Here is a 72,089-nt window from a genome sequence, read left to right as displayed (position 1 = left end):
GAGAAAGAGACCGAGAGCTATAGTAAGTAACAGTTTGACGTGATTAGTTTAATGAGTAATAACGAGTAAAGAGTAGTTTGGTAATATCAGAACTGTGTGAGCTATGTGTGCAATATCCACATGCACACAAACACACACTTGCACACACTTTCAGAAGCAAAGGACAAGAAACAGTGGCAGGACAGGGATGTTTGCCCTTGTTTGAACTAGAATACAGAGCAAAGGTCTCCATCTGTTGCCAGCTTAATGCACCATAATAAACTCACCACTCTATCTGTCGATAATACCCTCATAGCATCACCTTTATTGCTCTCTATCCCGATAAACAAGACACTCCTCAGTCGCCCTTGTCTCATGTCTCAGACAAAATCCACTAGCTAGATAGATGACACAGTCTGCACCCAAGCAGAAAACTGGTGAAAATACAATGCCAAAATAAAACCTGAGACGATGTAGTCATTAGTAAGTGAAAACTGCATTATTCTGTGAGAGATGTGAATGTCAAAACAGTTTCCAGCACTGTTTTTAATATGAATTTTTACTTACTAATGTTGTTAACATTTGTAGGAAATTGGATAATTTGGGTTAACATTAAACTTGGCAACCTCTTACACATTACTCGCCATCAAATGCTTGCTGGGAATTAACTAATATGCTCACACCCTCCTCTGTGCACATGTACATGCACACACACTCATGCGCACACACACAAGCATAGCTCTGAAATCACATACGATCTGATATAGCAGAAAGGCAAATTCTCTGCTTGGAAATGTCACATGAATGCCAATCAAAGTCCAAAGATGAGGTCAGAAAGTTTTAGAGAAATTTTGCCACCATAACTTTATCTTCTATAGTGTTATAACTTCATCATGCAATCATGACCTTTTGCCTTCTCAATGTGATGGAAACAAATCAAGTCAAGAGCATAAAGCTGACAGATTTTTTTTTTTTTTAAGTGAATATCTTCTGAAATTTTATTAGCTATTATCAGCGTGTATGACTGAGTCATATTCCTAACCTAACCTGTTATTCAAGGTTTGTTTCACAGATTCAAACCAATATCACTGCAATATAACATCATTTTATTCACAGCTCTCTGGCTGCTGTGTGAAACACCCTTCAGATAGGTTGCATCCTCTCTGCCTTTCAGATAAAAAAAACCTCTTCCTAGATCTTGTTCTATTGCTCTATTACAAGCTGTGGAGGTGGAAGCTGATTGATATTTAACAGCTTTCGCCTGGAATCTGGACAAGCACTTACTATTTTACTTTATGTCTCTCGTCCTCCCTCTGCTTATGTCTGGTTTCTTTGGGGGTGAGGAGGCAGTCTTTCACCTGCTTAAATTTTTATAGCCGAGTATATATTCTTATTCCAATGTTGAGGCCATGAGGATAAATTAAATATTCTGTCATAGAATTATTCAGTTATAAAGCGAACATGAACAATAAAAAGTGTCAGAGAGCTCTGTTTGGTTTTCAAGGGAGACAAAAGATAATAATACATTATTACTGACATTACTGACATTATTGCCATCTATACATGTAGTGTATATACACTCAGTGGCCACTTTATTAGGTCTACCCATACAATCTAATACAGTGCAATCCAACTGTTCTGACATAAAGTTTACTCTTATGATGCCTATAATGCTCAGGTTTTCTTTTTGCCACAGTAATAGAGGTGTTCATTCAGTTCTATGTTTGGCATTGAGCTCATAATTAGTGCTGCTGCTGTACTGGACTGCATTTTATTGAGAGGTGTTTCTACTATTCTGTCCCCTCTGATACATATAAATAGGGAGGACAAAAAACCAGAAACACATCTCAATATAATATAGTCCAGTGCAAAACCTCTGCAAACTACATCCTCAGTAATAAACATGGAATTAAATCTACACATTCTCCACAATGTCAATAAAAACTGAACATTATAAACTTTCTAAAAGGTAGAATTTATGGCAAAGCTGTTGTATTGGATTGTATTAGATTGTGCAGGTGGACCTAATAATGTGCCCACTAAGTGTATATTGATTATATTTTAGCATTTAGGATTTTGGCATACTGTCAGAATGAATTAATTTTAAGACCAGAAGTTAGACTGTCACAGAATAGTTAAGAGAATGACAGTGTTATCATTCAAAACTACCATTTCATTTGTCAGCAAGCTTACCGGGAGGTTTGATGTGTCAGGCAATTTGAAAAGTAACAACACGCCCGCTTACATCACACCAGTAAAAACCTTTTATGAATGTCCAGCAGACATTCAGCAGTAAGACAACAACAATTACTATGATGGGCTGTGAACTGTTTTGCAAAAAAAAAAAAAAAAAGAGTTTATGAATGAGAGAGCACCTTTGGAAACAGCTTGACCATAAACACCATTTCAGATAGGCTATTATTTGTTGAATAAAAACTACCAGATTGTACATTTTTGTCAGTATACCAGAGAAGTGGAAATTCTTTTTCTTTTCCTGTTGGGAGAACATTAGATTGAGGGAACATTGGGTTCCCTCCAGTTCGGAAAAAATATATTGAAGGAGCGCAGGGTCTGGGAACAGTGTGAATCCACTGGCATTAAAACCAAGTGTAGAGTGGCACTTACTCAAATCTTACTTGCTCAATCTGGTAAATGTGTAGGCTACTTACAGTTCTTTGTATTCCCCCCTTACTGCCTGAATTTATTTACAATTATCTACACAAATAAATTGTTTGTGTTTTTGCCTTCAAGCAAATGCTAAATTATTGGTGGTAGAGTGCCTCCAATACAATTCTTGGTGTGTGTGAAATATGCATCAACAGCATCAGTGGGATACATACACCACCTCGGCTGCATTACGACGGAGTGGTTTGAGGTGAATTAATGACAATAGTCTACAAGGGGTTAAATGCATGCTTTATCTACTTATCTATCTATCTACACATTTATGCATGGTGGTGGTTATACCTAACTCATCACCAACATTGCTTCACCTTTGGCCCCCTTGCTAGACCCATATGACGGAGGAAGGGGGTGCTTTTATATTGTTGTGCAGCCAAGTTGCCAGGAAAAAATGGCATTTTATTGAAAAGCAAGTGAAAAACAATACATTAGGAAGCAGGTGGGATGGTGGATGGTTTAATCAACAGGGCTGCATTTCGACAGACAGCTCTGTTTGTTTATAGCTCATGATAGTCAGCTATTATTAGTGAACAACAGCTGATGCTTCCTAACCTTAACCATGTCCTTTACCTAACCCTAACCAAGTAGTTTTGGCGGCTAATGAAGCTCACGAAGCAAACAAGTGCTAGTGTTCATATACATGCACAGCAGTCACGTTCAGAAACATTGACATTTCAACATTTTTGGTTTGTTGAAATGTAAAATGGCAACATTTTATTCTGGCGACTGGGATGTGGTGAAATCTGTTTCATAATAAAAGGACCATTAAATATCAGTTTAATTCATGTAATGAAATTTTCACAAGAGACAATTCAGCCCGATTCAGTATTGAGGGGGACATGTGTCCCGTGTGTAACAGGACTAACACACATACATATTTTATTACGTGTTAGTTAATCAGACTTTTTAAAAGGAGCCAAAGCCACATTAGCTTTTCGGGCATCCATGCTTGTTTATCATTTTTCTTTCATGACAAAACCGCACGTGAATCCTTCCTACCAACACGTGAACGCACAACAAGGAGCATGCTCAATCTTTACGTGCACTGGACCTCCCTGTGGGTGCAGTAAGTGTTGGAGACTGACACAGGAAGAGAGGGGGGCATTCAGGGACAGACTCACCTTGATGTGGGACAGCCAATCAGAGGCCAGGATGTCCATCTCATGTGTGACAGCTCTATAAAAAGAATGCCAAACGTCCAATCTGTGGAGGAGCTGACCAGGAAAAACAACTGCCAGGAGAGCAGGATAGAAGAGATATAATCTCTCTGCTACATCAAGGCACTTCAAACATGCGCACACACGCACAGACACACACTCACACATACACACACACATCTGCGTGCGTGCACATACAAACACACACACACACACACACACACACATCAAACGCAGTGACAACCACCATGACCGCCACTGAAATCCATCTATTATTGATTGAAGTAAACAATTAACTTACATGTGAAGGTGTATCTACATGTTTTATATATATAAAACGTATATATATATATAAAAAAAAAAAACACTCTGCAAAACACTCTCCCGGTTGACTGCCAATGAATGCATGTGTTTGTGTGTGGTTGTGTGTGTTTGTGATTGCCTGTTTGTGAATAGCCTATGTGTGTGTGTGTGTGTGTGTGTGTGTGTGTGTGTGTGTGAGCGCATTCACGTGTGTCTGCTCACACAATATTGATTCTGTAACAAGGAGATCAAAGACTCCTGGGAGGAAGGATTTCAAGTGTACAATTAAGGGCTAGTTGATGTCACTCAGTACACGGAGCATCGCCCCTTTGCCGAGCGCTGCCTCTTTTTCTTTAATATTCATTTGCTCTTTTCATCTGTCGCAGAGATAAGAAGAGAAACATGAAAGACAGCTTGGTTGAATGAAAGAGAGGGAGAGAGAGAAAGTGACACAGAGGAAGAGAGAAAGAGACAGAGACAGAGGAAGACACGGCTAGAAAAACAGAGAGGGGGAGAGAGAGAGAGAGAGAGAAGGGGGAGCGAGAGAGCGAGCAGCCATCAGTCACTCACACTTTTCAGACTTAAATCGGACAAGCATGAGAGAAAGAGAAAACAAGGCAAGCTCTTGTACCGTTACAGAACTTCAGTGTTGAAATGGAAAATTGTGAGGACTGTCTTTACTAATTTTTTTTTTCCATTTCCTCCCTCTGTCTCCTTATTAGTTTCATCATGAAAGGGAAAGTGTGAGGCAGCAGTATAATGGGCTAAGAATTGGGAAATGACAAGAGTGTAGTTAAGATGAAACTAGAGTGAATGAGGTTGTTGAAATTTTGGAAGATATATAACAAGGCAGTGTAAATAGGTGCATGCGCATTCCTGTGTGTGTACATGGATGTATGTGGGTGGGTGTGTGGGTGTGTGGAGGGGGGTCCGCATGTTTGTCGGGTTGGTGTGTGTGTGCATGTTTGTGTGTAAGTCTTTGTCTTTAATGTGATTCAGGACCACATCAGTGAAAGGAGAGCGGGATCAAGGGCATACTTTATATGGAGAGGTGCTCCCCATTAACATGACAGCGAACCGCAGACTAACAAAATAAGACAACCTCCAGAGTTAGGGAGGTTGTCTCTCTTTCACTCTCTCATTGCTGTTACTGTCGTGCCCTTGTGAGGAAAGATTTTTTAAAAAATATTTACATTATTTTATTTTAACCTTTATTTATACAGGGAAAATCCATTGTTATTTTTTCCCCCATGATGCCCTGGTTTCCATTTATGCAGCTCTATACATTCACGCTGGGAGTTGCCCAGTATAACCACTGCCATCTATTTTTGGACACTGTGCAGCTTCACTGGAGCAGCTGGGGGTTATTTGCCTTGCTCAAGGGCACCTCGACAATAGTTCTAGAAAGAGGGAAGAGTCATTCACTCTCTCCACCAACACCTTGCTGAAACAGCAGAGGAAACAGCAGAGGAGTGAAGAAATTCGGGTCATAAAACACGATCTTGTCGAGCCAAAGCACTGATTCTCTCCGAAGTTGAAATGGCATTCTCTCCCAAGCCCCTGAAAATCTGGTTGTTGTTATTTTGTTTGTTTGTTTTTCTTTTCTATGCAGGTTCAACAAGAGGAGCCTGTCTATGTTGCCGGTGGAATATATTCCCAAGGTCCTATATGTTCCCCAGTGTCACTTTTTTCCAACATGAAAAATCTTCCCTATAGCTTACGTTTCCATAACAGAACAAGTAGAATAATGGCTGTACATGGTGGTGTATCAGTAAAGATGTATAATCTGATAGTACATGTTCAGTAAATAATGTTTGTAATGGTGTTTATGGACAAGCTGTTTCCAAAGATTCTTATTCAAACACAACTTGTGTTGCACATTGTCAGTGAACACCATTTCAGATATTATTTACTGAAGATTACAATGGATGAAATTTTAGTAAATGGAATAATAGCCACTATATATCATTAAAACAGTCATTGTCAACCTTTTTGGTGTCAAGGATCCCTAAATTGGAGGCCGCAGACCCAGATATGATAACATGTCTCAGGGATCCCAGTCTGCTAAGATTTAGTTTTTCCATAACTGTCTATATTATAGACTGGCAGATTAATAGTGAAAAGTGTGATACCTATGAACAGTGTAATCATTCTTATATATTCTCTCAATGGGACAATTTCTAGACAATGACATAATAGTGAAATTAAAATATTCCACATTTTTTGGGGGACCCCCTGGAACCTCCTCGGGGACGCCTGGTTGACAGCCGCTGCTTTAAAGGACCACTGACTGTAATGAAGTTATGCATTTTCCCAGCATCGCCATCTGAGTTTCAATACTGCTGTCACTTGTGGCGTAGCACCAGTTGTGCTCATTTGCTGGTGAAATTCTTATCATTATCATCATCTTTGATGCTCAGGAGATAAGAGAGTCAGAGGTAAGTTGCTTGTAAGAATAGAAACTTGCTGCTCTGTTATAGAAAATCATTGCCAGTATGAAGCTCATCTACCATGGTCTGTGATCTGAGCTGTTCACACCAACATGGCTGTGAACGTGGTGGCAAAAAGCCCGTGCTATGTACATTAAAATAGCTCATTGCAAACCTACAACACACTTATGTGAGATGCACATTATCTGAAACATTTTTAAAGAAATATATGCTATTTCTTTATATGTGAGCTATTTTTGGGTAACTGTGGTTTATGGTTATGGTTAACTAACTTTACATCTGACTGGTCTGACTTATGATGAAAGCCCCGAACATTGATCCAATTTTTTAAATCAACTATTAGACATAAACGTCTCAGACCTGTGTTGTTTGAGCAAGAAACGTTGCTACATGAGATCAGAAATTTTGAACCAGACTTTCCTGTTTATAGGCAAATCAGGCAAGGGATAAAAGAGCATTGAGGGCAGTGGCCTTCACACTGTGCTTATGCACTTAGCTTTTATACGATCAACAACTCACCAGAAGCCTAGAAGTTGTGTTTTCAAGCCCAGCTGGGAGGGATTGTTGTGTTTCCACTTGGCTGGTTTGAGGCTGAGAGAGATCATCCTGTAACTCATAAGTCTGACCCCTGCAGCAGCCAGTGTGTGTCCCTCAGCAGCTACATGTGTCCTGCCAGAGCTCATGTTTGCAAGACACTGGACTCTGGCTCGGGCCCCATCTGTATCTACATCACAGGCAATTTGGAGCCTCCATGGCGCGGTGTGGCTCAGGAGGTAGAGTGATCGTCTGGTAATTGGAGGATTTCTGGTTCGATCTCTGGCTCCTCTCGAGAGCATGTTGAAATGTCTCCTGATGGGCAGCTTGGCACCTGCTTGTGTGAATTTGAGGCAGACACTGTAAAGGCTCATTTATGCTCAACGTTAAATACAGATACAGATATGGACAGAACCCTCTGTCCATACTTTGCATTAATTTCATCCGTGTTGTCCAGAAAGCTTACAGATATAGACAAAACTGAGCAGTACCACTGGAAATCATGGGGGGCAGTGTAGCCAATAGTTCAAGTGAGACCCATTTATGAGCAAGACACGAAGAAGGAAACTTTGGAAACGGATAATATTAGAGAAAAGAAAAGAAAACCACCACTGTCCATAATGCTGCCTCCACTTTTGCCTCTTTCACAGCAGGAACATTATTACGAAGTCCTCCACCATCACCATGCTTGTTGTAATTAGAAACTTTTGACTCTCACCTGCCCTCTTGTGGATTTTTGCTGAACATCCATTGCAACATGGAGGACACAGTGCACTGAACTGTGAAGCAGAAACAACAGGGAATATATTTTCCTTCCTCGCTCACTGTCACCATCACAGTCGCTGCTGGGTGTTGCTGTGTGCTGTCATGATCCAATCACCTGCTATGCACTTTTATCAGTACCTGTTGCTGCCACCCCTTTTCCAATAGTTTGAACACAACAGGGCCCAGACTCTGTTTTGTGAACAACAGAAATTCAGTCAGACTACAGGGCTGTGCCAGGTTGGGGGGAACAACGCATTTTCACAGAGATAATCAGTATTCACAAAATGAAACTGGTTGGCCTACCACAGCGCCACCAGCAGGCCAGAAAGTCACGCAGCTTCAAGCAGCGACGTCTTCGACACAACACATCACACATAAAGCAGACAAAGCAGAGTGCTTTGTTGACTTGTTTGCAGATTTGGAGTATTTAACGCTTTCAGATAAGCTGTAGATTCAGATTGAAAGCATTGAACAGCTTGCCACAAAGTGTTCACTGTCGCTCTGTCTCGCACGTGCTAACACACACACACACACACACACACACACCAACAAACGAGCAGGCTCACACCCATACATACAGTACACACTCACACACACACACACACACACAAACAGACAGAGACACAGGCACCAGAAGCAGTGTTCGCTAATTACTGACAGAAGGACTCTCAAGGGGCTGGAGAAAACAGAGAGGTGCCCCTCGGCATTCTGGGACCTGTAGTGCCCCCCAGCATCGTGGGACCGGTGGCTCTCCCATTTAATCACAGTCGCTGCCAACTGGTCACATGATCAAGGAGGAAGTAGGCCATATCAGGGGACCAGGGAATACTGCATTGAGAGAGGCTTGTGTGTGTGTGTGTGTGTGTGTGTGTGTGTGTGTGTGAGGGGGTGGGGGTGGGGGTGAGGAAAGAAAGGATGATATTAGCATAGTTAGACTTTCAGGATGGAGAGAACCTCTTACACACACGCACGCACATAAACACACGCACACACACACACACACACACACACATAGTGTACATATACACACAAACACATACACAAACAGAAGGAAGCTGCCAAATCTCAGAAGATAAGATGAACAGCCTGAGGATTTAGACAGTTGAGCCAAAACACACACATGCACCACACACACACAGAGATACACACAAACATACACGCATGCACGTACACACGCACACGCACACACACACACACACACACACACACACACACACACATATTCTTTCTCTCTCTCTCTCCCTCTCTCTCTCTCCCTCTCTCTCTCTCTCTCTCTCTCTCTCTTCTGCCAGTTGCAACCACTTAAATCACTTAAAGATAAGCTGCCATCTGGCATTTATTTTCCCATCTACATTTTAGCTTTATTTGCATATGTTTTTGAAAGGTGTGACACAGAGATAAGCTTTTTAGAAGTTTCATAATTTATTCTCATGACATGAATGCAAATCTATTTTGGGCTGCCTCTTTCAACGGCACAAATGTAAACAAACATTTCATGGTCTAAAAATATGAGGAAAAGCCTGTCACACATGTCAGACCTTGACAAGAGCAGGAGACAGGGCAGGGCCGCAGCCCGCCGCTCTGCCCCGTCTCCATCCACCAAACTGCGCCCTGCATATTCCTCTGCTGAATCATCTCCTTCAGACTGCCTTCACTGCTGAATAACATTTTCAAGATAAACTGAGCCGAAATTTTGACAGTGCAGAAGGCAGAAGGGCGAGGAGAAGAGAGAGGTCTTTATTTCTTAAACTGTTAACATCTAACAGCATTCTGAAGACAGAAAATACATCAAAACACTATTTATGTAGTTAGAGACCACAAATATCCCTCTCAGCACTTGAATCAAAACAAATTACAAAACATTTGGGGAATGCACACAAACAAAATATTCCTGCCATTAGAAAAAAAAAAAAAGAAAATCTGGTGTTGAAAAAAATGATTCTTGTTTGAAATTCCTGTGATCTGAGTCATTTAAAAAATATGGATTGACATCAACAGCTCATTTGCTCAGGGCTAAATTACCAAGTCTCATTTAATTTTAGTTCATTTATTCTGCACAGTGATAATAAGGCACAATAATAATAATAAAAAAGAAACTAGGAAATAGAGGGAAAAAAAGACAAATTGGTGCAATTGCTATATGAATAAACCCCAAGGGATTAATTAAAACTTTAAACTGTGATCAAGTGAAAATTTAAGAGCTCCCCTTGATGAGAACTTGAAGGCTGACACTGACTCAAAGAGGGTTTGATTGAACTTTTACATCCAAACAGGCATCATCTTTTGGCAGCGATACAGATCCTCTGTGAACTCTCAATGTGTGCCGTGGAGCCAAAAATCCATAAAAAAAAAAAAAAAAAAATCTGTAGCTTAAAGATGGAATCACTAAAAACATGATGCTCTGACTATCAGAGACGCCCCACAACCTCCAGTTTAACAGCATCCTGTCTTATCGATCCTCCGTCAAATCAACAATCACCTCATGTTATCAGGACTCAACCTTCACATTCTCTGCCTGTCCATGCAGATGAGAATCGATCAACCAATATTTGCTAAATACATGACACACACAGGTCTGCACTGACACACACACACACACACACACACAAGCACAGAAGAAGCCATCAAATCTGCAACGAGCCGCTGGCTAATTACAGTCACGACCTGTCCTGAGGTGCGTGCTGTCTAAGAATGACCTCCTCTTTAATGGTATTGTGGAGCCCTCAGCTGCAAAGGGAGGTCAGAGAGGCAAACATGAACACAAGCACACACACACACACACACACACATGCACAGAATGCACGCACAAGATCAATATGCAATTTGACACAGCCACCACCTTCATCAGGTCTGCTTAGCAAAGCAAAATGGTGTGTGTGTGACCTCCAGCTCCTGTCGCTGCGTGCAGTGGTGATGCCATGGCTCTCACTCACCTCCCCATCGCAGTCCTGTGTGCGGTGTTTTGACATTAACGTGACGCTATAAAGGGACCAATAAGGGGAACTAAGGATGTATTTCATCAAGAAGCAGCTCACAGAGGTTATTAAAGGCAGAAGTTTTATGAAAATGTGTCCCAAAAGCAGACATTCACCATTTGAGAAAGTTACACCGGCTGTTAACACATTTAAAAATAAATTAGAAGAGAGATCTTCGTGTCTGCCCTCAGATTTAGGTGAAAAACTGCCTGAGCAGCTGCGGTATAAAAAGGTTTTGAAGCACTGCAACCATGAGAGGTCCTTGATCATACAGATGCACAGATACTGTATTTTTGCGCAGTGCCTAAGTTGAACAGGCACTGAAGCTAAAAAAAAAAATCTACCTTGTGAAACATTTTTCCTGTCAGTCTGTGGATGCGCAGCCTCCTGGGTGGATCCTCACACAGAGCAAACCAAGTCGCAAAAAGGTTTGCTATGCAACCATTTTGGTCGCTGTCTAGTAGCTCCTTCTTGGCTGAAAAACCACAGTCAGCTCTGAGGGAGAGAGAGAGAGAGAGGGAGAGAGAGGTCACTTTTGATTGCTTGGCTGTGTGTGTTGTTTGATATTTCATGTACCCTGTTGCATATTGAGAGAGCAGCTGGGGTCGAGTGAGCTCAAAAGTGAATGAAGAGAGGGAGTGGTGATAGCGAGAGCAAACATTTTTCAAAGGTTTTGAATCCCCGCTACCACAAGAGGTTCTTCACCATACAGTCATTAACTGTGCACAAAAAATATTATGGTTGATAGGCCCTGTAGTATTTGAGATTAGCTGTGGACAGACAAACACACACTCAAACACACACACACACAAGGCAGACAGACACAATGAAACGCCGGCTACCGCCTAGCAGAGATAATTGCCTGTCTTTTTAAAAGCTACAGTATAAGTAATCTTGAATCCACAAAATATTAGGGACGTCATCCTGATATTGTGTTACAGTCACTTTTAAGCAATCTGCATCTCAGGTGTCTTATGGATCACAAAGCCTTCTCTCAGTCTTCTGCTTCTCTTTATCTACCTCTCCTGCATTGTGATTGGTATAAATTTAATAAGGGAAATCGTTCAGGGATAATGGCTTCTACCGGGATTCACCTCATTTGCTTTATGACGAGAGCGTGAGTGTCCCTAATATTTTGTAAACTCAGTGCATATTTCTGGCTGACAGAATGATTACACTTTACGAACCAAATCCCATTGTTTCTATAATACTGAATGACTGAAAATTCAGACTTTGGGTTATGACACTTTCCTCTGAGATGGATATATCACGTTTTGGACCGGAGCCCTTCAGTTATTGGATGAAGTCCCACATGGAATCTGTTTTGCAGAATGATTGAATTTAGCGCGTGTGATTGGCTTGATTCAATTTGTGCAAGGGATTGTAGAAATTCTTCCATGCGCTGCAGCCGACACAGCCTGTGTGTGAGTCACCGGCTGGTAAAGAAGAAAGACATTTTTTACTACACACTGTCTAAATATACATGCATGTTTGAAGTGTTTGAAGATGAAAGGTAGGTTTTAGTGTTTATGTGTTTGTGAGCTCGTGTGCTGCGCGAGTGTGTGTCTGTGTGTTTATGTATTGTCTGTCAGTGCAAGTGTGTGTATGTGTATGTGTGTGTGTGTGTGTGTGTGTGTGTCTGCGGGTGTGCAGTTGCAAAGCTCTGTTGCCTTTTTCCCTCCTCAGTGCTGCATGGATTTGCATCTCATTGACAAAGTTTATCAGCCAAAGAAGCTGCTCTCTGTGAGTTGCACCAAAAAGCTCTGTAACCGCTCGTTTGAACTGAAATAAAAGGGTCTATCTCCCCTGCTATTCTCACTTATTGAAGTAAAATGGAGAGGATAAACAGCAAAATTGTCATTTTGCTGTCTGTTCAGTCCCATCTGAGGTGGCGAAGTGGTTAAAACACCAGGGACCACATTGTTGGCTGAACAGGTTTGTCTTGACGTAAACGTATCTGAGCCTATTTACACACACAGACACAGACACAGACACACACACATGCATAAGTCTTGCTCTCATAACCCCAGTAGATAGATAAAACAGTGTGTCTACATCTGTCATTCGTTCAGTGCAGTCGTCTCATGCAAGATTTTGACAGATTAAAGGAATCCCATTGGACAGTCTGACTGAAGCATTGACCTTGCCGGTCCGGACCAATGGCACAGTCTCTGTCTCTCTCTCTCTCTCTCACACACACACACACACCCACACCCACACACACATACTGCACACACACCCCACACAACATGCATGCGAGTATATGAGCACACACAACCACAAATCCCCACAAACATATCTTCGTGTGTGTGTGTGTGTGTGTATGTGTGTGTTTCCTAGTGTTGTCTGTGTCTTTCTGCTGCCGACAGATAGGAATGCATGGGCACACAGGTCCGGAGGGGCGTCCATCTTCGGCTCATTGAGTGTTATCATTCAGCAGCAGAGAAAAAAACAACATTGGGAAGGATCACACAACAATGTTCACACGGGCAGAAGAAATCATACAAGCATTCTGCAACACACCAAACGGATGCATGCATATCTGTGCACACACACGCACACACACACACGCACACACGCACATGGGCACACACACACACACACACATACACATACACAGATTCATGTATTCATCTATCTATCTGTATAATAAGTAAGTAATTAACAATGAAATGAAAAAAAATTATGTCTTTTTCCATGCCTGAATATTCACCTGTTTAACAATAAATGAAAAAGAATTTTCCAATATTTTATTGAATATTGGAATATTGACTTTTTTTTTTTTTAACATAAATGTACTTATACAAATTACTTTGTCCTTTGTTTTGTTGCATTTTGTTTTTAACGCTGTACACATGGCACTGTTTTCAAAAATTATCTAAATTATTGCGTATATCACGATGCAAAGAGGAATGATAAAAGTAAGTTCAGTCGTTTATATGGACAGAGGAGGAGGTCGAGCTCCTCCTCAAAGTCTCAGATAAAAACAGGTTTTTAAAAATCATCATGATCAAAGCTGCAACTATGTAAGGTCATCCTCGCCGGGCTGGATTATCAGCAGGACTGATTACCCAGGGCCACAATGGGGGAGGGGGCCCTCGAAAGGCCTGAAATAAAAAGGTCGGCTATACAAGGGCCCAATAAGATTTCTTTTCATGGGGCCCAAAATCCCTGGCGGCGCCCCTGTGATTGATTGATTGATTGATTGATTGATTGATTGAATCAATATCCCCAAAAAAGTGTATCTTAATTGGTGACATCATGCTGAAAAATGAACCACCTCTCTCTCCCCAACCGATCACTCACTGATTTACACTTTCGAAAGAATGCCTCTCTGTGTCACACCATATCTCACCAGCCCGTTTCAACCAAATTAAAAAAAAGCAAGATGCTGTGAAAATGTTTTTTCACCGTGACCATAACCCTGAGCTCAAATCCTAACCCTAAACCAGCCAAAGCCCTCCCCCTGTGTAGCAGAACCCACTATGGTTTTTACAAGAAGGAGAAACATGCTGCAGGGGATTGTTTGTATCTCTTAAACGTCACATGTGTCAAGATCACAGCAGACAGTGGGACAAGAGCCCCTGTCTGTCAGGGGGAGGTGTTGTGTAAATGGACAGTGGCCAGTGGAAAGTGATACAGTATTTCAGTGCAGTGTTTAGGCACTGGCGTTTTACATTTATTGCACTATATTTCAGAGGGGAAAATGTACTTTTTACAGCGCTTATCTGATAGCTGTTGTTACTGATTCCTTTGCAGATTGAGCTTTTATGTGCAAAACATAAAACATGATGCCTTGTTAGAGCTGAAACCAGCCCACAGTAGGTATATGCAGCAGTTAGAGCTATATGATTATGCTTGCAATGCATGAGTAACTTCTAGTAAAGGAAAAAATTTTCCAAAGCACAACTTTTATTTTTCATTCTTAAAAAAAAAAAATAAAAATAAAATAATACAACTATATTTTTAATTGAACTTAAGTTTTGAATGCAGAACTTTTACTTTCAAATGAAAATTATTCAGTATGCTTTTGATGCTTTAACCTAAGAAAAGGATTTGAGGACTTGTTCCATGTTTGGGCAGATTAAAAAACAAAATTTAATAAAGTGATAGATGTGTTATGACCCTGGCCTAGGGGCACCAGGGTCACACACGAAGATTGGCCCCCGCTCTTCCCACTCCCAAGTACAACAGCCAACATACAAAAATTTGAAGGCAAAGTAGCAGTTTATTTGCTTCGGAGGCGAGCACAGCCAAAACAATAAACCAAAACCACTAACCAAAACTCCCTGTCTTACCTGTAAGAAAAACAATATAAACAAAAGACAATGAAACTTACCTACCTCCTAACAAGTAAAACAGGAGAAAAGAATTACAACAAAAAAAATGGCTTCTCCCTCCTACTAGGGTCTGCTACAGCTTTTACACTTATTTACAATATATACAAAAGTCAGTGACAAAGTCACAGCAAAACACACAATGCAAAGGGCAAATACTTATCACAAGTCTACAAACCAAATGTCTACGTAGCACCAGACCACAAAGTCACACTCTAACTAGCCGGCTGCTGTTGGTTGGGAGTAGGAGAAAACAGAGAGACTGACGGCTGGGATCAGCTGGTATTTGAAGTGGATGATCAGCCAATCAGCAGGCAGCAGCTCGGTCACCTGGTCAGCTGGGAGAGGTACACACACCTGCAGCTCATTCACAGAGACAGCTGATTGCTGATGCAGAGAGGGAGGGTAGAGAAAGAGCAATACATCCAACACAACACAAAAACACAATTCATAACAGATGTATATCTTCAAAGTCAATGGGCCCTCCTAGTTAACACCCGACTACAATGATTCTTCATGAGCTCACTAGACCTTTTACGACCAAGGTTTTTTATTTAATTTTTACTTTTATTTGATTTTGTTTTTTCTTGTAGTCAAGTGTGGCTCTTGCACAACATTGTTAACTGGATGTCCCAGTGGCGAGACCGAAGAGGAGAGGATCTGTATGCAAGTCAAGTCCATGTCAGTGGAGCATGCTGCTGCCAGAATTAAATGATGTGCCAATCCCAAACGCCTGTGGCCAGCTTGCTAAACTGACAGGTTGTTGTCATAAAATCAAAGTTAATCAGCAACACACAGGAAGAAGGGGAGTATTAAGCCAAAAACAATACAGTTATTATTATTACTATTATTTATTTATATGTTTGTTTATAATAATAATACAGCTACTAATAAAATTAGTAGCTGTAATTCAGAGTGCTCTTACCATAATACTAGACTTACTTCCCTTGTTTTATTCCTAAATCCAGCTGCTATCCTTAAAATAGAATAGAATAGACAAACTATTCTCAATTTTGAGGATTTTCTTCATCTTTCTATCCTTTTGTAGACTCTTGATCTTCTTTAGGACAGAATTGCAAGCGTACAAAAGCATATAAACATGCACACACAGCCACACTGACAACAAAAAGAATCTGTGAAAAAAATCTCAGGGTGATATCTGTTTTTATTTTGCATGTGGTGTTCACTTGGTTTGTTGGCCTGAGAACAGGAAGACCAAGGTGAACCTGGGATGCGTGATGTGGTTTGGATCCTCTGTGCTTTATGAACAACAGCCAACTGAGCCAACCTTCCAATAAACTGTAAATGAACAATAGTCACAGGAGGTGAGCTGGGACATGTTTGAATAATTGCTTAAATCACCTTAAATCAGCTTCAGTCAGCATCAATTTGTCTGATGCTAAATGAGGACGGGCTTGCCCAAACCTTGTGCTGTTGTTCTTTAAACCGTAGCACAGTCAATTAGAGTAACAGGAGGCTGTGGATTTTCATTCAGTTCGTCTGTCTCCGTTTCTATTTATCCTCTCCCAGGCATTCTTTCATTCTCAGCCAAGTTCATACGAGTGATACAAAGCTGGAAAGCAGCTCCCTTTCATCTGCCACGGAGCAGAACAGCCATGAGGGGATCAATATCTCTGATGAAGCAGTCCAGTGTTGGATGCCCAGGTACCTGTGCACAACCTGGCCCGGTCCCAAGACACAATTCTTGCAGCAAAACTGTCCCAATTTGGTAACTACGGTAGATAAAGCGTACCGTGGAAGAAAAGAATTTAAAAACTTCTGGTTGTGAATATATTGAGTAGCAACACCCGCCACCCCACTTCACCTCCTCCAAATACACACCCACCCACACACACTTCAGTACACACACATACAAATAATGGGATTCACATTCTTGCTTTTAGTGAATGGGGGCTTCAGCATCCAATTATTTTACTTCTTTAAATGCCTCCACTGCAAAAACCCCTCCAAAGGTCTATTATCTCTCTCCCTCTTTCTGTGCAGGACATGATTCCACTCTTTAATGTCTTCACAGCCCTTCCTTTCCAGTCAATGCAGCCTGGAACGCAATTCACAGTCTCTAAATTCACCCTGCCCCTTCGCTCCCATTGCTCTAATCTGTGTGCCAAATGCTGTGGGACAGATTTCAGCTAAAACAGACGGGGGAAACCGTCTCAGGATTTCCAGAGCTAAAGAGGTAGTGAATCCCTCTCTGGGCGAAATGAACTCATTGAGTGATACTCTCTCTCTCCCTCTGACCTGATATTCTTGTGGCTGGTGGCGATCACACCGTGATGAGCGCCTCTCCCTCCTCCACCCACCTTACCCCTCTTATCGTCTCCGCTTTCCCTTTATTCTTGGAAAATCCTTTTTTGTGTGTAATCATAATCTCATCCAAGTGGATCCATCGGGGCCGTCGAGCCAATTTATGCAGGAATCCCTTTCTTTAACATCTTTTTCAAAATGAAAGTTTCTTTTTTATTGTGGAGCATTCAGTGCACCCCATTTCAGTATTCTGCAATTTTTCACACATTCAAGTTAAAACAAATGAAAAACAAGAAACGTGGTACAGTCATGCGTGATACACAAGAAATGAGACTGTTAGCTCACGATTCTTTTGTTGAAAGCCCAAGAACAGACCGGAGTCAATCTTCAATTTTCTGATGAAATATTTATTATGGTCACATATAAAGCACCGCTGGTCTCAGAGTGACAGAGTTCTCGCAGGATCTCTGTCAGAAAGAGCCCCGATATCAGGAAATGATGCACATTTATCTTCTTGGGCTGGGACTGCCCCATACATAGGTTGGACTTAAACGCAACCAAGTATAATTGGCCAGTTACCCAGACATGGACAGGCCAACCACTGTCCATGTCCTTGTTTCTAGAATGTGTAATGCTATGTGTGTGAATGTTGACTCGGCGTGTATCTAATGCAACAGACCTAACTAACAAGATAGAGAAAGTACATCTGGCTCCTGTTTTATCTGTCCTCTGCTTAGCGGTCAAGCTGTCCTGAACTATATAATACAGTGGATAATGCAAGAGACAATCGGACTATAAGGCCAATTGTAACAAGACAGCCCCTATAACCAGCAGTGTTTTTTCATGACGCTGTCTTTATTTTGGTGGTTTGAGCTAAGCTATTGCATTGCACTAAGCAGTTTGGGGTTCAGTTCACCTTGGATCAGCCCAAGCTGAAAATGTATGCCATGCATGCCACAATTTAATCATGAGATCAGCGATTTAGGAAAAGTTTTGTTTCTTTTTTTTTGCCTGAATCTGTGATGGAGGAGAACATATGGAGAGAGCGTTAAGACAGCCAGAGCAAAAAATGTGAAATTAGCCGCAGTATGTCAAGTGATTTCATCATAGTAAACATTTTGTAATTTTTATACCTAAATGAAAGCAGAAATGTTTGGAGCTTTATTATACATTACTGTAAGGTGGTATGAGGTATAGCATGAGGTCCAGTATAACTGCGGGCCTGATTAGCTGTATGAGACATTCATGGGGCCTGGAGCCAATGCCAGCAGGCATTGGGCAGAAGGCAGAGAACACCTGGACAGGTTGCCACAATGGACAAATTCAGGTCGCCACCTGCATGTTGTTGAAATGAGGTTTTGTTCCCATATCAGTCACCATATCACAGAGTCAAGCTGATTTGTCAGTGTGATGAGTGTGAAGTAAAATGGGCCACAAACCCTGAGGCAAGTTGAGCGAACATGCTTTGCATACCTCCGTCTAATAACATTTACATTCAGCTAAATGTAAAATTATATTTCTGTGTTAAGTATTATATTCTGTATAAGTATTATTCTCTAATCTCACAGAGCAGGTACCAAAATTCCAGGAGTCAACAATTCAAAACAAACAGGGGTTCAGCCTCCCTTGAAGGATCTAAAGAGCAGCTAATGAAAGACAAAGGAACAGATGATAGACAGAATGACACTGAAGAGGAATTAAAAGAAAATCAACAAAGCCGAGATACCATGAACAGGTTATGACTGACACACACACTCGCGCACAGACATGCACACACACACAGGCTCAACCAGAACAGCACAAATACTGTGTTGACAGAGAACTTCTCAGTTATGTTGAAGTAAACATTAGTTTTGTTGCTAGAATCTGATTCTCTGCAGAGGCAGACCTGACAGATTCTCTTACCCTGCATGCTGAGAAGGCCCTAGTGAAAGGACTGAAAAGAACAGAAATAAATATTTCAAGTTGTGGAACATTTTATCCCCATATGGCTCAACTTGCCCCGTTACTTTGCTCAACCCTGGGGCAAGATGTGCCAAAGACCAATTTTAAATGTATCATACTTCTCAAACTGTACTAGCTACAGAGGATGCACACATAGCAACTGTGGCCTCAAATAAACACCTACAGTATGCATTATAAAATGTAAAATGTTGCTCAATGTACCGTACTTTAAGGCAAAAACATTGTGCAAATGGTGACTGTTATGTTGTGTCATTTATCAACTCACATCCGCACTTAGGACAATATTGCACATGTGCATCATCACGGAAAGTTACTCAGTGAATTTACAGTACAGTTTGATCAGGGTGAGTGCAGTGCAAGGACAGAATGACAGTCCAGTGTCTAGTCTAGTTTAGAGGTGCTGCCACATGCACTTCAGGTGACGTTACCACATTCAGTCATGACAGAAAGAATCCAACAACATTAGTTAATATTTCATTGTCTTTAATATCACTGGTATACAAATTTTTGGAAATTGTCTGCTTCCGAGATAAAATTGGCTAAATCTTACATACTTTGATACGATGAACTGGAAAACAAATGATAAAACTGACGATTGGCTGTTGCAAAGATATGTAATGACAAAGTTTTATTACATATATGCATGTACATAAATCTTGCGTTTGAAAGAATACTTATATCTGAAGTGTCCAAGTGCTACCCTGGCAAGGATTAAGCAAAAGAAGTCTCATGACTCTAACAGTTGCTCAGTCTTGGGAGGAGGCCCCGGGGAAGACCCAGGACACGCTGGAGGGACTATGTCTCTCGGCTGGCCTGGGAACGCCTTGGTGTCCCTCCTGAGGAGCTGGCGGAAGTGTCCGGGGAGAGGAAAGTCTGGGCGTCTCTGCTTAGACTGCTGCCCCCACCACCCGGCCCCGGATAAGCGGCAGACGACGAAGAGTCTCATGACTTATTATAACTAAATGTATTAGGAAAATACAAACTGAAACATCACTTAAAACAACAGGAATTCAGTATGTACATGGCGCTTTTTGGCTTGTCTCTTGTACACGGCATCAGGATCATCCCTTGACATATTCCAACAGTGGTCAGCCAGCATAGATGGATTCCATTTTCCCTGATACCTTTTCTCCATGGCTGCAATGTCCTGGTGAAATCGCTCCCCAAGCTCATCACTTACAGCTCCACTACTGTGATCTGTTGGCTCTCACCAAATCATTGGAACTGCAAAAGGCATAGATTTTCTTTTTTTGTTGAGCCACTGACGAAGTTTAGTTGCACATGTGTCACAACAATAATGTGGGGCCCGACTCTTGTCCTGATCCCCTGTTTTGCATCCAAAATAAAGATGATATGCCTTTTTCACAACAGTAGTTATACTGCACTTTTGTGATGCAAAGGTTACCTCACCACAAATCTAACAGAAGTTATCTGCATTGTTTACACGGTTTCAAGGCATCTTTGGTAAAAAAAAAAAAATTAGACAACTTGATAAAAGTATCACCCTGACAATTATAAAAGCTGCTACATATGACTTAGATCAATGCTCATCGTGGCTTATGAAATGTAACAAAATGTACACTGCAAAAACTCTCAAAATCTTACCAAGAATATTTGTCTTATTTCTAGTCAAAATATCTCATTACACTTAAAATAAGACATGATCACCTAAGAAATAACTTGTTTTTAGACAATTTTCACTTGTTACAAGTGAATTTTCACTTTTTCCACTGGCAAATTTTGCCAATGAAACACGCAATTTTTCAAGTGAAAATTCACTTGAAACAAGTGAAAATTGTCTAAAAACAAGTTACTTCTGAGGTGATCATGTCTTATTTTAAGTGTAATGAGATATTTTGACTAGAAATAAGACATTCTTGGTAAGATTCTAAGTTTTTGCAGTGTATAATATGTCAAAGAGGGCATGTTCTATCATAACATTAGCATAGATGAATATGTTCTACATTGCAGAAATGTTTTGAGTCAGCACTTGTAGCTCAGACACATACATATCCTTTCAAGCAATAATTGCTCTCTCATTACTTCATATAGAATTTCAATATTTGACTTATTACTGTATCTTGATAACTTGAGCCAACCATCACTATGATGTCCTCGCTACAGTGTAGGAACTGCAGCTATACAACTAGCTAAACTCTTCCCTGCAAATGATTGACTTGAGTCGTAGTGAGCTTTTGTTGCTGTTTACTGTGGCTCTTTTGTATCATCTTACAGGTCAGAGTGAAAACTGTAACAAAACAAAATACAAAAATCATCATTTTACTCTGCAACATGTGCGTTCTTCAATGTAAATACATATAAATGAAATATTTTTTAATACAAACTAATCGAATGCTTTTCCATGTAAATATATATTTTTTAACAATAACTTACATATAAAACTATGAAATTATTTACTTACGACATTGCCTCTGTGGCGTTTACAGTGTGGATTACTTTTAAGGAACACAGAAACACTGATGACTGATTTTGCTAGCTTCGTCAAGCTAAGTTAAGTGAGAACATGTAACTTCCTCAGTAAAGTAAACACATTTCAAAATAAAGGTATTTCAAAATAAAAGCATGTTCAAATCTATGCCATAAGGGCAACACACTCCCCGCCTGACCTCAGTGAGGTCACTAACCAACCACCCCATGAACTAAGTGGGTCTCTGAACATCAGTCTTTGCAAGAAGTAAGACAACTTCTGAGACTGGTCTGAAGAACGTCTTTGAGTGTCCTTGATCTGTGGTCTTTAATTCCACCTTTCTCACTCTTCCATCTCCTCCAGAGAAAGCCTTTGTGATCACAGCCATCGGCCAGTTGTTGCGGGCAGCTTGACTGTCTTTTAGAAGCACAATGTCTCCCTCTTGCAGGTTTTGGTGTGAGTTGTTCCATTTTCTCCGGTGCTGCAAAGTTGGCAAGTACTCCTGACTCCATCGGGCCCAGAATTTATTGGCAAGAGCCTGTACTTGTCTCCATTGCTTGGTGAGGAGGTCTTTGTCTGTAAAGTCTCCTGGTGGAGGTGGGACTCCAACTTTCTGGGTCAAAAGCATTGATGGTGACAGAATAAATGGATCCTCAGGGTCATTTGAAACTGGGATTAGTGGCCTTGCATTGATAATGGCTGTCACTTCTGCCATCAGTGTGCACAAAACATCATGGGTTAAGTGAGTATGCTGTTCACGAAGCATTGAGTCCAGAATTCTTCTGGCCACCCCAATTAGACGTTCCCAAGAACCACCCATATGCGAGGCATGTGGTGGGTTGAATTCCCATGAGCACCCTTGTTGGTTTAGGTACCTCTGCACAGTCGTGTCTGGTTGGTTTTTACTCATTCCAAGCTCCTTACATGCTCCCATGAAGTTTGTGCCGCAGTCAGACATGAGCTGTTTGGCAGGTCCTCTTATAGAAAAGAAACGCCTTAAAGCGTTGATGCAACTTGAAGTGTCCATTGAATCAATGACCTCGATGTGTACAGCTCTAGAGCTCATGCAGCAGAACATTATAGCCCACCTCTTGCTTGTAGCTTGTCCTCCCCTTGTACGTCTAGTTGTGATGGGCCAAGGTCCGAAGACATCCAACCCCACATACGTGAAAGGAGGGCAGGTTTGCAGACGCTGTGGTGGCAAATCTGCCATGCGTTGTTCTTGCATTTTGCCCCTAAGCTTACGGCAGGTCACACATTTGTGTAAGACCGAGTTGATGAGCCTTTTTCCTCCCAAGAGCCATAGTCCTGCCGCTCTGACAGCTCCTTCTGTCAGGTGACGGCCTTGGTGTTTGACCTGAGCATGATGGTGCCTGACAAGCAACAAGGAAACATGATCATCCTTTGGGAGGATTATTGGGTTCTTCTCTCCAATCTCAAGGTTAGCATTTTTTTTAGTCTGCCTCCAAGACAGATGAGATTGTTCTGCAAGGTTGGACTGAGGCAACGAAGACTGCTGCTTAGAGGGACTGGCTTGTTTGTCATCAAAGCTTCAAATTCTTTTAGGAATGCTCTCTTCTGAACAGCTCTGATGATGACTTCCTTTGCTTGAGACAGTTCTTCTGGAGTGCGAGGCAGATCACACTTATGCCATCCTTTACACTTGTCCATGCTGTTGGAGAGATTGTGGGACCTTGCAATGTGAATTAGGAGTGCTATAGCTCGAACAAGAGAGTTGAAGCTGGAGAACCTTTGAAAGCGTTCTGTGCTGAGGCCTTTCTCCTGAAACTTTGTAGCATAACTACTCACTGGTGGACGGACATCCCTATCCAGCTCTGGTTTGACTAGGTCAAAAGATTGGACTGGTTCTGGTTTGTTAGGAGAGCTGAGCAGGAAGTCAGGCCCTGTGAACCACGTTGTCTGTGCCAGGAGTGAGGCAGGAACAGACCTTGATGCGTGGTCAGCAGGATTATCCTCTGTGCGCACGTAGTGCCATTGATCAGGTCTTGTGGTTTGGCGGATGCGCTGCACTCTATTATGAACATAGACGTAGAAGCGTCTGGATTCATTATAGATATAACCTAAAACCACTTTGCTGTCAGTGAAAAACTTTGTGGAATCAAGCCTCAAATCCAATTCGTCACAAATCAAGTCTGCCATTTCCACGGCTAGGACTGCTGCACAAAGTTCCAGCCTTGGAATAGTTGGTTCAGACTGCGGTGCAAGTTTGGCCTTCCCCATGACGAATCCAACATGAGTTTCTCCATCTTCTTGTACAGCTTTCAGGTATGCCACAGCACCGATGGCTTTGGTAGATGCATCAGAAAACACACACAACTCAACATGCACTGCCTTAGCAAGAGAAGCCGCGGTGTATGTGCGTGGTACATGAAGGTGTCTCAGGTCCTGAAGCGAGTCTTCCCAGGCCTGCCACTTACTGAGTTTATTTTCAGGCAATGTTGTATCCCAGTCAGACAGCTCTGCTGTGAGTTCCCGGAGAAGAGCTCTTCCTTGGATTGTGACTGGGACCAGAAAACCCAAGGGATCGAAAACACTGTTCACCGTGGAGAGGACACCACGACGAGTAAATGGCTTGATGTCATTTGCCACGGAGAAGGTGAACGTGTCGTTTGTTATCTCCCACAGGAGACCCAGGCTGCGTTGAGTAGGAGCAACCTCTCCGCAGAAATTCACATCCTTCACGACTGCAGCACAGTCTTCAGTTGGGAAAGCTTTCAAGACTACATGGCTATTTGAAACAAACTTGTGAAGCCTCAGGTTTGATTCAGCAAGTGAAGTCTGCGTTCTGCGTAACAAGTCGATGGCTTCAGCCTCAGTCGGCAAAGAACGAAGGCCATCGTCCACATAGAAGTGGCGCTCCACAAAGTTGACTGTGTCAGTTCCATGTTCTTGTGCACCCTCTCTGATAGCTCTTCTGAGTCCATAGATAGCTACAGCAGGGGACGGGCTGTTGCCAAAAACATGAACCTTCATCCTGTAGTCTATGATTTCTTTTGTCATGTCATTATCCTTATACCACAGGAATCTCAGGTAGTTCCTGTGGTCCTGTCTCACCAAGAAGCAGTGAAACATCTGCTGTATATCTGCCAGGATAGCAACCCTTTCCTTCCGGAACCGCATCAGAACTCCTAGAAGTGTGTTGTTGAGATCGGGGCCAGTGAGGAGCACATCGTTGAGAGAAACCCCCAAGTGTTTGGCACTTGAGTCAAACACCACCCTGATCTGGCCTGGTTTTTGTGGGTGGAACACCCCAAAGGTTGGTAGGTACCAGCACTCTTCACTCTCTCCCAATGATGGTGCTACCTCCGCATGACCGTTCTCTAATATTTTTCCCATGAAGGTCACATATTGCTGTTGCATCTCTGGTCTCTTGTTTAGACTGCACTGGAGTGATGCAAAGCGTTTGACTGCTTGTTCTCGGTTGTTGGGCAAGCGTTGCCTTGGTTGCTTAAATGGGAGTGGGGCAACCCAACTATTAGACTCATCTCTGTAGACTTCTTTGTCCATCAGTTTCAAAAAGATATCATCTTCAATCGAAGATGCCAGCTTGTTGTCACGTTCAGTGTGATTGAAGACCGTTTGTCCCAACATTTCTTCCGCAGCTTTCCCAATCTCTGACATCCCATCACTTGCTGTTGCGCCATAATGAATCTTTTCTTTGATGTGCAAGAAGCTTGTGCAGGGTTGGAGAAGTGAGGGTCGACCATTGTCAAGTACAGTTGTTTTGAAAGTGTTGACTGTTGGCTTGTGTGCGCTTCCCAAGCACACTTCCCCAACTAGCACCCATCCTAGGTCCAGGCGTTGCGCAAAGGGGGCATTGTGAGGTCCGTTCACTTGCTCTCTAACTTTGTGCACTCTTATTACATCTCTACCGAGCAACAGGAGGATCTCAGCAGTAGGGTCGACCTCTGGAATGTGCTCTGCTACCTTGACAAGATGAGCATGATGTTGAGCTGCATTTGGAGTCGGGATTTCGGCCCGATTGTCAGGTATATCGTTGCACTCGGTAAGCGGAGGAAGAGGGATTTTGGCCCTTCCATCGAGTGACTCAACAACAAAGTCTTCAGCTTTGCGCCCAGTTGCTTCTACAATGCCAGAACACGTCTTCAGATAGTACGAGTATGGTTTGCACTCTACATTAAATAGCTCAAACAAACTGGACCGTGCCAACGACCTGTTGCTTTGGTCATCCAGGATGACGTAGGCCTTAATAGCTTTGTCTGGTTGGCCTTTGCGATATACTTTCGCAAGACAAATCTTGGAGCATGACCGGCCAATTTGTCCTATGCCACAAACCTCAGTGCAGTTTGAGTTAACAACTGCTTTGATGGTGTTGTTCTCTTCTCCCTCCCCGCCATTGTGTGGTGAAGTTGAGGAAGCCTTAACTTGAGGTGCAGGGCCAGGATGCATGGCAGAGTCATGATAGGTGCTGTCACACTCCATACACTTAACTGCATTTGGACAGTCCTTAGCAAAGTGAGTAGTTGAACCACAACACCTAAAGCATATTCCTCTTTCCTTGAGAAACATCTTCCTTTCTTCCAGGTTCTTGGCTCTAAAAACTTTGCACCGTTTGAGAGGATGTGGCTTGCTGTGTATTGGACAGCTTTTGTTTGGGTCACTCACACCTTTCACATTGTTTGCACTTGTGTCTGTAGAAGCAACATCTGTCTTGTGGACTGAAATGGGGTTCCTTGTACCTTTAAACGGGGCTCTCTCAAACTTAGTGGGTGAACCGCTAGTGCCTGGGATAGCAAAGCTGGGGTCGTTTCTTTTCCGTGCCTCACAGCATATGAACTGGCTGAAAAATCCGAATGGTGGAAATTGTCCTCCATTTTCTTCCTTGTATTTTGAACCAGCTGAAATCCATTTTTCTTGAAGCCCATAGGGCAGTTTTGCAACTATGGGTTCAATGCCACGTGCAGTGTCTAAGTAGGAGAGAGCTGGGAGGTAGCCATCCTCCTTGGCACACTGTACTTCCATCAGCAAATCTGCTAGTTCCCGTAGCTTCATGTGTTCCTTTCCTGAAACTCTTGGGAAATTGTCAAGTCGGTCGAAAAGAGACTTTTCGATCATTTCAGGTGCAGCATAACATTCCTGGAGGCGATCCCAGGCCTTCTTAAGTGCTATGACTGGGTTTGTTATGTGCACTGACCGTATACGTTTAACATGGTTGCTGGACTCTTTACCAAGCCATTTTATCATTAAGTCCAATTCCTCAGTAGGTGTGAGGCCTAGCCCTTGTGTGACATTGCTGTATGATGACTGCCATGCACGATAGTGTTCAGGATTATCATCAAACTGATATAAACTGGAATTCACCAGGTCGCGCCGAGCCAGGTACTGCGCCAGGTGCTCAGTTATGGGTGCACTGTGGGAAGCTGTAGGCACACATTGGGGATAGAAGGGCTGTGCTGACTTTTTCAGGTTGGAGTGACACATTTTTGAATCTCTCTGCTGGCCAGATTCTCCATGCGAAGCCTGATTTTCCTTTTTGATTGCTGACGGGACATACACATTGTCAAAATCGTCATTGCCTAATGCAGGGTTGCTAGTGTTATTTGCATATGATGTTCCATTTGGAAAAACAGGGGTCCGACATTCTGGATTAAAGGGATTGTGAGAGCTAAGTAATGTTTCATCTGCTGGGGGCTGACTTGTTGATGGGTGAGCTTTAATGCTTGCTTGAGCTGGGAAGTCAGTTGAAGGACGGCTTCTATGTGAGTGTGGGTCAAAATGAGCGGTAATGTAATCATTTGTACGCTCCATTTTGTCTTCCTCTGATGGGCCTACTTCATCTATTAGCAAACCATTTTCCCTGGCATCTGCTGCTTCCCACACGGCCGCTTCAGCCTCTGCTGCTGCTGCCTCTCGGCGTATAGCTAGCTCTTCTAGCTCTGTTTCCCTCTTTACTTTCTCCATGTGATATGCAGCATCTCTATCAGCCTTTACCTTTTGATATTCGGCGTCTATGTCAGCTTTCTCTTTCTGTTGCTCAGCCTCCTTAGCTGCTCTCTCTATTTTAGCTTTAGCTTCTTGTTCGGCGAACGCAAGGCGTGCTTTAGCTGCCTCTGCTTTAGCACGTGCGCGTATTAATGAGCTAGTTGACGATGCAGATGACCGTGAACTCCTTCTACTAGCCACTGAAATCTTGTCACTTTGTTTTGCTTCCATCTTGCCACGATGTACAACACCAGCTTTTCACTGTCTTTTCACTATGATGTCCTCGCTACAGTGTAGGAACTGCAGCTATACAACTAGCTAAACTCTTCCCTGCAAATGATTGACTTGAGTCGTAGTGAGCTTTTGTTGCTGTTTACTGTGGCTCTTTTGTATCATCTTACAGGTCAGAGTGAAAACTGTAACAAAACAAAATACAAAAATCATCATTTTACTCTGCAACATGTGCGTTCTTCAATGTAAATACATATAAATGAAATATTTTTTAATACAAACTAATCGAATGCTTTTCCATGTAAATATATATTTTTTAACAATAACTTACATATAAAACTATGAAATTATTTACTTACGACATTGCCTCTGTGGCGTTTACAGTGTGGATTACTTTTAAGGAACACAGAAACACTGATGACTGATTTTGCTAGCTTCGTCAAGCTAAGTTAAGTGAGAACATGTAACTTCCTCAGTAAAGTAAACACATTTCAAAATAAAGGTATTTCAAAATAAAAGCATGTTCAAATCTATGCCATAAGGGCAACACAATCACTTTTGACTTATTTTTTTCTGTTTTTAGTAACTGAATGTAGGTAAAGTTTATCTACTTTTATTCTGGAAGCTTTTTGCTTGTAGACCAGTGTATCTTTTCGTGCTGCTATTCATTCAAAAGAGAGCACAGGCATCACCTTTGAACCAGAGACCGAATCCAAATCACATTTTGTGTCACATGTATATGTTTCTTTTTCTCAGTAGCATCTGTGCAGTCAACCTATACACAACATTCATGTTTCCTTTACAGTGGGAAGAGAAGGAAACCGTTGAAAGTGCTGTGGTTATTGCCATTATCAAAGATGCCATGGCCTGAGGGGAGACGGACATGGATTTCATCTCCTGCCACGAGCTGCAAGGCCACGGCATTAGTGAAATACCTCAAACCATGTTTTTCTTTGTGCTCCACATTACACATTATCCTTTGGTTGTTCTCGAACACATATAAACTGTAAGATTCAGCATCGTTACCACACACAGTGAACAGGATGTAGTAGAGTCCTTTCACTGGAGCTGTAAAGAAACCTGACAAAGGAAGAGAGAGACAAAGAGATTACCTGACTGTGTGTGTTGTTTGATAGTTCTGGCTCATGTAGTCTGTTGCATACTCACCTGTAGATGGATTGTAAGCATTGCCAATGTTAGTGAAGACTTTGCTGTACTTCAGTGTAACGTCAGTGTGAAAGGGTCCAGTGAAGTTTGAATTGCTCAATGCAGCGTAGAATGCCACCTTCGGCCTCTCTGTGGACATGGTCAAGTCATATTTGTGTATTCAACTATATACATTTTTTTTTACCTGCACTTTCTTTCTCCAGCTGTTCAATCTTGGATTTGCTTAGTAGAAGTTCATTCTAACCGTTGCTCAGTCTTGTCTGCATATCTGGAATTATTACACGGCCGTTGAATCACTGGCATATCAAACGAACAGCTACACAAAAACATGCAGAAATATAAACAGGCAAAATAGGTAATAATGATGTCATAGAAACAGTTCAATCCATTAAAGCATTGGTTTTCAATGTGAGGTCCAAGAATGCCTAGAGGTCCTTGAGTGGTGCTCAGCAAAATGAATAGTTTAATTGAATTAATTAATTATAGTGTGCCAGATGCATAGGAAACTAATTATATTCATTTAATTGCAAAGGAATGGTTTAACTGCACCATTATTTAATTCATTAGATGTTGTTACGCCAGACAAAAAATAGATAAATATTTAATTTAACAATATGTTTTAATTTCACCATTGTGAATCTCTTTGTCAGTGTCACCTAAGCAATCAATACAACTCAACTCAAACCAAAGTATCTTTTCATATCAAGGTCATTTGGGCAACAGCACTTCAAAAGGGGGTCTGCAGCTTAAAGAAGGTCACCTTAGGGAACATGAAATCGTTTGGAAACCCGTGTATTACACCATTAAATAAGTCAGTAAATTCATTCCTTCTCTTGGTTGCTTATCTCACTCTCACTGGTGCTCAGGCTGGTTTCCAAGGAGATCAGCTCTGTGGCTCGGACCGGACCACAGAGGAACGTCGCTATTTTTCTGAACCTACTTGTGAATGAAGAACAATAACAAAACTTAGCAAAATGATTTGAGTTTGATCTCCAGTGTTAAATGGCAGTTTTGAATATTTTTGTACTCATTTACACCCAGCGTTACCCTATCAATTTTACACTTCACTGATTTATCAAGCAGTTTTATGAAGAATGTACAATGAGTGCAATGATGTTACTGAAGAAAATTTGTGTGCTTGGAAAGGGAAGCAGTTGAAGCAGCTGAAGCAGTGGTTGAAGGCTTCAAATGAACTGAAGCAGGTCAACCCTCTGCTCCACTACCACATCTCTCAGCGCCCACACCTCTGCCCACAGGTCAGGGGTGAGGATACTTTGCCCTGTGGTCTCCTCAGTCGATTCTTCCTCCTGAAACTCGCTGCCCCTGATGTCAAATCCCCAACACCTCCATCCTCCCCTGGAGATCCTAACCAACACAGGGTGAGCAGCAGCAACAGCGAATCAAGAGCATCACGCATCATGAAGTCAAACGTCCTCAGGAGGCCTCAGTCTGTGTCATTATATATAGTCTTCCCACTGCAGCTGGTAAGATACATGTGAAAAGTGTTAATGTTTGCAAGTTTGCGTGCAGTCCAAGGCCGGAGATGATTAGACAGGATCCTGGGGAAAATACTACCTGCTGCAGGCTGGGAAAATGCTTCTTTCTATGTTAACCAATCTCAAGCGGTCCAATCTGCAGTACCTACACGCATGAACACACAGACAAGGAAATGTACACATCCTAAAAACAGGCCTTTTAATGAGATGTAAGCTTATCTGATTCTGTTAACCTCAGTTAATTGATTACTGAAAACTTCCTAATTCTTTTTTAATGAAAATTTCATATTTTCTTCTTCACCCCCCTTAACTCTTATCTCCTGTCTGATGTAAGGCGAGGCAAGGCAGGCATATTTGTATGGTACCTGTCGAACACAAGGCAATTCAAAGTGCTTTACATAAGATTTAGGGGGATTAAACACAAGATTTAAAAGGCACAGTTAAATAGAGCAAAAAGAATAAAATAAATTAGATACAAGTAAGTAAGAATAAATACAAACAGTAAACTCATTCTCTCAATTATTTCTAGAATTTACTATAGTTTCACATCTGTTTTTGGATACTTGGTGGTTGTACATTATATTTGCTGCCAGTGCAACCTAAGATAGGGTCTAGTCTCTTGTGCCCTCTGGTGGGAATTGCAACATCCAGTTTCTGATTTTCCAGATTTCAGATCATATAACTAACTGTCAAACAATCCTATTTTGCTGGTTTAAAGTGGCACAAAAAGCGAGCCCAATGACTGATTTAAAAGTGTTAGATCAGATGTTGATCTATGAGATGAGATTTGATGAATCTGTTCAAGTGCCTGAAAGACTGACAGAAAACGTTACCAAAATAACAATTAGAGGCCCTTATTCAGGAGTACAATGACAATGAAAATTTGTATCATTTTGCTAATGCTAATATGTCTGTCTTTAATGTAAAATACTTACAAGCAATATTTTTAAAAACTCAGGTTTAATGTATTGCCCAATAAGTAAAGGAAAAGCCTGTAAAGACAGCATCCACCATAAGCCACAATTTCTGATACGCTTGAAATAACAGCCAGGAGAAAACAGTTCTTATAAACTGCAAAACTAAAAGAAGAATAAAACGCAATGGCACGGTGATCTGGTTATGTTTTGTACAAAAACATGGCATGCAAGTGCCTTACTGAATTCTAATGAGCTCTTCCCTACTGTGGCGTCCCTTGATGGTAATTTCCTCTCCAGTTGGTATCAACACATGGCAATCATCCTGTCCTCGTCCTTGCCCAATCAAATTTAAAAGATACGCCACTCAAATCTCTGGAGGAGCCTTGGTTCTGCATGACTACATATATGGGGCTCTGGTTTGCACAATGTGTCTTTGTGTCTGATTAAATGGGCAGCAATGCTGCAGTTTTGGATCTGAAATCTAAAGACATCAAAAAACAAACAAACAAAAAAACAAAAACAAAACAAACAAAAAAAACCAAAACAAATAAAACTGCTTCTCTTTTTGAAACCACATTTATTTAGATGAATGCATTTGATTGACACGATGAGGATTGTATAACCTATCAGAAATAAAAGATTGAAATAAAAGATACTTGGTGATCACTGTTCTATTGAATAGATTATACACAAAATAACTAGTTTTTACAACTGTATCGACCAAACTGTGCTGAACAGGCAAACCTGGAACATTTTGCCATATCAAATTAAACCTGATGTAATGTGGTGCAAAATGTTTCTTAGCTGTGAAATTAAAATTTTTACACTGAATGCCGGCAAGGGAATCCCACTGAAATTCAAGACTCTTTCACAAGGAATTCTTGTGATAAATTTCAGGAAAGTTCCCCTGTGTATTACGCACAAACAACTGTGTGAGACTGCATTATTTAAAGGCACTTGCAAACATGGATAGAAATGCAAACCGCAGCACTTGTTGAACAAAGCAATTTCCATGAGAACATCTGGCCACCGATCACACAGGACCAAGGTTAGCCCTGTCATCACAGGTTTAAAGCCAGATCTCAACTACAAAGACAGATGTCAACAAACAGGACAGAGCCATAATGGTATTATTGCCCCCAAATTATTTCAGTTTTCAGTTCATTATCAAGTCAATCTAATACCCTGGCCAGTCCACATCAAAACAAACATGCAGAGTACCTGTAGCCCTAAGTCGGGCATCTCAGAGAGGACAGATGCCAAGGTGCTATGACAGATATTCTTCAGTCTTTGCATTTATCTCAGATTACCAACCTTTTACTCACCTTCCTGAAATGGAGTGCAGCCACTGCTTTGTGCTGACAAGAATCTTAGTAATGTACATTACTATCATATTGAAGAAAGTCAAATGAAAATATCAATTTAAAAAAAAGTCAAACATGGTTGTTATTCTGAATGGCAATCACAGCATTCACAAAAGCAACACAACCTGTGTGGAAAATGTAACTGCTCTGGAAAAATAATGAGTCTACTGCCCTGTTGATCTCCAATACTAACCCTGAGAGGCACATGAGCACAAAAAGCAAGAAAAGCAGAATCTGTCTAAGCTATCAATCTGCTACACTGAAACTCAGAGTCTGACACCTACCCCACGCTTAAACTTAAGTTTTCCAAGGCACATTAGCACAATGATACCAAAAGCAACCTCAGTAACGCAGATTATATTGGTTATAAAAAACAAACAAACAAAAAAACGTTTAAGGCACAATAATGGTGAGCAGTACACATTAGAAATACTTGAAATGGCAGACTTGGAGGCGCTTATAATTATAGCACATCTTTTATCAACCGAAGCACTAGAAATGACGAAGGCACGTGTGTGTGTGTGTGTGTGTGTGTGTTGTTTTCAATAAACGTAGTCCAAGTGCCTGGTAACAGTAACAGCAAGCAAATAAAAACAGAGACATCCAAACAAAAATCCAACACTGAATATAACATCATTTTCCATGGAGTGTTTGTTTGTCAAATTATGAGCAAAAACAAAAAACAACTTTATGACAAAGATTTGTTAGTGTCTGACAATGTATCAATGTTCACAACTTACATTTGTTTGCTCAGTAGTTGATTTGAGTCTCCCAGGCTGGTTACAACAGCTTGTAATTTGTATAACCAGGAATTTGTTCAGTGGGGTTTCTTTTCATCCTGTTAACGTAGTCAGATATGCCAGGAGAGAAATCTGGCAAACACTCTACTGTTTTGAAGTCCTTGGACACGCGCAGGTGTTGTCAGATAGTTTGGCTGACAAGACCTTGACTCAGGACAGTGGGTGTGTACTGACCGTGCTTGACTGACAATTCACTGGCTCTCCTATGACAGTTTTGTTGTACTTGCTTAGGCAGGAAAACTTCCCCTCTCTTTGCAATTGGATGTTGAGTTGACCTTGGTCAAAGCTGACCTAATTTTGGGACCAAATATAGCTCCACCTGACATCAACCTGTGAGCTCTAATCAACTGGAAACACCAGTGTTGGTGACCTGGGGCTTTAAAGAAAATGATCAAAACCTTCCAAATTTCAAATATCATCTAGATACTGTATGAATAATTTCCCAGAACTTTCTCAGGCAAAGTCTATCCAATTCCATGACTCTCCCATGATTATAGGAGTTGTGCCTTGAGCTATTTTATGTGAAAACTTTTGACACAGTCCTTGTCCCAGAATCCCCAAAGTCTAAGTGTTTAGGCATCAATTATATCCTGTCACATCTAATCAGCTCACAGCTGAATGTCCTTTATAAGAACAAAAACAACACTGCCATTGAATTAAAATTCATTCACACATCCACTTGCTGCACTGTGCCCTGAGTCAGCATTAGATGTATGGCACACATGTTTGTAACATTAAAAACCTGGGGAGAAACCTGTAGTGTAGCAGCTGGTACAACCTAGCAAAACAGGCTGCACCTGAAGCCAAGCGTGATGATTGTTAGTGTTGTGGAGGATGGATAAAGTCTTTCCAAAGCATATGTATATGTGTGTGTTTGTGTTGGTTTCTGCCAGGTAAAAAATAAACCGAGCATATAGGGATTTCTTATAAAGCAGTAAGTCACAAAAACAAAAGCCAGTGTCCCTCTTCCTCGTCTTGTGGGAGTAGGATCACACTTCTTCAAAGAAGGCCATCTGAGACATGTACGCTGAGTTTCGCTGCAAAACAAGATGAAGTATGAGCAGCTTCAAAGAGGGAAGCACAGGTGAGGTAAAGGTACATGCGCACTGTGAGTTTAGTCCAGGTTTGAAACACAACTGAATGGCAAACAGTACAGAGGGGAATAGATGTGGGAAAAGTCAGTAACATTACTGGGGGTTTTTTGTAACTACTTCACATAATCAGGATTTTGAGTTATCATCATTTAAATAAAATGTTGGGAAAAGTGACTTTTGGGAGGAACCAATGTCTTGAAATTAGAAGCACTGACAGAGACCCATGAGCAGATACCTACATCTCCTGCTAAAAATTACCCATGAAAACACCAGTTTACAATTTTACTCACAACAGCAAATTGGAAGCCTCAGGATTGCAAAAAGATGAAGAGATAAACAAGCATTAGCCCTTTGTTTCCATGCCACTCTATATATGTATCTGTATATGTATATGTATACATACACTATATTACCAAAAGTATTCGCTCACCTGCCTTTACTCATACTATGAACTGAAGTGCCATCCCATTCCTAACCCATAGAGTTCAATATGATGTCGGTCCACCTTTTGCAGCTATTACAGCTTCAACTCTTCTGGGAAGACTGTCCACAAGGTTGAGGAGAGTGTTTATAGGAATTTTTGATCATTCTTCCAAAAGCGCATTGGTGAGGTCACACACTGATGTTGGTCGAGAAGGCCTGTCTCTCAGTCTCCGCTCTAATTCATCCCAAAGGTGTTCTATCGGGTTCAGGTCAGGACTCTGTGCAGGCCAGTCAAGTTCATCCACACCAGACTCTGTCATCCATGTCTTTATGGACCTTGCTTTGTGCACTGGTGCACAGTCATGTTGGAAGAGGAAGGGGCCCGCTCCAAACTGTTCCCACAAGGTTGGGAGCATGGAATTGTCCAAAATGTTTTGGTATCCTGAAGCATTCAAAGTTCCTTTCACTGGAACTAAGGGGCCAAGCCCAGCTCCTGAAAAACAACCCCACACCATAATTCCTCCTCCACCAAATTTCACAGTCGGCACAATGCAGTCTGAAATGTACCGTTCTCCTGGCAACCTCCAAACCCAGACTCGTCCATCAGATTGCCAGATGGAAAAGCGTGATTCATCACTCCAGAGAACGCGTCTCCACTGCTCTAGAGGCCAGTGGCGGCGTGCTTTACACCATTGCATCCGACGCTTTGCATTGCACTTGGTGATGTGTGGCTTGGCTGCAGCTGCTTGGCCATGGAAACCCATTCCATGAAGCTCTCTGCGTACTGTACTTGGGCTAATCTGAAGGTCACATGAAGTTTGTAGCTCTGTAGCAATTGACTGTGCAGAAAGTCGGCGACCTCTTTGCACTATGCGCTTCAGCATCCGCTGACCCCTCTCCGTCACTTTACGTGGCCTACCACTTCGTGGCTGAGTTGCTGTTGTTCCCAAACGCTTCCATTTTGTTATAATAGAGCTGACAGTTGAGTGTGGAATATTTAGGAGCGAGGAAATTTCACGACTGGATTTGTTGCACAGGTGGCATCCTATGACAGTTCCACGCTGGAATTCACTGAGCTCCTGAGAGCGGCCCATTCTTTCACAAATGTCTTGTTTCACAGTCTGCATGCCTGAGTGCTTGATTTTATACACCTGTGGCCAGGCCAAGTGATTAGGACACCTGATTCTGATCATTTGAATGGGTGAGCGAATACTTTTGGTAATATAGTGTATCTACACATATGTCTAATGAAGTTGCAGCCCAAAGTCCTTCAGCTTGTGAAAGAATATTCATGACAACTAGCACTGTATGGTTAGGTGGCCTGCTAGCTAGTTAGCGCGATAGCAACACTAGCCTAATGGATTTCTGTTTCTGTTCCCATGTCCTGATTCACGCGTGCCGAACTGCCATTCAGAACGCCCTCTGTCTTTTATGTGCTTGACAAACTGTGCAGACTACAGACAATATTCAGCCACAGAAGGGGCAAGACAACCAGACAAGAGGCGAGGGCCAACGGTCGCCTTGGTGCATCAGGGTTTTAAAAAAGTCGCTAGTCCACCTGTGTGCATACTTACATTGCTGTGAGGTATGTAGAGGGGCTCTGGGGCAAATCCCCTCGCCTCACTGCGGAGGCTGTAGAGGCTGGCCTGCTGCTGCTGCTCCTCCAGCTTCAAAGACTCGATCTCTGACTTTAGCTCCTTCAGCTGGTCCTGTAGGTGCTTACTCTTCTCCATGTATTCCAGTCTAGGATGGGCACAGGGCGGGGTGTGGGGGTGTTGGACAGGGAAGTATTAGTATTAATGTATGACAGAAAACATAAACAAGCGGAACAGGGTCTTCACACTGTCATTTCAAAGTGTCATCAAAGAGGATTTAACTCCAGCTCACCGCTCTCTCTCTATTTCCATCGACAGCCTTTTCATGTCTGAGTCCTTGAAGTCAAGGCGCACTGATGCAGATTCATAGGCAAAGTCACCTGCCTCAGGAGGAGCAGGAGGAGTCGAGTAGGCGGCTATGAGCTGGAATATCATGCAAATGTATGTCAAGTCAGCAGAGATACAGGTTACATATTAAGACATGAAGACATTCAGTGGCGTAACATCATGGTTATTATCTCGCTGATGGCCAAGATTTCTTGGTATGGTTTCAGAGATTTGGGAGATATTGCTTTGCGAATTTGTGCTAAGCTGTTTTTGACCTAATACAGTGAGACTGAAGAGTTTAGCTCTAAAATAAAATGGCCACCATTTTAACAGAATTATGCATACATTTTCAGGATGATAGACAATAATGAGAGCACATTAGAGTAACTTTAAAAAAAAAAACACCCTAAAACACTAAGACTGTTAAAGCTATTCAAGATGTGTCTTGCATCCACTTTGTTGTAGGACATTGTATTTTTCTTCCATAACTTGAACAGCAAGCAAGTAAACACTATTTCTATAAGAAATCATTTTCTTATGAATACACATGTATTCAAATTTCATAGGCTTGTTTCCCAGGTCTGATAAGAAAAGTGGTATATCCAAAACTGAAAGATGTAGAAATTGTTCCTCCTCTTCCAGTTATCAAACATATATTTATTATAAATGTGCTTCTACTGCACAATTTATTGAAGGTAGGGGAATAAAAATCCATTATCAAGCTGACTTTACTCCAGTCACATACAAAACCACAGCTGAATACAAAAAGGTCACACTCCTCTGGGAGTAGTCAAAAGACATTCTGGGTAAATGTTGTAATCACCAACTAAATCAGAAGTAGATGAGGCAGGTTTTGTGGAAGTGGGTACAACAAGAAAGTAAATCACATTACAAAATAACTCCTGGAGAGCACTGGGGCATCACGGATTGATGATTTATAACAGTGAGCATCAGAGGGTGGAATTTACCTTTAAAGGATGGCAGATAAGTAACAGCCTTGGTTGATAAAATGATAACACTGTAACAATTTTAATTTGTGCAGATACACACATACACACACTGGATACAGAGCTCAATGGAAAAGATATCTTGAGGCGTTTCCACAAACTACCACATTAGATTACAGAAAAACAGGATGGAACACCATCTTTCACGAGAGGAAAAAAACAACAACATCACAAAGCACACAAAAGAAGCATCATAATCATCATCATCACCACCACAGGATGTCGGTGGTACATACCGGGTATGTGGTTTTGGTGATCTCCAGCAGCTTCTGTTTGGCTCTCCGCTCTGCGTCCTTTGCCTCCGTCAGGTCCTGCTTCAGGTGATCTGCCTCCTTCGACCTGGAACCAGAAGTCTGCTGTGTTAGTAATGATGCTATAACTACACATGAAAGGAAATATTAACAGAATAGAAGCTTCTGCTGTTATTTGTACGGGTTTCTTCTCTAAAGTAGATGTTTTCAGCTGATTGTGACCAAGGGACCAAATATTGAGTCTAAGACGCGAACTGGGGGCTGTTGTTATCGAGAGGGAGGGGGATTACAGCACAGCAGAAACTCGTTCCAAATTCAAGATTACCCATCAGAAAATAACTCACTTCAGCTTAATTTAAATTTACAAAAAAGGTCTTTTCATTGGCATAATCAAATAACTCTTTTGAGATGCCTACTTACTATATTTTAAAGCTGCATTACACAGTCTTGCATGTCGTGATCTGGCAGTGAGAGATATTTATTTGAATTATTAGAGGACTTCAAAACCCAGAAATCATGTAATGTCACACCAGTAAACATCATGCTCCTCAGCTGTGAATTTCCTCTTCTCAGCAGCTGTTGAGGATAGAGGTTGTTCAGCCATCATTACGGCTGCAGTATACTCGGTTAGAAGTATAATTTTGGGGGCAAAAAGACGTGTTGGGAGTTGGGAGTTAGCAAGCTGATACTTTTGGCAGGCCAGGAATGCATGAGACATTAATGATGCAATCCAACATTGGTAGAGGCTACCAAGGACAGGGTGGGCACCATTTCTAATGGTCACCCAGAGAACAACTTGACTTTTCTAAATTTTTATTGTTAAAAAACAAGATGTATTAAGTGGAAATGTGTTTTAAAAAAAAAAAAAAAACACTTCTACAAGTCAAACTTCATTATTGTAAGGTGCATTATGTCAGGAGCCATGACCAGTACGTTCATGCACCACCAGGGGGCCGCAGCCCACCAGTTGAAAACCCCTGCTCTAAAGGGATGTCAAAGTCTAGGCTGACCAACAGAACAGCCTATTGTACAAGATTTTACTTCTTGCACTTGTCTGTTAGAAGTCAAAAATTCATACAAAAAGGACAAACCTCTGTCTTAATATAAATGTGTGCAGTATGGTTTGATTGTCTATTACAAAAAAACAAACAAACAAAAAAAAACCAATATACCTTGAGAATATACCTTAACAGTAGCTTTGAATAGGATTTTACTGCTATTAATGAATCTGTAACAGAAACTGCTCCCCAGTTTGGTTTCACAGAAGCATCTTCTTACCAAGATTGCCCCTGTTATTAAAATGGCACAGGGCGTGGCGGTACACAATATTTTAAAGCTGCACTACATAAGATTTACATGTTAAAATACACCTGTCCTAATTACAAAGCAGAAACAGAGAAGACCACCACAACCACTGTAACTGAAACACCATGGATTCACACTATTTAGATTTTCCCCCCTCTGCATACATTATGAATCAAAACTTCACCAGCAAAACATAATCAACAGACCACAGCAAAATACAAAGCTGTCCCTAAAACAACAGCAAGTGATAACTCAGAAAGCTGGACTCACATCAGGCGGCAGTATATTTGGAAAGATGCTAAGATGAAGCAATGAAAAAAAAAAAAAAAAAAAAAACACTGGCAAACATCATAAAACAGAAAACACCGTTGCCAGAATAGTCAGTAAGTAGTAAGAAATAAGAAATGCATCTTTTGGAACAGAGAGAGAGGGGGAGAAAGAGAGAGAAAGACGCACATTTGGGCTAAGTGGAACAGATGGGCTGAGGACAGAGAGCGTTTATTTCTATCTCATAGAGATTGAAATTTTAACAATTCTAACCCACATCTACAGGCTACTCTATCCCGTACACATTCACTAACTTGCTTGTCAAAGACACAGAGAAAAGTGAACGGTATGAGTTCACATTTCAACGTGGTCTTAGCCTCTTTCGCAATAACAGTCCAGTTCCGTAGACTAGCGTTCTTTTATAAGACAGTTGGTGAAATGAAATGAAACTATTTAAGTATTTAAAACCTGCATTCTTGACAGATGGTCATATTCATGGCAGAGTGTTTAAAAACACTCTTGGCAAGAAAATTCAACACAATTTAGATCAGTTAAGGACAGGGAGAGGTCAAAGAACAAAGGAGAACACCGAAAGACGACGAAACTGTGCCTCCCAACACGTCTTTTTGCCCCCAAAATTATACTTCTAACCGAGCATACTGCCGCCTTGATGGCTGAACAACCTCTATCCTCAACAGCCGCTGAGAAGAGGAAATTCACGGCTGAGGAGCATGATGTTTACTGGTGTGACATTACATGATTTCTCGTTTTTGAAGTCTTCTAACAATTCAAATAAATATCTCTCACTGCCAGGTCACGACATGCAAGGCTGTGTAATGCAGCTTTAAAATACAGTAAGTAGGTATGGAGCCACAAAAGCACAAGTTTTGACAAAACTGTTGTCAAATATAAATTATTGTTTTTGTGTAACTGGGTGGTATTTTGCAGTCATGCAATCTGTACTGAAAAAAAAACAAAACAAAACAAAACAAAACAAAAAAAAAACAGTGCCATCATTATAGTAACAAAAATATAAAATACGAAATTGTTGGTCCGGTGGCTCTAAAATGGGTTAATATGAGTTAACATTCAACAGAGCAAATGCTTTTGGCAACATCCAGCCAAGACGACTGCAGACCTTCTCTCAGACTGTTCCACCAGTTTGACGGCCAGCTGCTCTGCTTCCCTCATCTTCTGCTCCATCAGCCTTTTCTCCTCCTTGGTCTTCATGGCGGTGACCTCTAACCTCTGCCTCTCCTGCTCTGCCTCCGCAGCTTTGTGGGCCAGCAGCTTCGCCTCCTCCTCAGCAATCTGGGCCTTCTCTGCCAGCAGGTCAGCTGTCTCCTCTGATCGCAGCTGGGGGGAAACACATTGTCACATTTAAAAATTACAATTTTACAATATACCATAAAAAATGTTTGTCTTAGAGTTTTGAATTTGAAATAATGAATAAATCTGTGGCTTGCAACACTCCTCGCAACTTTTTGGAGCAGCAGCATACATAGTTGTACCTACAGTTACACTACAGTCCACAGAGTAAAAATGACTGCGTAAGTGTAAACAACCATTTGGATTACCTCAGTACAACTGAGTACTCTACTCTGGACACTGGGGAGAGTGACTAATGCTGCATTCAGATGGAATCCAGGAGACGGTAAACGGCAGTTGGCAACACGGCACGGGAAAAACAAACTGCACAATGGAACTGGCAGGATGGCAAAAAACACTACAGAATGATTGGTTGCCATGGTGATGTTGTTTGCAGAAAAAAATACATTATATTGTTTTTGTTTTGTGTTTATTTTATGTAATAATATTCAATAATATTAGTTATTCAAATAGGTATAAATTTACTATAGCAACACAGTCGGCCACATGACTCTGGGTATTGCTGTACCTGGATTATCAGTTTCTCATTATTCAAATTTCTGTTTTGTGATGCCCAATGTAACATCTGCTTGTACGTTCCATCACAGAGGACAGCAAAAGGTTAAAATATCTTAACTAGCTTGGATGGCATGTGCTGTCTACCACTGCCACAGGCATGATCTGCTCATCTGATTTTACCAGCCTTCTTTCACCCAGAATATTGACATGATGACTGGATGTTTACCTGATTCCATCAGAATGCAGCATAAAAAACAAACAATTTAACTCCAGTGTCAGATAATGTCTGACTGATATGGACAAAAGTCAAATTATGTTAAATAAGATTCCCTAATTTGATTCAGATCCCATTTTGAGAGCAATTTTAATTACTATTTGCTTTTAGCATCAATATGTATTCTGTAACAATGATATTGAATTATCGCTAAGTTCTATATCAAGTCACACAGATCTGTAGCAGCTGTGGTGGCAGAATAGAGGTTGGCAAGGTGGGCCTGTCAGTGGGATGTTGATAATTTGACATAAAAGGGGAATAATCTCTGTGAGGAAAGTCTGTCAGAAACTTTCCCCTCCTTCTGTTAGCACTGAATTACCCTTGACGGCGCTCCTCCTCAATTGTACTCATTAAATTCCAACAAGATTTCCTATTTAAGGAGATATGGAGTGGTTCCCATGTCAAAATGTGTCAATGTTGTTAATCAAAGATTACATTTTTTTGAATAGCTCATTTGAATGTTCTTTTGGCTAATTACAATTATCTGTGGGCACTTTATATGCAAAGGAAACATCTGCTTTTTGGGTTAATTACTTCAGTGAACATAACTGTATCTCCAAGCATCCAAGCTTGACATTAATAGACAAAAAATGATTATGAGCCAATTTCCATGCCATTTTCGAAGTACCATTTTTCCAAATTTTTCCAACCCTGGTAATAAGTGTTAAAACACACAGCTGCTCCAGAGTCAGGGCTGAGTGGAAAACAGTGCGAGGCTGTGTTTGCACTGGGGTGCTCCCAAGTGAGAATGTAGCTGAAGTACAACATGGGGTGTTTTTTTCTGGTTAAATCAAGACTAAAAAAAGTAATCATGCACCATGAAAATGTATGAATCCCAGCGTTTGAACACATTCACAAACTTGTTTTTTTTTAATGGATGTTGCCTGAAGTGCTCAGTGTGCTTACATGAGTTTGCAAGGGCAGAGGGGCTCAAGAGCAATTAAAAAGGTGTAATGGGACAAACTCACTCAATTCAATGAAGCGGTTCAGTGTAACACAGGCTGTTAACAGGCCTTATTAATAGCTTCAACAATCTGCAACTATAACTAATTATTCTAACATGTGTTTATAAACACTGAATTAACTAGGTTTTTGTTTATGCCCCGTGAATTACCATTTGCTGGTGTGATTTACATGAGTGAACTAAGGAAAATCTCTCTACAGAAGTCTGGAAAGTTGGAGACGCCCTAAAAGTCCATTTTCATGCCTGTAAATGTCAGCAGAAAAGATGCCACAGACTGGCTGTTTTTTCACAAAGGACAATGCTGTGGTGACAGAGCACCCCAAAAACTTGAAGTCCATAAATCCATTTAAGACTGGACACTGGGACTGAGCAATTATCCCATGACAAAGATCCCTCACCAATGCCTCATTGGCCAGGCGTGCTTCGTCCTGCAGCTGGAAAAGTCTTCGCTCCATCTCCTCTTTTGCTCGTTCTGCTTCTTCCCTCATCTGTTTCTCCCGTGCCAGGATCTGACGCTCAACCTGGAGATGGAAATCGAACACACCCAATCAATCAACACTCAAGAAATTACCATATACCTCATTTGTTTTTCATATTATTCCTACTGAACTCAACGGAAGCTGACCTTCTTGCGGGCCTTCTCTTCTTTAGCTTGAGCCTTCATCTGCTGTACTTCAATTGAGTCTACCTTCCTCCTCCTCATAAACAGGTCATGGTTACCGATGCACAACTGCAAAATCTATTAGACACAGGCAGTACGAGGAAGTTATTTTCTTATTTTCTATAACATCATGGTGAACATGCACATGGACAAACACGTAACCAACCAGTTTGTTGACTCGCAGCTGAGAGGAGTAGAATTTGAAAACATCTTTCTTCTTGTCCAGAGGTTTTATCGTGAACTGCAACATGAGAATATGTATACATTTCAGTTCTTTTGCACTAGTGACACAAACACAAACTAGCATTGTAGCAGGTGGTCATGAATGCAGCTTTTTTTTTTTTGCCTTTACACCAGGGTGACTTGGTGGCTAGAGAGACCATCCTGTACAGCACAAGGTGACAGGTTTGATCCCTGCAACAGCCAACGGGTACAGAGCGAATGTGAACAGCCATATGTACTGTCAAGGTGTTGCAAACTTGTGCAAGATATTGCACAGGTGTTGCTCACTCATTTGAAAGTACTCTAAAAACAGCAAATTCCTAAAACCACATTCACATCACGTTGGCTGTACCATAACTGCAAGATGCCAGCTGGGAACACAAGTTCACGTCGGCTTTCTGGCGGTAATTACACGTAGGATATGTGGTTTTTTGTGGCTTCTGATAAAAACCCATCTGGCATAACAAACCGCATAAATGTGTCAACACAACTGGAAATTGCTGCAGAGAATCCAATTACATCATCAGTCCAGGACAATACCAATCCGAATTATCACTTATAGTCACAGTAACACCATCAACTTCACCCATGAGAAGCAAGCTAGTGTGTGCTGCAGTCTGTTTACGGTTAACTTAAATTGAGAAATATAAGTTATTTAGGATGCAGGCATACCGAGTTAAACACATAATAATTTCAAAGGTGTAGCAGCTACATGTTATCCCATTCTATCATTTGTTCCATTATGAAGTGAATGTGGCATGAAATGCAGAATTTAACTGTGCCTGGACAGGAGCACTGGAGTTCACTTCATTGTTACCTCCTTCTCACTGTAAGAAATGTTGCGGATGCCGCTCCAGGGGAAGGATTTGTTAGGGTTGAGCTTGCTGTTGGGGCTGTAGATGTGAAGACCCTGAGCATCCACTCCAAGCAACAGATCTGTGTCCCTCTTGTTTTGCTATAAATATGATTGAACAAAACAGACAACAGAAATCAATAGGATTGCAAAGCTTGAGGTTGCATTTTTGATAATACCATCTGGGGATTAACTAAAATGAGTAAACATCAAGGCATATTATGGATTCACTCACAGTAATTGCAAAGTAGCTGACCCCATACATCTCAAGGTCCTGGGCAATCTTGAGGTAATCCATCTCAGCCTCATCCCTGTGAGGAGGGAGTGAATAATAAAGATGACAAAGCATCTTAAGCACGTACATGCACACACACATACACGCGCGCACACGCACACACTTACACAGAGTTATGCATTTCTACAAAATTGCATCAAGCAAAAAAGGTGAGACATTCACTACACTTAAAATTGCTGGATCAGGGATTGCACCTCATGTGTCAGTGTTAATTTCCACGGCATGTTGGATTTTAGAAGCGCTCCAAGAGCTGTAACAATCAGTCTGGGTCAGCCCTACCTGGCGATGCCTCTGTGCTCAGCATACCAAGCTGTGATCTTCTCCTCCCACATGTCAGCTGTCATTTGGTACTGCATCAGAACCTGGATCAGAGGAGGGGGCGCGTGGAATATCACGTGCACACACACAAACATTATACACAGTCACAAGCAAACAAAAGCAAATACCACAATTAAGTCATACTTACTCTTTTTGGCAAGAGCTCATCTTGGGCCAAGAACCCAGGCTTGTGGAAGTTTGGGTCATAGTCCCCATACTGTGAATGAGATCGAGAGGGTGAAGGTGGGAAAGCAAGAAAAAAAAAAGAGGGGGCAACACTGCATGTAAGCAAAAATTTGAGGCTCCTACCCAGAACAAAAGACTATTTATTTATTATTATGATTATGAATAATTTTTGTTTGTTTATATCTACCGCCTTTTGATGTCTTTTACTTTCTTTATCTTTCAACATTCCTCTGTTTCCTCTCTACTGTGTCTTACATTTTTTTGTTTTTTTATGTTAATCTTATCTTGACATTATCTTAGTTTTGTATTGCTCTTGTTTGGCCTGTGTGTACAGCTTTCTGCTGTTTTGCTTCCTGAATAATCTGCTTCTTCTGTGTCCGTCAAAGCACTTTGTAGACTCTGTTCTTAGAGGTGCTACATAAATAAAGCTCATAATTATTATCAGCATTATTGCTATTATTACCCAGGGGGGAACAGTATACAAACTCACACAGAGCAAATCCAACCATCTCTAACTGTCTTTTATACGGGCATCAAATTATTTTTCACACAGTATTAAGCAATAGACTGTGCTGTTATGGAGGAAACGCAGGCCCCTGCAATTCTTGACCTATTTGTTTAATGTTATTTTTAAACATATCCAATAAGTTTTACTCATTTTTCTATCATTGTTATACTCATTTTACTCTTGTCTTACTGTGTGTTTTTAAATCAATTTTATTGTCAATATTCCTATTGTCTATCATTTTAACTGTGCATGTTTTTTTGGGATTTCTTTCTATAATTTCTATAATTTTGCCATTTTGTGACTAAAGCAGCTTGTGTGCAACATTTGAACCCACATCAAATTTCCCTGTGGAAAGTACATCTTATCTTATCTTTATAAACACAGGCAACTTAACCCTCATATATTGTTTGGGGTCAATCTACCCCATTCAATGTTTAACTAAATAAATGATTAACATCATATTTTTTGCTTCATATTTAATGACTTCTCCAAATTTAATGAGTACTACCGGGTAAACATGAAATTCACATGATGATATGTTTTCAATGTCTTCTACACACTTTGTATGCATTGGTGTTGTTTGGGGTCAATTTGACCCCAGGCTGTTTTAACTGTATAAAACACCATTTTACACAAATTTGTATTGGTTGTTTTGGATGATACTGAGGTCACTATAACATGCAATTTGATAATCTTGAAAAAACTTCCCTCTGCTTTAGGGCCCTAACCTAACGTAACCATACCTGAAGTAGTACGGGAACCACTGAAATGGGGGGATAAAGGGGGAGATATCGGGGAGGGGAAAACATAATACCTACGAGAACTTCGATATTTCCCACGCTGTGAGGGCGAGAAAATATGGTTCCCGCAAGGACATTGATAGTTCCCACCACATGGGGGAGGAGCAAACATATAAAAGCTTGCACAGCAGCCTTCTAAATCATTTCTCTCGCTGCTCTGTGTACTCTCACTTCATGCTCTCTCTCTGTTGAATATGAGCGCTAAGCAAAGGTTTTCTGCCAGTGAGCTCTTTGACAGTGAAAGTGACATAGAGGAGAATGTGTCTGAGACAGAGGATAATGTTGAGGAGGACCCTGATTATGAAGCATCCTCCTCTGATGAGAATGAAACCCTCAGTGTTGACCCTCCTGCTGTCTCTTAACCACCAGCAGACACATTACCTTCCAAAAATGGAAAGGTATTATGATCCCTCTCCCCACATGAGCAACAGGGTAGACTTAGTAATTAAATATTGTTTGGGGCCAAATTAACTCCAAACATAATAGGAGGGTTAATGGATAACATGAGATAAGGCACAGTGCGAGATAACAGGGACGACGCATTAACTTTGCAAGACTTTCTTACCTTGGCTTGAACAGCATATGATGCTAGCAGAACAGAGGCTTCAGGCGAACAGAATATCTCCTCATCTAAAATCTGCTTTTTCACCTAGAGAAGAGTTTCAAGACACCGTGTGAACTTGGATTCAACCAGAGTTCAAAACGATTCTGTGACTCTCAATTTGGGGTAAAGATGAAAGTAAATAACGTGCCGAGGGCCAAAATAGTACTAGTTGCAATAGTGCAATATTTTTTGTAAATATAAGGCCAAAGGCTCCTTTCCTGAGAAGTCAGGGTAGATATGATGGTTTGCTCACAGGTGAGGCTGATATCAGCTAGCTTACCTGAAGGAAGAAGAGGTGCTGAGTAATTTCCTGGACCAATTCTTCCTCTACTTTCTCTGGGAAGAATTTAGCCAGGAAATGAAATGTTATGGGAGAGTCTTTCGGCACCTCCTGGTCCAAGACCTTGGTGAAGACATAAACAACAACAGTGGACAGGTGCACATTAATATACATTTAGTAGACAAGATTCTCTCTCAAAAGAGGATATCTTGATACTTCAGTGACCCAGTCAAAATCTGTGCAATTAGTTACTGTTGGCAATACATCAGTTCCAGTTATCAAATGCATAAGTCCTGTTTGCTCCATTCTGCCACAGTGGCTGCCATATTTTAAAGGCAGTGAAATGCACATTATTACTCGAATCTCTTTCAAAAGATTCACATGGAGGTCAAACAGTCTCATGAGGAGGGAACAAAAGCAAATCTGCATTTGAAACCATTTGAAAAACAAATGGAGATTTGGGACTATATTTATAATGAAAAATATAAACCTGCAAACTTCACCAGTAACGACTGTGAATATTCAAATCGGCAAGTTTAGCGAAATATATAAAAACATATTATGTGGAAATTATGATTACATATATAATAAAATTATTTATGTATTTTTTCAAATGGTGAGTTACACTTGCAAATCATTCTGCTCTTCTCATGCAAGAAGTCTTAGTCTAATATATTTTCTAAAGTGACATTTGTTTTTGCATCCATGACACTGTTTGGTCTCCACTGGTTCACTCCTTCACTCACCCGTTTCTCTGGTTTCAGCCAGGCGTAGGTGTCCTTTACGGTATACCTGAGCCCAAAGAACCAGGTTTCCCTCAAACCAACCGTACGACACACTAAATCAAACAGGTCTTTCCCTTTCCACTTCACCTGAGAAAGAAATTGAGCAAGAAAGAGGCAATAAGTGAGTTGAGATGTTCCAAAGGTTTGAGTGTTTACAGCTGTTGATTCTGCTTTGTCTCTAAAGTAACTGTTAAAGGCAGCCTGGTCTCCCATCCTGACTGTATATGGCCAGGGATGTCACATCAAGTGATGGGGTGAAATCTCGATGTGACACATTTACTACTGCTGACTGCTTTTTGGATGTCTTGCATCATGTTCTGAGAGGTAAAAACACTAAATGTACAAAATAACAGGAACACATTCTTAATATTTTCTGCAAAACCCACATCTCCATTCTCTTTCTTGTCTGCTTCTCTGTATCTGCTTCTCCTTTGTGACTGGCATAGATCAATGAGGCAAATCAATTAAGGATAATGGCTTCAACCTGATTTCATCTTATCAGTGCACTTTTTAAAAACAGCAAATATGTACTTAAAACAAACAAACAAACAAACAACAACAACATCCATACCTCACAGCTGAACTCCATTTCAGCATCCATAGTGATAACTTTGACTTTAAAGGTCTTTGGCTGTTTCTTCTTTAATCCCAAGATAGACATTTTGAGGATCTCTGTGTTGAAGAAACCTGTGAAAGAACCAACACTTAACACATTCAGAAGGTTAAAACGACACTTTGCTGCTTTGAAGCCAAATCCTCACATTTTTACTATTGATGGAGTGGTCAGACTTAACTCACATGGCACTCCTGTCACTTAAAAACACTTAACTGTAGAGATAGACTAGCTCATATTATGTTAAGCAGCTGACTGGTAGATGTTTATAGGAGTTTGTGCGAAGAGAGACCAAACTGTGCGGAGCGGATTAGAAGAAAAACAAATCCCATAGCGCTACCTGTGTGGATGATGGCACCCCGTTCCCTGGGAGTAAATTTACCGACTTCTGCCGTCCAACACAGCACCGAAAAGACTGGGCTTTTTGTTGGGAGAGCCGTGCTAAGCTAACGTTAACTATTTGACTGGGTAGTTAGCTAGCTTCCCAGCTAACGTTATGCCACGAAAACGGACCAAAACAAGTTGTAGGAAGAGCGGAAACTTTCAACGGTTTCCATTTTGAGTTGTGTCAAAAGACAAAAAAAACGTATGTAACTGTAACTATGTATTCACAGAAATGTCTAAGAGGAGAAGTAACAGTGTAAATAACGTAGCTAAAGGTGGTTTGGCTAAAGGACTTTCCAGAAGCTTTTGTTTTGACTCCAAGTCACTCTACAGGTGGGAATAAGTATAGCAGCTGGGATTGGGCACAACTGCGCATGTCTACCAGTTCAGCCCGAAAAAAAACTATGTCTCCTTCAAGTGTTATTGGAAGTATCGTAATTTACCAACTCGGTCCACATGATCAATCGGAATCTCTCATTTTTAATGTAATTTAACCGAGAGATGTTAGTTTATGGAGCGGAGAGCACGCAGGCAGCGAACGACAATAAAACGGATGGGTTCAACAACTCTGACGAGTAAATTAACTAAAATTCCAATACATGTTCAGCAATTTCGTCTATCCTTTGCAGCACAAAGCAGCAATGCGGAGATTTGTCCAATCAGTCAATCAATCAATCATTCAATCAATCAGTCAATCAATCAACCAATAGACAAACAAAGATCTTTCTTGTATTTATCCCCAACAACGATAAAGGACCTCCTTACGACTGCCCACGTAGGGCGGAGGCAGTACAAAGCGTATTTAAACGAAACAGAAGTGAAGTAGAAGTGTTGTCAGGAGGAGGCAGCAGGAAAGGTTGCGTCTCTCTACATGGCTCTGGACTGCATGCTCTAGGATATTTAATTTACGTGGAAACTAGATCCACTCAAACAAGGCTAATATCCGAGTCTGCCGTAAACTACAAGTCCTACGTGTCAGTGAGGCTACCGTAAGTGACCCCGCTACACTGTTGCACGTGCTGTGGCGTTATCTGTCGGCACCAGGTCGAATAAAAGGTGGTGGGAGGGTGCCCATGATTTCCAGCTCTTAAATGTAACATTTTTGTCAGGACAGCAATTAACAATCACCTTCGCTGTGGATTAATCAATCACGTAGTTTCTCGGTTAGCTAAATGTCTGTTGAACGTCAAAAACCGTGACAAATGCCCGTTACAAGTTACCAGACCCTAGTCTAATTAGCAGCCACTGAAAAAGTTTTAATTTTATAGTCATATAAATGAAATATAAAAAAGCCAACATTTTTTGCATTTGTGAAGCAACCAGCAAATGTTTCGTTTTTTCATTTGATATATTCCAAAATGTATTACTTCATTATCAAAATTATAATTTTCAATGGACTAATCATTTAGCCGTCAAATCAATTCATCACTAACTCAGAGGGCTAATTCTTGTGTCCTATAAAGGAAATACACTATATGGACAAAATGATTGGGCCACCTATACATTACACCAGCTGTAGCTTTTATGACATCCCATTCTAAATCCATAGACATTAATGCAAGATTTTGGAGTGTGTCTGTGAGAATTTTTGCCCAGAAGAGCATTTGTGAGGTCAGACGCTGATTCACTGATGTATGCAGCCTATTCAGGATTCATCCGCTCACCTTGCCTTGTAGGCTAATATGTAATGTCAGACAGGTCTAGTCTGTTACAGGAACAGGCGACACATGAGTATGATGTTCTTTATTGATTTATAACCTTGATTGTTTTTCACCAAACTATACAAGATATAGGTTTTTCAAAGGTATACAAATGTGGTAGGCCTACTGTTAGTCCTATAATGACGACGACAACAACAACAACAACAACAATAATAATAATAATAATAACAGTAAGCACAGTAAACTGACTTTGGATTGCAGTAATTTCATCCCACAGCAGTATTTGCGCAATATCATAGTACTCTCACAACATTTTTTATCTGGTAGCTCAAAGTTGTTGCACTGGAATTTTTTCTTACCAGGTTAGAATTTCCTCTTCAGACACGTTCTGGAGGTGGTTAGGTTTGCACTTTGGTTGGATCCCACATATTCAGAAAGCAAGTAAATGTCTCTGAATAACCTAAAAGGTTTGGAAGTCAAAGGTGGTTATGAGTAGCCACAGGATGAGTTCAAAAGACTACATACTGTATTTTAACCTTTATGGTGGTGTCCCCCATTTTTAAGTCTGGTGACAAAACAATTGTGTCAAACTACAGACCCATTAGTATTTTATCAGTGGTATCCAAAGTGTATGAAAAATGGGTTGTAGAACAGCTGACAGCACACCTGAATCAGGGTACCACCCCCTTGCACCCAATGCAGTTTGGATTTCGCACCAACCGCTTTACGGAGACAGCTAACTGCTACCTCCTGGAGAATGTTAAGTCCAAATTGGATGAAGGTGGTGTAGTTGGTGCAGTGTTTCTGGATCTTAAAAAAAAACTTAAATCACCTGACACTTTTAGCAAAGTGATCTTATTTAAATTTTTCGGCAGATGCCATAAAATGGATGAATTCATACCTGGGTAACAGGACACAAAGTGTACGCATTGGTAGCAGCTATTCCTCGTACCTCAGTAGTAATATCGGTGTACCCCAGGGGTCAGTATTGGGCCCTGTCTTGTTTAACATGTATATTAATGATTTGCCGTCAGTCTGTCCATCTGTTGATGTTCATATGTATGCGGACGACACTGTTCTTTATGTGCACGCAAAAAATAAGGAACAGGCTGCAGCCAAACTAACTGCAACATTGGTCCATTAAATTTAATTTAGCTAACTTTAGACACATGAGGCCATACTTGACTACAGAGTCTGCCAAACTCTTTATGCACGCCATGATCGTTTCTCACATTTCGTATTGTTTCATAAGCTGGTCCCAAGCAAGCACAACAACTCTGAAGCCAATTGAAACCCTCTACAAGCAGACTGTAAAAACACTAGATCAAAAGCCTATCAGCTATCACCACTGTCCTATACTAACAAAGTATAAACTGTTTAAGTTTGACAGCTTTAGCTTTAGATGCCTGTCTCATTTTTGAAATACTGCATGGGCTGGCAACCCCCACCCCTCCACCCCCAAGGTGTTGTGTGTAACACCTTGTATGTCTGCTTGTCTGTAAGTCTTGCTTGCTTGTCTGTTTTTAGTAATTTGTTATTCTAACAGTGCTTCATTTTTGTTCTGCTGATTTTATTTCTTTTCTTCTTTCTACTGTTTTACTCTTTTCTTCTGCCTTGGCCTGCCAAGGGACTGCGGATGAAAACTAGCTAATCTAGCTAATTCATGCATTTACATTTTAATTCAATATTGAAATGTCAATGAATGTACACTGTCCCTTTTTAAATAAACAAACAAATAATAAATGATATGAGAACTTGTTTCTCTGTAAATGCATGCTATAATGTCTGTAACAACCGGTGACTGTTGTGTCTGTAACTATGTATTTTTCTTTTTTTCTTTTTCGATTAAGGTGAATGGCATGATGTCGGCTGAGAATCGAACATTTGAAAATGTGAAAGCTGTTATTTTATCAGCTCATAAGAATACAACATCAAGCAATAAAATCACCTTCTACGACAACTGGGCAGAAAACTATGATCAGGTGAGGCGGCTGAAGCAGGGTATGTGCAAAACATGAGCAGTACTTTCCTTACTTTCCAATGACATTTGACGGAAGGTATTTTAAGTGTAGCCTATAATTTTATTGTGCAAAAATCAAATGATTACAATTATGATTTTTTTTTAAAAAGAAAAAAAAGTATGTGCTGCATTACTTTATGTGACTTCATCCTTTAACAGGATAGGGCAGTCCCTGTACTCTAAATAAATGGACTGCCTTGATCACAGAAACCGAGGCATGAATGACCTCTTGTGGCCAGTAACCAAGACTGCCACAAACTTCAGCATCCAGTGTGAAAATAAAAGAAGAGAGTGTGGTACTGAAATTTTTCTCAGCACCACATTGTCAAGTGTAATCCTAGTGTGGGACCACCAAATTAATGTGTGGATTAGGAATAAACATCTTAACAATGTTCAATTATGTTGTAGGGAAATCTGTCATAACTATCTATACTGGTTATACTGGTTATAAGGTTATTTCTCTCCTCTTTAAGAACTTTGCTTTTTGGAGCTTTTTTTTCCTCATATGAAGTACAATATTTAATTATGGAATGTAACAGTCCATGGCACAGATGGGCTAATATGTACAGCATCTGTGCTTTATGAATAGAGTTACATTAATTGTAACAAGAGGATAGTGAATATATATCTAGACTCTGTATCCCAGGTTCTATCGATTATTTGACTTATGATTGATCAATAGCGTTATCATGACAAAACTGGCACCATCTATTGTATCATCTACATGATATCTATCGTGTGAGTAACAGCCTTGTTTTTGCATTCCACATTGATTTAAAACATGATTGGTCATTGCAGAGATTTACATCAACCTACATGCAAAGTATGGAACATTTAATTTAAGACTGTAAGAAGCAAGTTCTAACCTACAGCTAGCAACATGTAAGGCATATCCAGAATGTTTTGTTTGTTTGTTTGTTTGTTTGTTTTATTAGATCACACATCTTACTGACAAATATGTTACCTGCCACCCCAGACTTTCCTGGGTTAGAGTCGGGCCTGGGATGTTTGTTGCATGCTCTGTCTGCCAGAATCTTTTCTGTCACTCTCGACTAAAACTATCAAGTGAAAGCACAAATGACACTAAAAAAGACTAAGATACCTATTTAGGCTTTCTTATGGCTTCTGTTTTATGTTACTGTTGCTCTGGACAGGATGTGGCTATTCTGGACTTCCGTGCTCCGAGTCTAGCAGTGAAGAGCATCGACTCTCATTTCGCTGGTGACCGTGAAGCAGCTGTGGTGTTGGATGTGGCCTGTGGTACCGGACAGGTCGCCAAGCTGGTAAACAACACAGCAGAAAAAAAGCACCCTCACAGTTATGATGTGCTTGCAAAAATCAAAAGGAGATGACACACACTTGGGCTATACCTTTGAGGAAGTAATGCTTTATTTACACACATTACAAAATGCAGAAATTTGACAACATCTTTGTCTGGCTGAAAAAAAATAGAATAGAGATAGTTCATTGTTTCCTATGAATTCATGTTAACCTCCAGCATAATTCGATAATTATGTGGCACAGTTCTGTGCTATAAAAATATTAGTCTGATAAAGACTTCTCTGTTTCAAAATTTGTGTTAAAGTGTTATCATTTTGTGGTTATGGTTTTACAGCAGCTACTTCTGAATCTGTGTAGTTTTCTGGGGATATTTTAATTAAAACCAGGGTTTTATTCCAAACTGTCCAACCATTTGTTGATCTATTTCTGATCAGTCGTCCTTATACAGGTTTGATTTTTACCACCATGACCTGAACTCAACCAGCTGTGTCACTGTTGTGCAGATGAAAAGACATGGATTTCGACATTTCGTGGGCATTGATGGAAGCAGAGGTATGATGGAGCTGGCTAAAAAGACAGAGCTCTACCAGGACCTCAAGCAGTGCATGCTGGGAGAGGAGCCACTACCTGTCCAATGGGGTAATTAAGTGTTTAAGTGTAGTAGTAGTAATTTAATTTAATTTTTTCCCGATGTCATGCATCAAAAGGTGCCTAGCCAGGCATGGACTTACAAGACACTACAAAACATAACAGATCAAAGCAATAACATAACAAGAGCAAAAGAACAAATACAATACACCTTAATTCACGTCAATGTCCAAACTAAACAGGAATACAAGTATGAATTCAAGCCTGCTCCTCAGACATCACAGCTTTAAAACATAACTTTGCCACTTCTTAGACACAGACTGTGCCCTTTTTAATCATAAAGTGCCCTCATACGCTGTTGATAACACAAACCAAGCTAGATGAAACCCTTAATCAGACTCTACTTCTTAATTTTTATGAGATAAATGAGTTATTGTGATTCAGTCCATTTATGTTCATGTAAAAAACATTCAGAAAAACTTTTTTGAGCAGTTCAGAGACGTATCAAGAAATGCACATTTATGCCATGTGTAGAAGCACATTCAGCATTTTCAGAGAAAAACATGGAAGTGTGTGTATGTCTCAGCCTCACAGAGCAGGACACAGAACCACATACACTCATACTGGTTTAGCTGATGTGAACAAATAATTGTAACATTTCCAATCCAGGCCATTTGGTCTGTCTGGCTATAAAAAGGGGCTTCTACCAAACAGCCATTAGCTTACACTAGCTGACTGTAGTTATCAATAATGAATGAAATGAAGTGTTGCATATTCAGTGCACTGAAAATATTTGCAGGATTTCTGAGGGTGATTGGTGCAGTACTCTGGGTTGATTTTAGTGTTCATGTTTTAGTGTCACAGTTACTAAATGCTTTAGCCTTATTGATGATGTTAAAGGGTCTAGACCATCAAAGTTGAATGGGTAGAACTGGCTTGGGACTTTGGTTCACAGCAAATAAAATTGTTTCCAGGTGGGTCACCTTGACATGGCAACAGCTGGAAATGATCAACTGATGTCGAGTCGCCAGAAGAGTTTGTTTACATCGGGAGAACTGATGTACAGCTAACAGAAACTGTTTTCATTGCTTCACGCTGAGTATGATTGCAATCAGCAGAAAATGCCTAATTTTTGGTGATATATATGTGTATGTGTGGTTGAACTACAGGCCTATTGCATATTGCACTGGTAGACCAAGGTTCAGTGGCATCACCCAGTGTAGCGATGCAATACCCAATCTTTGGGACAGAATTTTATTAAAAAATATAAGCTTTTTTTCCAAAGAGGTCTGTCTCTAGGAGGGTTGTGGATGGAGTGTGGCTGTGTGGAGACACTGAGTCGGGAGTTAAGGATAATGAGGATGTGCCAGCAGGGTTTGTGACAGAGTCTAGAGTCCATGTATGTGTTATACAAGCCGCCTGAGGAGATTAGCCTATTTTATTCAGTGTGTTCTCATGAATCAGTGTTGAAACTATACTTTCTTGAACTTACTTTCACTTAGATTTTTGTGTTCTGGCGGATTGCGCTCATCTTTCATTCTTCTTATTTGATTTTATCACTGCTGTTGGGTTTTTATTGTCGTTTTTAACCTTGTTTTCAAAAAGTGCTCATTAGATAAATCTGCAGTGGATATCTAATTTTGGAAGTAAAGTCTTCATCTGTTGTCTGTTTTGATTCACTGGCCTCTTCACCTCCTGCTGCAGGGTCATTTGATGTGGTTATGATCACCGGAGCATTGAGTATGGGTCAAGTTCCTGTCGGGGTAGTCAGAGAACTGTGCAAGGCCACCAAACCAGGTGAGGCGCTCTCTCTGAGCTGAACTTTTGATCTGTGATTACAACTCAATAACCTTAGTGTAGGTATGGTTTAATCACACACACTAACATTAATGCACTATCCCTTGTTCCCACTAGGTGGCTACATTTGCATGACGACAAGAAGTAACTATGACAATTTGGAATACAAAGCAGCCTTGGAGTGTGAGCTGAAGCGAATGGAGGAAGAGGGGCTCTGGGTTTGTGTAGATAAAACTGAGGTGGAGGATTGGGAGAAAGCAGTGTCAGAGAAGGAGGAGGGATACATATCTGGTTGTCTCTATGTCTACAAGACACTGGCACCATAGCACAATGCAGCACAGTGTAGAGGTGACATCCCAACAAATACACATTGGACTTGTCAAATGGTAAGGAAAGATCATGTAGTTATATGACACATAATTAAAATACAGTGCATGTGTCAGTTCACTGATAGTGAAAGAACATGATATCAGCCTCTGCTATTAGCTTGTAGTTGAGTTGGCAGGAGGGGCAAGTCTGTGTCCTTCAGGGAGCCAGACAGATGAAATCACATTCATAAAAACAACAAATTAATTAGGTCTATGTAGCACTGTGGGACTGTACAAGTTGGTCGTATCAGCCCAAAGCCAAACAGCTCTCCAACTTTAGAAGCTTGTGTTTTGTGTTTGCTGTCGTGGTGTAAGGAATGTCTGAGCCAAACCTTTAAGCCAAACTATCCTGTTTAAAGATGATCATATTTTTATGTGACTGTTTTGATAAAATCTTTTATGTATCGTTTTATTCTGCACTCTTTAAACCTCAGTAAAACAGTAAAACCTGCAACGGTAACGGTAAAACCTGCAATGGTAAAACCTGCAGTTTTACAACAATGAACAACAACAATGAAAAAAGCAAGTACTGTTCAAGATGATAGCAAACATTTGTTCCTGCGATTAAAATCTGATGGATTAAGCACATGGTAGCTGACACATATGAACCAAACTGGGTATATGTGTAAAAGTAAACAATGTACCTATATACAAATCTGAATAATGTATTTCCCACGTTCAAAACACATACAGGAATTTGTATTTTGCCAGTGACATCTATAAACATGTACTGGCCTCTTACATAAGTAAAGACATGAAACAAGGACAGCAAAGGGACATTTAGTACAAAGGTGCAAGATATAGAGCAGACTGTATATTTCAGTGTATATCCTCAGTAGTCTATTACACTTTTGTATGCACAAATCTTTGACCTGTACAAATTTGACAAGATAGTCTAAAAAGGTCTGTGATTAAAAGATAAAGCTGAATTGCAGGGCAGGCTGTTGCTCATGCTGACCAAAAAGTTGCCCAGTGTATCGCCAACATGAGAGATAAGTTGACTGTCAAAGGCATTTCAGCTGCTGGCTGACACACAGCCATAACTGTGCACAAAAGTATTTGGCAGATAGGCACAGTAGTATGCCAGATTAATCTTCTAAAACCGTCACGTAACTCTGGCACATTGTCCCTGTGCTCTTAAAATGGCCATGATCAGGCCTTTGCCAAAAAAACAAACACTGATCCTGAAGCCCTAACTAATTACAGGCCAATATCAAATCTCCTGTTCCTCTCATAAATACTTGAAAACCTGGTAGAGCGTGTACCACTTGTTAAGGCTCAGTCCTGACTGGAGCGTCCTAGATTCAAATCCAATCTCAGGCCTTTTGCTGTATACCATCCTCTTTTTCTCCCTTCCTTTTCCTGTTTCTCTATACTGTGACTGTCAAATAAAGAAGAAATGTCAAAAAAAATCTTTAAAAAAAAAATCTAAAAAATTGTAGCTGTTCTGCCTCTAGATCATACTGTATGTCCTCCAATAATCAAAGCCTTCCGACCTAATTACACCCAACGTGGGTGCCAACACGCATACACTTGTTACATACACAAAGGGACGCCTGCTTCACCTCAGGGGGCCTTAATGGCATCCTGTTGTTGTTTTTTAACTTGCATGTGTACACGCAAGAGCAGATCCTTTGCCTCTGCAGAGAAGCCTTCCTTCTTTCCTGGCATATGTGGCCTTCTATAGAGAGGTGTGTGCCTTTCCAAATCATGTCCAGTCAATTTAATTTAGCACAGGTGGACTCTAATCAAGGTGTAGAAACATCTCAGCAACTATCAAGAGAATTGGGAGACACCTGAGCTAAATTTCAGGTGTCGCTGCAAAGGGTCTTAATATTTATGTCAATGTGATATTTCTGTTTTTCCTTTTTAATAAATTTGCCAAAAATTCTACAATTCTGTTTTCACTTTGTCTTTACGAGGTTCTGAGTGTAGATTAATGAGAGAAAAAAATGAATTTAAAAGATTGTAGCCTCAGGCTGCAACCTAAAAAAGTAATGGAGGTCTGAATTCTTTCTGAATGCACTGTATATTTTAGGAAATCTAAGAGTCAGTACAACACAACTCAATCATTTTAATGCCTCATTTTTGAAGTTAAAAAAAAAAAAAAAACATATAGACCTAGTGTGTAGATTTTTGTTCCACACTGAACCTGAGCTAGCCAGGTATGGTAACTATACCTCAGTTTTTCTTTTATGCAAAATGCGGGCTTAATTTCACCTGAAACAAACCTTGTCACGATGGGTTGTCATGGCAACAGGGATACCTGTTGGATGACAACTGGACCGAATTTTATTGCATTAAATGTGAGAGTTACTTTAAAACACTACTAAGAGTGAGCAGTGAAAACAGCTTTCATGGTATCTATTCTGGTGCATATTTCAGCACCATGGACAGAGACTGGATATCAGGAACATCATTGAATTCATTCCTTAAAGGAAAAAACTCTACAATCACAGGCATCATTTGTACAGGCTGTTGGGCTCTTATCTAAAACAGCTGGGGAAATTCTTCAGGTCCGCCCGGCAACTCCGGGTGAACCTTTTTGCCTCTCACCAGGAAAGGAACTTTTATGCAAAGCCAGCTCTTTATGTTGGGAATATCACAACGTAGGTAATCACACACGTGGATGTGTTTGTGTTAAAAACCTCATAGTCAGTCTGTCCATTCACACCAGGCATTAAATGTGTCTCCACACGCGTCTTGCCTGCCCACTTGTGATCGGATCTCACTTTCAGAGAAAGACATATCACTTAGATTTGCAGAGTGTTTTTTGTTTTTTTGTTTTTTTTTTATTAGTGGACAGAATTTGAAAATGCAATGTATATATTTAGCTTCAATGTATTATTTCACTTCTGCCCCTTTTGCAATAACAAGGATCATTTCCTCAACAGCTGTCCAGGGTTCACCAAACTATCAACCATCCAGAAAACCCAATGAACACATGCTCCTGAGGCCTGCACTCTCCAGAGACCCTGCACTGTCTGTAGGGGTATCCATTTAACCATCTCACATGAAATTGTACGATCAGTAGAGAACACCTGCATGATGGTCAGTACACCATCTCCAACTCTTTTCCTTGATCACCTGAACAGATCCTCTTGTGTCATTGTAAAGGTAGTTCCAGTTGTCTTCCATAGTAATGACATGAATCATTGAATTGGCCAAGCTGGTTGATCAACGGAAGACATGGGAGAATGAACTCTGTTTGTTTTCAGACGTGAAATTACCTTGTTGTTATGAGCCGTCATGTCACCTCCACACCTCCACCACAGCACGACAGCTTCACGTCTTCTGTGATACAACAGGGAGAGCATGATTGAGCTGGCTACTTCCATTCCGACAACCAACAGGGGCAGGTATCTGTGTCCTTCATCAAGGCCAAGTCGAGGGTAGCCCTTAGGAAGCAGATTTTGATGCCTCAATTTGAGTTGTGCACTGCCCTCTCAGGTGCTCAGCTTGCTTCTTTCATCCAGAAGGAAATCACATTACGCATCAAACAGACTATCCTTTGGAGTGTTTGTGGGCACTCATATCAGTGATATACAAGAGTTGACATTGGCTGAGGACTAGAGGTATGTGGACAGCGCAGGTTGTTGTCTCTGGCTCCTGAATTTGACCCAAGTCTAGAGACATAGTCCATTCCATTCATAGAGGCATAATTTTCAAATGCATGACAACACACTGCATTCACTTGGATATCCTTGAAAATCTTGATACTGATGCCTCAGTCTTTCGCCACTTTATTTCCACGAGAGGTCGGCCTCACAAACTTTTTTCAGATCAGGGCACCAACTTCCATGAAGGGCAAGCTGAGCTGAATAAGGCCTTCAGTGCTATGGCACCAAGTTTGCAGGAACAGCTACATGACCACCAAGTCATTTCTAAATTCATTCCTCCTGGTTCCCCACACTTTCCCCACAGCATCTGGGAAAAGAAGATTAGGTCAATCAAGGATGCTCTGCGAGTAGCTTGGATATGTTTCCTCTGATATTGCAGATCTAGACCCTGTCACTCCAAATTTGTTTCTTATGGGGTATACAACAATGATGAGCTCACTGGAAATGACATTGGCATTACAGCCAAATTCTTGCAGACCATTTCTTGGCAAGCTTTCTTCATAGTCATCTTCCCAATCTACAACACATCCCAAGTGGCAGTCAGACTCTGGCAACCTTGAAATTAGTATGGTTGTATTGATTGTGGACCCTCGGCTTCCTCATTCTCTCTGGCTCACTGGAAGAGTTACTCAGATACGCCCTGGACCAGATGGTCACATCAGAACAGCAGAGCAAACTTACCTCAGACCCGTAGCACGGCTGGTTCCATTGCCTGAGCTCAAGGGTGATGATGATTAATGGACATGAATGTAGACTCAAAACTGCAAGCAGTTTTTGGGACGGCAATGTTGAAGTCTTCCATGTATCTCATGACATTGTTGAGTTCTGGAAGGAGCAATCAGTACCACCCCTCCAATCTGGAGTTAACTGCACACAGATGAAATCAGTCTGCCTGGAGCAGTGCCCCTGTTTAGTTATTTCTTTAATTTGTTCTGAGCAATTGAGATATTTTGCTTGTCAGTTAACAATAATTATAAGGATATATCTGAAACAAATTTCTCTGTTATCCATTTCTGTTTATGTAATTAATACATACCACCACTTGCTGTCATTAAAGGGAAAGTTCTTGTGACAATAAACACCTTTATTGTGGAACCTGCTGCGTCACTCTTTCTAATTTGATTACCTCAATTCCAATATCAGATATCTCTAAGCTCCAGCTCTCTCACCAATTAGGTTATGCCTAGCATACACTGTACAATGAAACTCTTACTTTGCCAGTCCTCCTTCCATGCAAAAAATAAAAAAATCAAAATAAATTAAAAAGTAAAAATAATTTGGCATTTAACAGGTAACTCATTTTATTGTGCTGTTACATTTGTAATTATTATTACAATTTTATTTTTATTTTATTGATATATTGAATTATTTGAATGAGCAGGTGGGCGGGGACTCTCCTGCTGTCATGGCTGTGATGTCTCACAAATTACAGACAGAGATTAAAAAAAAAGGAAACTGATCCCAGAAGATGGTTAACGAGCACACATCACACTGTCGTCTGTAATATTTCTGAGGTATTTCAATAGAAACTCAAATGCATCTATGGTTAGAAAAATGTTTAATCATGTTGAAATTACGGAAAGGCCGCCTCCAAATTTTATATGGTAGAATAATCCTGCATATTCAGTCATTATATCTCAGGGGTCATACATGTCGGGGGTGTTGGGCTGGACCCAACCTTAATTCACAACAAGGCTGATAGATGAACGATCTTAATTAAACATTATTATTCAGATAAACAGTTAGGAAATGGATGTGTCAGTGCTGTGTTGGAATGTAGAGAATGTGAAGTTTTGTTACAGCATGACTGGTGTGGCTTGCTTTGTGTTGCAGATGAGAGCTGCAGAAAAACTTTGGGAACCACTGGTTAACATAGCAACTTAGCAAAGGGTAGCACATAGACATACCGAACTCACATCAACTCACATAACTCATGAATATTGATTACTGATGTCTAGTAATTAACATACAGTCCAAACATGTTGTGGCTTCATGATATATGATTTGTGTGTGTGTGTGTGTGTGTGTGTGTGTGTGTGTTTGTGTGTGTGTGTGTGTGTGCATGTGTGTGTGTGCGTGTGTGTGTGTGTGTGTGTGTGTGTGTGTGTGTGTGTGTGTTTGTGTGTGCACATAACTGACCACAAGGTAGCAGTGTTTGTCAGAGTGTGAGTGTGAAACTGATCATGAGTCGGCTCCAGCCACTGAGGGAAGGTGAAATGTTAAACACACGGTTGTCTGTATCTGTATTCTGTTTTTGCGGGCTTTTCCAACCCGAACTAAATCAGGAATGAACAGCTGTTCATCGCTGAACCCAGTTTCTAATGAGGAGCACTGACATTATGCCTTGTTGAAAAGAGTGTTGTGATCGGTCTCATGGTTCTGGAAAATGAACCATCACACATCAGCGATCCAGACCAAATGATAATGAGAGATGATGTCAGAAAACAGTGGCAGCAACTGCGTAGTGGAGTACAGTGACTTAAATCACAGTACGTCATGCAGTCCAGTTGTAGTAAGCGTCTGTGTGTGCTGTCCAACAGAGCCACATTGTTACAGATAAACTGCCAGTACAACATGACATTCAGATGTATCATTTTCCAACCCTGACAAAATTAAACTTTATAGCCAGTATTTCCATACTTTTCATACATTCACAAAATAAGGCAAAGTTGTTGTTTTTTCTTGAAGAAAATTTGTTATATTGCATCACTTAATTAACATTTTTGTAATTGTGTACTGATTTACTAAAAAATGTATTTATTCTGTTTCACTCTTCCTTACTTGTGTGCTTATAGACATACATTAGTACTTATGTATTTATCTTTTACACTTTTCAGCTATACTGTGTAAATCCATCCACATCACTCAGCACCCTCTTCAAAAACTCAAGAATATTTTGCCCATAATTAAGGCATCATGTGCCTGTGTAGATTTGAATAAGCAAAACCACAAAGCTGCGTGTTTGTTCCGTGAACATGATCCACTGAAACTAAATTTGAATGCTTGTCAAACACATCATGCCTTCCTCTTCTAACATTGCACACCACTGGTGTAAGCACACTCTCTGTCAAACCAGTTTGTCCTGTGGATTTTAACAGCCAGGACCTAAGACTGAGAGTCCAGGGGGATGCTATGGCAAACTTTGAAGAAAAGGCTATTCTCAGCTCGTCATTAACTATTTCATTTACCATATTAAAGTAGCAAATATAAAGCACAGAAAACTAAACCTAAACAAAAATGCAGCATTTTTACATCCATGTACCTAAAATGAGTGCTCTTATCAATGTAAAGTAAACACAAAATTCAAAGTCATGACAATAAGAAATGTGAAAGGAGAGTTTATGCTTAGTACATGTGGTAACAATAACAAACAGAAACAATTACTGCTGTTGTTAGAAGAAAAAAATACATTCTGAATGCTAAAACGGAAGGCTTACAAAGTATTTTTTTCCCAGTTTGAGCAGGTTTCATTGCCATAGTGTCCACATATCCTTTCAAAGCCCACACTTGAAATGTAATTTTACATTTTAAAAGTGATTGTGGCTGGAATGAGCTGTCAAAATAAGTATCAGTGTCTTGCGAAATTCTGTAAATGTTTTTGAAGATTCAGTGTTTTACCTTTTTAACTGTAAAATTGTAATGTCCAAACTCCACCACAGCCACTGGGCCTCCTCAGGCGTTGAGGGAGCATATCCTTCCTTCCTTCCTTCCTTTGTCAACTTTTGCTTACATTTGCATATATAAAAAACAAAAAACAAAGTCATTTCTATATAATGACGAATATGGTGTATATATATATCAGGGCCAAAACCACCTTTTCAACACTGGGGGGGACAGATATTGAATTTGCTATTGAATTGCTAATATATTCCAGCAATATTGGGGGGGACAGTTTTGGAGTGCCTGAACATTGGGGGGGGGCTTGTCCCCCCCAGTGTATATGGACGTTTGGTCCCTGATATATACACACACACACACACACACACACATATATATGTATATATATATATATATATATATATATATACATATATATATGCTTTTCCCCCGCTCCCCTTTCAAAAGAACATGACGACAATAGCACAAAAGCAATATCTTATGCTTGTAATAGGTAACTGCAGTAGAGTATATGTACATCCTTCATTTTTTCAGCTACATTAACTACATTCATGACTTAATATCACAAAATAAGTAAACACATACTAATTAACAAATCCAAATAATTCATAGTATTGTTATGTATCTGTAGTCAATATGTGAGCGTGCTTGTTCGTGTGCGTGTGCACACGCGCACGTGTGTGTGTGTACATGGATGAGCGTGTGTGTTCATAGATATGTCTTTGCTGCATTGGAGGATGCATCCTCACTAGCTTGGGACTTGACTGATAAACTTTCTTGTGACTCAGCCTGTTTCAGCTGCGACTTTGTAGACGGTGCTTCGCTTTGCTCTGACTTTGTCGACCCTGGTCGCTTCATCTGAGACTTTGTTGACGGCGCCTTACTGCCCACTTCTGACCCCTGCCTTGAGTTCTCCCCAGGCCTGTCCTCCCAGGGAGGCCTTGTGTACGTTAGTCCTTTTGGCTGCGACCTTACTGATGCCCCCTCATTGCTTTGCGGCCTGGAGAACATCGGCCCGAATGGCTCTGATTTTGTCGAATGAATCCTGCTGCGCTGTGAGCCTCCCTGGCTGGACCCGTTGGAGGAGTGGACCACAAGATAGCGAACGGAGGGGCTCTTGTCTGTATTGTGGGCTTTAAGGGGACAGGCGGAGCTGATGAACAACCCCCCTCCCAGGACGAGCAGGATGGATGCTCCCCAGCCGATGTACAGACAGGCTCCGATCTCTCTCCGCTGGCTGTCCAAGGCGGCGCTGTAGAATTTCCTGACCACCGCCCCGGCTGTCCACGACGTGGGAATCAAACACAGCAACCCTGTGGCGATCAGCACTGCCCCGGCTGCTACAGCAACTCTGCCCTTTGCCCCGCCTCCTTCTTCATCCAGGAAGCGAGTGCACTTCCCTCCGATGAAGGCCAGTATGAGACCTACGCCACCTGTAGCAATGGCAAGGACAGTGAGAGCCCTGGCAGCCTGCAGGTCAGAGCTGAGAGCGAGGAGAGACTCGTACGGTTTGCACTGGATCTGGCCTGTGCTCTGCACCACACAGCTCATCCAGATGCCCTCCCAGATAGTCTGAGAGGTGACAATGGTGCTGCCCACGAAGGCTGTGACCCGCCACATGGGCATAATGCAGGTGATGATTACCCCTGCCCAACCCAGGAGGCAAAGAGCGCTGGCCAGCATCTGCATCCCCAGAGAGGCCATAGCAGACAGGTGGTTGACTTCACAGTCCTTTGAAGAATTTCCGATGTTTTTTTTTCCTCTGGAGCTCCCTGGGTAGCACTGTCTTGGTTGACTCCTGGTTTCGTCACCTCCACAGTATATTCCCTGGTTTCTCTTTCAGTCTCTTACTCTTGCTCACTCCGTGATTTTGTCATACCTGAAAGCCTCCATTCCTGTGTCTCTCTCCAATCATTTGTCCTTCCGCAGATGTTCTTAGAGTATTGAACCCTGGGACCACAGCGCACTATTGTCCTACACCACCTGACTAATTCAGTCACCGATCTAGCCTCCAGCAGCTCTTACCTGACTCCAGCTGTATGTGGATACCAGTTCAGCCACAGTGCATCTTACAGCCTCGCTCTGTCAGTCTCTGTCCCTCCCCCTTTTGTATCTCCCTCTGCTCTCTTTCTCTCTCAGTTTTCTGTCACCTGAAGAGAGTATCTGCTTGTGTGCTACCGGTCAGGTGTAGATACACCACACCTACTCTTTAGGGAGAAAAAAGGGGAGGAGATTAGCAAAGAGACAAATAAAGAGAGCGAGAGAGAGACGGAGACAGAGAGTTGGCGATGAAAGTGTGTGACATCATCTCTTCCATTCTTCACCTTCATGTTGAGATTGTTTGTTTTAAAAAATAATATGGGCAAAACAGTAATTAGGCACTCCACTTTTGCCTTAATTCTGCAACATGTCATTGGTTTAGCCACTTCATCCGACATCCAAAAGCATCCATCCATCCAAATCAAAAATCACGGAGTCTGACTTTATTAGATTAGAATAAATCCCTGAATTAGATCACAAATGAAAATGCTGAGCCTCGTGTATGTGCAAAAGTTGGTGCATATTCCAGCTGTAACTGTGTGTGTGTGTGTGTGTGTGTGTGTGTGTGTGTGTGTGTGTGTGTGTGTGTGTGTGTGTGTGTGTGTGTGCGTGCGTTCATGCACCATGTACATTTGTCTCCATGCGCATGCACTTGTTTAAAACGTATGCATGCAGAAGATCAGAGTGATGTGTAACACAATCTACTTTCAATCAAGCAGAGGCTTTTTGAGCAGAAACACCTGACCCCTCTAACCCCCTAACCACACTCACTCCACCCACCACAAACACACACACACACACACACACACACACACACACACACACACACACACACACACACACACACACTCACACACTAACCCAAACCTTTTAATCAGGCTTAAATATAATCTTTAATCTTACTGCCCTTGTAATGTCGAAAGGGACAATGGGTGTGTGAAATTCAGAGTTATCTTCTTTTCACCAGATTATGACAAACCCAAACCACTTTACTCAACATGATTGGACACACCAAACTGTCGCTTATAACACTTAAAGGACACATGAGACGTGACTTCATCTAATAAGAAACATCTTTATTGTCAGTGCAAACAACATCCTGCTGTCAACTCTGGAGCCCTTTTTGTTACTTCACTTGTTTTCAACCTACAAACACACAGAAAAACAGTGTGTGAAAGTATTTCATTTAAGATTTTTTTTCCCTCATTTGTTTCCATTTTATACATTTCTCATCCTCTGGAGATTAGGGATACCTCGCTCTCTTTATCAAACTTCACAAATCTGCACTGATTCAAAAGAGTTTACATCATATCACCATGAAATAAACGAATACTGATAGAATATAATGCACACAGATAATGCCAACAGAGAATATCAGTGGAACAGCCACAGCCACACACACACACACACACACACACACACATAGCACACAGTATACACACAGTTACCACTCTCCCTATCTGTAAGTTTGTTTTACAACATTTGGGTTGAAGTAGGTCACATAGTAACACAACCTGTTTGCAGGGATTCCTTGGTATACACACCTGAACAACTTGTTTTACTCCCTGTAAAAACAACAAACTGTTGTTACTGTGTGACATAAAGAACAAAGAGTATGGGAAATTTAGCCTATTTGTTCCCCATAAATATTATATATATAGGTGCATCTCAAAAAAATAGAATATCATGGAAAAGTTTATTTTTTTCCGTAATTTAATTCAAAAAGTGAAACTTTCACGCATTTTAGATTACACATAAAGTGAAATATTTCAAGCCTTTTTTTATTTTAATTTTGGTGATTATGGCTTATCAAAAATCCAGTATCTCAGAATATTAGAATATTACATAAGGCCAGTCCAAAAAAAAAAAAAAAAAAAAAAAAAAAGGATCCATAATACAGAAATGTCGACCTTCTGAAAAGTATGTTCATTTATGCATTCAGTATTTGGTGTAATAATGGTGTTCCACTGGAATCATAAAATACAAATTTATTCAGATATGGACAGTGATCATATAAATCATACTTCATTGAGCCCCTCTGGGAAATAGTAAAATAAAAAGTAGGCCTACAGCAGGCAGTGACATTAGATTAGAGGTCAGGCTTAGAGGTCAGAGAAATTTGGGTTTGGTTACTCTGTGAGTAATTCCTGCATGTCCTCATTGTTCTATACAATATATAATGCTCCAAGTGGATGGCCTCTTCCATCTAGATCAGGCAGGTCATAATAATATTGTGCTCTGTTGAGACTATCACGTACTAGCACCCCATGATTTGGTTGAGGTCCCATGATTGTCCCGTGAGCCTGGTCATACACCCCAACCCCGATCTGTGCTTTATTCAGTGAGTTACGTCTTCCCCCATCTGATCCTTGACCGGGTGAATTCTTCTGCCTGATGATGTCTGTCCTCACTGTGGCTGTGCGGGACGACCTGTCACTGAAGCTGGTGCTGGAGCTGGAGCTGTATGGCATGTAGCTGTGGAAGGGCGGGTGGGAGCGCTCCTTGCCCCTGCAGACAAAGCAGATGAGAGCCCCACCGAGGAGCAGCAGGACAGAGGAGGCCCAGCCTATGTAGATGGAGGAGCCCACCTCCCTCTTCATGGCCGAGATCACCAAAGGGTCGTTGTAGATGGAGATGGTGTTGCCTGCGGACCAGCTGACAGAAACCAGGCACAGGACGGCGGACAGGATACACAGAGCTCCACCCAGCAGAGCTGCCTTTAGGACAAACAGCTCATGTCAGTCAATCGTGTTTGGTCAGGTCTTTGTCAGGAGAAAAAGCTACACTGCAAAAATGAGTCATCTCATACTGAGTCTTAAAATCTTACATTTCTTAAAACAAGCTAAAAGCGCTTCAAAGGGAGTGAGTAAATTCAATGCCCTTCCCATGAAAATTATTTGTTTTTGTTGTTGTTACTGCATCATATACTTCTCATTAGATTTTATTATACAGCATTATGAATGCCAGAATCAATTTTAGATTAAATCTTACAACAGAGGACTGAATACACATTAAAGGAATATTCCAATGTTTTAGGCAAAATAATTACAGGAACTCTGACTCTGTCTTATTTATTATTTATTATCATTTATTTATTCATTTTAATTCCAAGATGTGTATTTCAAATACACATGATACACTGTGTAAATATGACAGCTTCGAAGTTGCTGTTAGATTTATTTTTTCTCTTTGACGGAGCCAGGCTAACGACTCCCATAGACTTCAAGTGTTTATGCTAAGCTAACACGAAATGCTACCCATAGGAGCTGAACCAATGGACATACAGAGGTGAAAATGCTATCGAACATCATGTCTCAGTCTGGGTCAGTTGGAAAACAGTATTTTGCCCAAAACATTGGAATATTCCTTTAATGCTTCCCTGTTATCACTACATGTTGTCAGTTTTGACTTGTGCCGTCATTCATTGTGAATTAATGTTACACTGGACATTGCCTCTTGTATATGTGTTAGCTGTGCAATTAAAAAAAATAAATAAATAAAAAAAAAAGCTTGTTTCCAAAATTCTCCTTAATAAAATGACGTTGTTTTGAAACAGTTGAGGTGCTTCATTTCTAAGTATTGTCACTCAGAAAAAAAGCAACATGTCATGGGAAATAAGTGAAATCTCACCCCAGTTATGGATTATTATCTCTGTAAAGGAGGTGTAGTTTTCCACATTTTAGGTAGTTTATCTCTCTCACACACTTACAATCAGATTTCCTTGAAATGTGGCAGCACTGAGACAAGAGACAATTAATTATATTTTGATGGTGACCCAGATCTGGGTTTTCCATTATTAGATTATTAGTTTTTTAACAAGAACAATTAAAGTAATATGAACTAACAATTTCATTCCAAAAAATGTTTGTAATATCACTAAATGAATTCAATCTCAAATTTAAGTGACAGGAATGATGGTTTTGCACCAGTGCACGGTGGTTTGCACTGTTTGAGTGTCATCTAGTTTCACTTGATTCTAGTAGAATAAAATTTTGGAACTCAAAACTAGAATAAATTGTCCGCTAAAACATATATTTTTGCACATATGATTTCCACACAAGTCCAAACAGAAAACATTTTCATTTTGTTGTACACAAATTGCAGATAATCTAAATATTCCCCACACAGAATATGAGGAGTGAGTATTTTTCCAGCACCTTGTTTTTGGAGGATGAGGTGGATTGAGGCTCTGTGTGGTCGGGTGGGGCTCCGCTGCAGTTGGCTACCCCACCACCCAGGAGGGTCACAGTGAAGCCCAGCAGGCCGGTAAGGATGGACAGCAAGGTGAGGGCGCGTCCCGCCTGGATGTCAGAGGTCATGGTGACGGTTGATGTGTGCCTCTTACACTGCATCTGACCCGTTGCCTGCACAATACAGTGGAACCACAGGCCATCCCACACCTGCAAGTGGAGGGATTACATCTTTAGTGACAGAATTAAACGTAATTAGACTGAATTAGACAGTTTAATAATTGACAGTATATCAAGTAAGTTTTAAAAAGCAAGGTGGCCTGCAGTCCATGAGTTCCTGTTTCTGTGGAAAGGAGCGGTTTATGTGCCCTGCAAGGCTCTCGGGACAGGGGAGGTTTATGCCCCGTCCAGCTGATGCGGATGAGGTATCATATTTTAAGTCTGCAGCGACTCACCTGATCATTAAAAACCAAACCTCTAAGTATCAGAGAGAGCACAGACCACGCGATCACTGCTCTGCGAAAAAAATCACTGTGTTGAAAGCTTGTTCAACACAGTGAGAGGAAAAAAAATGCACCAGTGGGATGAGATAATCCCACTTGTTTTCAATGCTGACCAACTTGTTTTGTAGAATAGTCTTGAATCAAGTCTCATTTTCTTGCTCCTAGTGTGCTGATCTGTCTCATTCTGCCTCGTTTTGACACATTTTCCCTTTTTCACACACAAAAAAAAATAAAAACAATGTGAAACAGCATTGGAAACAAGTGGGATTATGGCATTCCACATTCTACACTTTTTCACGATTCTCCATGTCATCCTACATCATGTCAAAAAAAATCAGTCAGCTTTTTTTTTTTTTTTTTTTTCATTTTTTTGTTGAATGAAAGACAGACCATGGGAGTGAAATACCAAACTGTGATACTGCTATAGATTCTGACATGTTTACTTGGTGAAAATTGCATATTCAGTATTCAAAGCATCATAACAACTCACCGATTGTGCAGTCACAACATTGGCTCCCACAAAAGACGTTTCACGCCACATCGGCAGTCCACATGCCACACACACGCCTATAACTCCTATCAGGCACAACGCCAGACCCCCAATCTGCCTGCCCTGCCCTCCCATGGGGAAATAAAAAATATATGGTACAATACTATGTCCAAAAGTTTTATATAAAGGTCAAGACCAGGTAAATCCAATAGAAAATGTTTTCAGAAAAAT

General features: G+C 40.9%; 5 protein-coding genes across 5 annotated transcripts; 1 reads left to right on the top strand and 4 right to left on the bottom strand.

Moving 5' to 3' along the window:
* Window positions 1-28,834: 28,834 nt before the first annotated feature.
* LOC115371630 (complement C1q-like protein 2) lies at window positions 28,835-29,341 on the bottom strand. The gene is made up of 2 exons (XM_030069091.1): window positions 29,203-29,341; window positions 28,835-29,115 (listed from the first exon to the last, which is right to left on the bottom strand). Exons 1-2 carry the CDS (start codon window positions 29,339-29,341, stop codon window positions 28,835-28,837), a joined length of 420 nt encoding a protein of 139 aa, XP_029924951.1.
* A 2,831-nt stretch (window positions 29,342-32,172) lies between these two features.
* On the bottom strand, window positions 32,173-50,008 carry nf2b (NF2, moesin-ezrin-radixin like (MERLIN) tumor suppressor b). Its single transcript, XM_030068987.1, has 17 exons — window positions 49,639-50,008; window positions 49,257-49,372; window positions 48,647-48,772; window positions 47,901-48,023; window positions 47,582-47,665; window positions 45,671-45,739; window positions 45,484-45,566; window positions 45,145-45,220; window positions 44,874-45,011; window positions 44,001-44,075; window positions 43,799-43,912; window positions 43,572-43,694; window positions 41,187-41,404; window positions 38,462-38,564; window positions 37,184-37,314; window positions 36,871-37,039; window positions 32,173-34,816 (listed from the first exon to the last, which is right to left on the bottom strand). Exons 2-17 carry the CDS (start codon window positions 49,344-49,346, stop codon window positions 34,769-34,771), a joined length of 1,770 nt encoding a protein of 589 aa, XP_029924847.1. The 5' UTR covers window positions 49,347-49,372; window positions 49,639-50,008; the 3' UTR covers window positions 32,173-34,768.
* Window positions 50,009-50,463: 455 nt separating this feature from the next.
* On the top strand, window positions 50,464-57,985 carry mettl27 (methyltransferase like 27). Its single transcript, XM_030068049.1, has 6 exons — window positions 50,464-50,671; window positions 53,194-53,325; window positions 54,518-54,646; window positions 55,148-55,283; window positions 56,937-57,029; window positions 57,147-57,985. Exons 2-6 carry the CDS (start codon window positions 53,203-53,205, stop codon window positions 57,353-57,355), a joined length of 690 nt encoding a protein of 229 aa, XP_029923909.1. The 5' UTR covers window positions 50,464-50,671; window positions 53,194-53,202; the 3' UTR covers window positions 57,356-57,985.
* Window positions 57,986-65,058: 7,073 nt separating this feature from the next.
* Window positions 65,059-66,727, bottom strand: LOC115372013 (claudin-4-like). Its single transcript, XM_030069704.1, has one exon. The coding sequence runs from the start codon at window positions 66,337-66,339 to the stop codon at window positions 65,344-65,346; it is 996 nt and encodes a 331-aa protein (XP_029925564.1). The 5' UTR covers window positions 66,340-66,727; the 3' UTR covers window positions 65,059-65,343.
* Window positions 66,728-67,806: 1,079 nt separating this feature from the next.
* On the bottom strand, window positions 67,807-71,993 carry LOC115371629 (claudin-4-like). The gene is made up of 4 exons (XM_030069090.1): window positions 71,859-71,993; window positions 70,833-71,075; window positions 68,934-69,407; window positions 67,807-67,821 (listed from the first exon to the last, which is right to left on the bottom strand). Exons 1-4 carry the CDS (start codon window positions 71,991-71,993, stop codon window positions 67,807-67,809), a joined length of 867 nt encoding a protein of 288 aa, XP_029924950.1.
* Between the last annotated feature and the right edge of the window lie 96 nt (window positions 71,994-72,089).

This window comes from Myripristis murdjan, chromosome 14, assembly GCF_902150065.1.
Source record: "Myripristis murdjan chromosome 14, fMyrMur1.1, whole genome shotgun sequence".
NCBI classification, from domain to species: domain Eukaryota; kingdom Metazoa; phylum Chordata; class Actinopteri; order Holocentriformes; family Holocentridae; genus Myripristis; species Myripristis murdjan.
The sequence above is the reverse complement of the archived record's forward strand: the minus strand, read 5'-3'. Positions and strand labels throughout refer to the sequence as shown.

Coding starts and splice junctions, on each gene's coding strand:
- LOC115371630 (XM_030069091.1), bottom strand. CDS start 29,341: ATGTCCACAGAGAGGCCGAAGGTGGCATTCTACGCTGCATTGAGCAAT. Junction 29,116..29,202: donor TGCTTACAATCCATCTACAG/GTGAGTATGCAA, acceptor TTCCTTTGTCAG/GTTTCTTTACAGCTCCAGTG.
- nf2b (XM_030068987.1), bottom strand. CDS start 49,346: ATGTCTATCTTGGGATTAAAGAAGAAACAGCCAAAGACCTTTAAAGTC. Junction 47,666..47,900: donor AGCACCTCTTCTTCCTTCAG/GTAAGCTAGCTG, acceptor ACTCTTCTCTAG/GTGAAAAAGCAGATTTTAGA. Junction 45,221..45,483: donor GAGCACAGAGGCATCGCCAG/GTAGGGCTGACC, acceptor CCCTCCTCACAG/GGATGAGGCTGAGATGGATT.
- mettl27 (XM_030068049.1), top strand. CDS start 53,203: ATGATGTCGGCTGAGAATCGAACATTTGAAAATGTGAAAGCTGTTATT. Junction 53,326..54,517: donor GGGCAGAAAACTATGATCAG/GTGAGGCGGCTG, acceptor TGCTCTGGACAG/GATGTGGCTATTCTGGACTT. Junction 55,284..56,936: donor GCCACTACCTGTCCAATGGG/GTAATTAAGTGT, acceptor CTCCTGCTGCAG/GGTCATTTGATGTGGTTATG.
- LOC115372013 (XM_030069704.1), bottom strand. CDS start 66,339: ATGGCCTCTCTGGGGATGCAGATGCTGGCCAGCGCTCTTTGCCTCCTG.
- LOC115371629 (XM_030069090.1), bottom strand. CDS start 71,993: ATGGGAGGGCAGGGCAGGCAGATTGGGGGTCTGGCGTTGTGCCTGATA. Junction 71,076..71,858: donor ATGTTGTGACTGCACAATCG/GTGAGTTGTTAT, acceptor CTCCACTTGCAG/GTGTGGGATGGCCTGTGGTT. Junction 69,408..70,832: donor CCTCATCCTCCAAAAACAAG/GTGCTGGAAAAA, acceptor GACTGACATGAG/CTGTTTGTCCTAAAGGCAGC.